At 31.7% G+C, this 50,727-nt stretch overlaps 3 protein-coding genes across 3 annotated transcripts; all 3 read left to right on the plus strand.

Moving 5' to 3' along the window:
* The first annotated feature begins 598 nt into the window (after nucleotides 1-598).
* LOC123654572 (flocculation protein FLO11-like) lies at nucleotides 599-2,892 on the plus strand. Its single transcript, XM_045590472.1, has 3 exons — nucleotides 599-753; nucleotides 1,428-1,601; nucleotides 1,988-2,892. Exons 1-3 carry the CDS (start codon nucleotides 599-601, stop codon nucleotides 2,586-2,588), a joined length of 930 nt encoding a protein of 309 aa, XP_045446428.1. The 3' UTR covers nucleotides 2,589-2,892.
* A 10,361-nt stretch (nucleotides 2,893-13,253) lies between these two features.
* LOC123654628 (endocuticle structural glycoprotein ABD-4) lies at nucleotides 13,254-18,403 on the plus strand. The gene is made up of 4 exons (XM_045590522.1): nucleotides 13,254-13,318; nucleotides 15,466-15,698; nucleotides 16,637-16,901; nucleotides 17,793-18,403. Exons 1-4 carry the CDS (start codon nucleotides 13,307-13,309, stop codon nucleotides 17,889-17,891), a joined length of 609 nt encoding a protein of 202 aa, XP_045446478.1. The 5' UTR covers nucleotides 13,254-13,306; the 3' UTR covers nucleotides 17,892-18,403.
* A 10,396-nt stretch (nucleotides 18,404-28,799) lies between these two features.
* On the plus strand, nucleotides 28,800-42,882 carry LOC123654332 (endocuticle structural glycoprotein SgAbd-8-like). The gene is made up of 4 exons (XM_045590245.1): nucleotides 28,800-28,924; nucleotides 37,853-37,980; nucleotides 38,772-38,943; nucleotides 42,108-42,882. The coding sequence occupies exons 1-4, from the start codon at nucleotides 28,853-28,855 to the stop codon at nucleotides 42,222-42,224; spliced, it is 489 nt and encodes a 162-aa protein (XP_045446201.1). The 5' UTR covers nucleotides 28,800-28,852; the 3' UTR covers nucleotides 42,225-42,882.
* The last annotated feature ends 7,845 nt before the right edge of the window (nucleotides 42,883-50,727 follow it).

A 50,727-nucleotide genomic window follows, 5' to 3' on the forward strand; every position in this document is an offset into this window, starting at 1 on the left:
CCTAGGTACTAGTAAATCGTTTTTTTTTTTTGTGTTTTTAATAATAAGTGAAACGATTCTTTTAAATTCGTTATCAATATGTCGACAAAAAATTTATTATGATAATTATTTGAAATAAAAATCTACTATAACATTAAATTACTGCAGCTATTTGTAAAATAATAATTTATATGAATTATGAATTATAATATTTTACATATTTAAGTCAGAAAAATAAATACATACTCAGTTTTTGGATTACCTGATCCTTAGGTGCCTTGATCAGTGTACGCAAATATTGTTCTTTTGGGTTAATAATATTTTTATAAAAAGTTAAGCACCTAAGAGTTCAGACAACTAATAAGCCTTGCTTGAAGTGTCTAGTAGTTTAATTATACTCGATCGTCACCCTTCATGTCACATTATTGACACCTCACCGATTGTGCAATTTTCTGAAGAACACCTCAGTCAACCGCTAAGGTTGAAGTATTTAGCGTACACTAAGGCTCCACCGGAAGGCGGGGGGAGGATAGTGTAAATAAATGAGTCTTACATATAAGTGGTTATGAAGTCTGGAGTATCATTCATTAGCGATTTTTGGGAGTGATAAGAAATAAAGATGTACTCTAAATATATTTTTGTGATTGCAAGTTGTGTGTTCGCTGGTGCTAATGCGAGGCCGAACGATATCGCTCCTGAAAAGCTTCAACCGACAGTAATACCTATTGTTTCACAGTCCGAAGAATTCGAGCCAAACGGCACTTACAAGTTCAGGTAAATGAACAAGTTTTTTTAACGATTTTTAGCTTATATGGCATAAATATTTATCATATAAATTCGGACAAGATAAAAACAACACACTACAGGTAACTTAATAAATAGGAAATGTAAATAATTAGGAATTACGTGTTCAAATTCGCAAGTATGTACTTATGTTTATAATTTTATATAGTCTAATATCAAAAAAGTGGGATATGGTAAATTAAAAAAAAAATGAATTAGAAAGAACCGTAGAAGAAGAAATTTCAAATGTGTTTTAATGGTTGATCATCGAAATATTAATCGTCAGTTTTGACGGTGCTAACATTCAAATAATTTAATAATATTAGAATAAAACAGTAATTCCAAGAATAACGATTATAAGAAATTTTAAATACGTTTGTGAAATAAATAAAATTTAATGTATTTTTAATTTTTTTTTTAATTTACCGTAGCTGTCTATTTTGTTAATGGTTACCACTCCATATCATTTAATGCATGCTTGCGATAAAACATGGATTGAAAAGTACAGAGAATGATTATCTTCTTGTGTATTTTTTTTTTTTTTTTATGAATAGACATTAAAATAGTTATTTATAAATGAATAAGCTTCCCTTTTAATGTCCACTTTATAAATAAAACTAAACTAACTGAATTAATGAAATCTTTTAATCACTTTTCTAATTTAGTTACGAGACTGGAAACGGTATCAAACGTGAAGAAACAGCATACCAAAAAATTCTCCCTAAAGGCCGTGGTGCTAGCAGCAGTGAAGGTGGTGATTCTAATGAAAGCGATGAAATACACGTACAAGAAGGCTCATTTTCCTATACCGCACCTGATGGAACTGTCATTACTTTAAGGTAAATGATATGTCAGCTGTTTGTTACTTAAATACGCCCTTTATTAAACTTTGGTGAGGCGTTGGCGAAGCGGTTCTACCACTAGCTGTCGCACTTGCAGTCGTGTTTTCGATCTCTACTCATGAATTTAAATTGGCCGTGTAAATGTTTTTTGTAGTCTGGATGTTTGTTTTTAGTTCGTGTTTCCGGATCCCCGATACACGAAAAAATCCTACTGAGTGCCGTTGATTGTCAAGCGTTTATTTATTATTATAATAATATTTGTTTATTCGAAAATAAATATAATGTAAACTATATTTACTACAAATATATTATCTAATCCGTTTTTTTGCATTTTTTTAAAAAATAAAGTACACTTAGTTGTTAAAAAAAATCTTTTTAAACAGATATATCGCTGATGAAAATGGATTCCAACCGATAGGCGATCATCTCCCAAAAGCACCAAAACTACAAACAGCTTTATCAAATTCAGCCGAAAAATCTGGTCGTGCTTTAAAAGTTGCTGACACCGAGGAGTCAGCTTCAGTGCCAGTAAAAGCCAAAACAGTTGAGAAACAGGCAGAAGTAGTACCTTCACCAGAAGAAATTAAAACTGCGCCATTGCCACAAGAATCTAATATTTCATCATCTGAAGGTGATAAATCGCCTGCAAAATCCGAAGACAACGGATCAGCAAATGTAGATGTGAGTAGCGAAATAGCTTCCACGACAGTTCCTGTTCAGCCAACTACCAAATCTGAACAGGCTTCCACCGCTTCGGTAGAACAGGCTACCAGTGCACCAGAACAATTAGTTTCAGCTGAAGTTTCTGAATCATCATCTTCTACTTCAGCTCCTGAGGAATCGAGTCCATCTGAAACCGTCGGACAATCAGCTTTTAATGAATCAATTAACCAATCTCCTTCAGAAGAAATTCAGCAACAATCCACAACTGCCCCTGAACCTGCTTCGGTTGAAGAATCAAGCTCTACAACCATCTCAACTTAAGAAATCGTTTCAGAAATTGACTACGTTGGACAACATAATAATCATTTAAGTAACAGTTCCTGCATAAAATCTATGTTTTTTATTTAATTTTTACGGGTCATATAATATTGGTATATCATCTACTATTTTAAATTCTGAAAGCTTATGTGAAAATATAAAATAACATTATCGAAATTCTAGATAAGTTTGATATTTCGTGTAAATAAAATAAATGACCACTTGTAATATTCTTTTTTACTGAATATATCTCGAAAAATAAAGTGACGTCACTCTAAAATCAATATGGTGACTTTTAACGATGGTAGACTATTTCTTTATTTATTTTTTTTATTCTTTATTGTACACCACATAGAGTAGTTTAATAAAGAAATGTAAAGTGAAAAGTACAATGCACAAAGAGGCAGCCTTATCGCTCGGTAGCGATTTCTTCCAGCGGCTTATGGTTAGGAGTAGGAGAAAGAAAAGAAATAAGTAGGTGGTGTATAATAAACGTACATGAAACAAAATAAGATATAAATAATAAAAATAAATTATATACAGTAAATTATTAAATATTCCTATAGGTATAAATATACACATACATAGCAATAATATAAGTACACGTTAAATAATACACACATTTATATATATATATATATATATACATCTACATATATACAGACATACATACAGACAAACATACATACTCATACACATATGTATAAAATTGTCATTAATATTTTTAATACACTACTACAATATGGGTATCAAATGAAAGAACTAGCTGAAAGTAATTTGAAAAATAAAGTAACGTTGCTCTTAATTCAATATGGCAGACTTCTAATGATGGCGTACTAAGTTTTTTACGTTTTCCTACATAATGAATATCAAATGAAAGGATTTGTTGAGAATACCTGTAAGCAGCTGTACCTAGAAACCTAATTATCATTACAGCCTATACAGTCCACTACTGGACATAGGCCTCCACAAGTTTACGCCAAAAATAGCGTGAACTCATGTGTTTTGCCCATAGTCACCACGCTGGGCAGGCGGGTTGGTGACCGCAGTACTGGCCTTGTCGCACCGAAGACGCTGCTGTCCGTCTTCGGCCTGTGTATTTCAAAGCCAGCAGTTGGATGGTTATCCCGCCATCGGTCGGCTTCTTAAGTTCCAAGGTGGTTGTGGAACCTTGTTATCCCTTAGTCGCCTCTTACGACACCCACGGGAAGAGAGGGGGTGGCTAAATTCTTTAGTGCCGTAGCCACACAGCACTAAACCTAAACCTAATTAGATAGAATAGAAACCTAATTAGTGGTAACTAAAAAGTAAAAAAAAATTAAATAAATGTAAAAAAACTTAAAACAAATAGCTTTTATTTAAATGCGCTTAAAAGAATAAAATAATCTTTCCCTTCTTCTTTCTTAGGCTCGACTATATGTCGAGAACAGCCTTATTCTAAGTATCAACATATAGTCGGATAATCGAGCAAGGAGCAAAGTTCTCAAACGTACGACGTGTTGTTGTCTCACCGTCTTGACAGATTTGTCTCAGCGCTGCCAGCCTATATAGCCTATTATCAATATATAACGACATTACATCTATAAAAATAAAAAATAAATTGGAGTGTCTGTTTGTAATATTAAAATAACCGCTTTTTACGAAATGCATATGGTATACACGGTACATACGAGTATACCAAAATAACATTTTTTACAATTTTTGTCTCTCTGTCTGTCTGTCTGTCTGTTTGTTCCGGCTAATTTCTGAAACGCCTGGACCTGGTCTTTCGCTGACAGATAGCTTATGTAATAAGAAGTAACTTGGGCTACTTTTATTTTAGAAATGTATTTATTTTATGACCCTGGGAATTGAACAATAACTTTTTTGTTAAATCCTACGCGTACGAAGTCGGGGGCAAAGCTAGTAATATATATGATATTAAAGTTTTCGTGAGATTTACCACTTTTTAAACTTAGTAAATACAAGTACTCTCTCGTTATTACACTTACCACAGAAACACCACATTAATTTTGAACAATATTGTTTAAGTCTTGTGTTAGATTAAGGTACATCACCAATCAACTGCACAAGATTTTGACCAAGATATTTCCGGCTGTGGCCCTATCTTAGTAATAAAACATCGAAATTCATTACTATGAAGCGAAGTATCAAGTGAAAAGTATCTAAGTAATATCAACAAAGGGAAAACTGCAAGGGATGTTTCTTTTCATAGTACTTTTATAATATTTTTTGAATAAATATAATAATATAGCACTAATTCCACGAATAAAATGAAGGTTATTTAGGTCATACAACAATCTAAGTTCATAAGAATTCGTATGCTTTAAAAAAATTAGTGAAATTTGATGTCGCCTAGGTTACAGATACTTTATTCTCCATTTATAAAACTAGTTAACAAACAATAAAAAGATACTTAAATTAATTATTATGAGACTACTTATGATATATAACGAATAGTAACATGTATATTTTGTATTTGTATAATCCATGGGTTGTATAGGTTTTATTACGCACTGTTAATTAGTTGAAGAACGATAAATATAGATAATTAGTGTATCGAAATATTTGGAATTTATAAATAACCATTATTAAAAAGTATTTGTCAATTTATCCCTACTTTTATATTATAACTGTGAATTTAAGTTTGTTTGTTACGTTTTCACGCGAAAACTACTTAACCAAGAATCATAAAACTTTGTACACATATTTTTGGAGGTATTAGAAGTAACATGGATATTATTTATTAAAAAAAATCAATGCGAGCGAAGCCGCGGGTAAAAGCTAGTATTTAATAAACGATTTCCATTCAGTATAAAGTGCAGTATGCAGGTATATTACGATAAAAACCTATGTAGAGGGAATCGAGTAGACTGAATCGAATAATTATTATAAAGCTGAAGTATTAAATAGTTTGTTAAATCAAACTTATTTTTCTGAGAAAAAGAAAAATTGCATACGAACTAGTTCTTTACCTGAAGTTAAAGTACCTCTAGCGTCCATTAACATTTATATAACGCAAAGGAACAGCAAAATGTAGCGGTGTAAAAGAGTTTTCTAACTGATTGAAACACAGCCGAAGTAGTTATTTCACATTGATTTCCTACGATTATGATAGTCTTCGATGATTCAACAATACTTTTACGAGTTTCATTGAATTACCTGCTCTATAGAAACAGTTTACGATTTACTCGTTTATTTAAAGATGGTTTGGTATTAAGCAACGAGTTAAAGAAGACAGAAGAGAAAAGACTAACAGAAGCATTGTGTATATATATAGATATAGATGAGCTGATGATGAAGTAGTTTAAGTCGAAGAAAACTTTATGTATTTATATAATTTAGGAAATAATGTTTATTGTATCATCATTTACTGCTTAAATGACGATACAGGACATACAATTTTAAATATTAGTAAATGTTGCTATAATATATAACGTGGATTTAAATGTAACCTGTAAATGAAAAAGCTACATGTTCAAACTCATAAAACATTTAAGCTGTCTTGAATCATATATTCATCTATTTGGAATAAGTGAAAATGTCAAAGTATCTTTGCATTGAATGACTACGAGTATATGACTAAATGACATTCAATGGATGCATTACACTACATCTCCTCCAATACCTTTGTCGAAGGTTAACTTTCACATACCTAATCCTTATTAGAAACAAGGATAAATTTAATAATATATTTTTATCAGACACGTCATATGAGAAAATAAAAAAGTAATAAGATAATACTCCACCATTTTCCCACGCATTTGCCAACAAAAAATTGTGATAAATTTAAAGAAATATTGATTGTACAACGCAAAATAACTTTTTGTCAAAAACAAAAAATTCAAGATAATGTCAGTTTATGTTAGGTATTTGTAATGTTAATTAATTATATAAAGCGACAAACAGATAAGTATTACAAAAAACGTATTTAGATCATGGTAGATGTTTAAGTTTTAGCAATTCATTTTCGAGAAATAAAAACATTTAAGAAGGAAAAAAGCATTTATGCTTGTTTCGCCGAATGGACGATGAAATCAGAAGTTAAATTAAGAAATATAACGTGAATCATAGCTACACTACGTGCTAAGTGGATGTAAAAGTAGTCCAAAAAAGACAATGGAACAGAAAAACGCGGAGGTATCGGGAAGAACATTATTCACACGGTAATAGACAGACTGGTCGAATCATTTCCTAGATGCGATTAATGGGGCAAAACAATGTTGTACGCAGGCATTAGATCGCCACGCGCAATGTCGGTAACCTTATGTTGGGTTACATAACCGGTTCATCTCTAACTACGGTGAACGCACCTATTGAACTACATTTCGATTTCGATGCTAATGAATAATTTTTATTTTTAACAACTACGTCGCTTCTACTACGAGTGTATTAATTATTTAAACTCTTTAAATATTGAAGAGGCGATACGAATCAGAATGTAAAAAAAATAATAATTGAAGGTTGGTACGTAAAAAAGTTAATAATCTACGAAATAGATGTATTGACAAAAAGTATTTTTATATCCAAATATGCTAAATAACAACGAGTTTTTCTTTGAATGTATTTTATATGAGATACGTTTTTACGAATATCACAAAATATAAATTTTATCACTTTATTACTCTCGTAGGATTACTAATTTTTGTTTCATTCTAACGACAAATGCAAATCGCACATCACATAATTGTATTTTTAATAAAAGTAATATACATCCACGGGCTTTTGAACCCATATCCTTTTTTATTTCTAAACCATGCTATTTTTTTTTAAATCAAGGTAGGCGTTACTCAGCAACATCATTGTTTAACAATGATGTTCATAGTTTATTTACATTGGCCAGAAGATTGGGATAGATTAGTTTGTTGTAGTATAAGTACGAAATTGCATTAAAATACTGATGGTCCCTCTTGTGTATATAGTAAACAATTTTATCCTAAAAAGGAACCAGGTTCAATGGGTATAGTACGTGTAGTACCCCCCATTTACGAACGCGCCGTGATGCGTAACACTCTACGATGCGAATCAGACTTGTGCACGCGCTTAATATAACATACATGTTATAAGCGCATTCACTACCTGTTATGTTAAAAATGTAAACAAACAATAAAATTTAAAGTGCATTAAAGAAAACAACAACTATTAAATCAGAGGCCATTTTTCCGATAGTTTCAGTAGAAAACAAAATGTATGGAGGATTTTGTGATCATATTTTCTGAGCAGATTTGTATTTTTTTACAAAAATGACACGCTTGAAGTTAAGACTGATGACAAAAGTAAAACCTAGAATAGGTAATGGAATTTACAGTCAAAAGATAAGCAGTTTTGAAATGACTCGTTGTGTGGTTTTTGAACAAGAGTTGTTATTGTTAGGCATGAAGAAGTTGTCCACTGATTTCTATTTTAAGTAAAAAATGTTTTTATACTATTATGTGTATACCAAACAAAAACCGTGTCGTAAAACATTTCCTATAGTTAAGATGTCACATTTGTGTTATATTTTTATATTATATAGGACATGCCTTCGTACATGCACCGATCGTAAAGAAATTTAGAATAAAACTAGCTGACTCCGCAAACGTTGTTTCGACATATATGTTACTAACCCCCTTAATTCCCCCCTTCTTCCTTAGAACTTAGGGGTATGAAAAATAGATTCGGCTATTATAGATAGATTCAGCTGTTTCGGAGGAGAATGTTAACTAATTTGTGACACGAGAATTTTATATATAAGACTAGACATTTATTTACAAGACGTTTCACATAGTTGAAAACCCTAAATAAACGTCCAAATATTAAAAATGCCAACCTGTTACAAACAAGAATGGGTATTCATTCATATTGCATATACCTGTTACAATAATTGTTACATACATAGGTACATCTCTTTATGAGCTTAATTTTAGTTAATTTTTACGTTTAACGTTTTATTAAAAACAAAAATTTGAATTCTTCCTTCTTAAATAATAGTGAATGTCCCATAGAATATTTTATTCCCTATTTCACTTGTTAGACTATGGTTGCTCGCAAATAAAAAAAACGATTCAATTAAATCGACCTTTAATACATCGTTACTCATGACAAGAGATCTTTCGATTAAAAAAGAGTCATCGAAATGGTTCCACCCAGTAAGAAGCTATGAGGTGCAACCTTAAAAAAATCTAATTGAGAACCTCATCCTTTTTTGAACTACTACTATTACTAATAATAATAATAATATACTTTATTGCACATTTAAATAAAGAACATTGTGCAACCAGGCGATCTAAAAAGCAATCTCTTCCAGACAACCTGATAATGAAAGAGATATTGCTTTTCAGGTGGTATATAAATAAGTAAAATATAAATAATAACATCACATGTTTAAGCGAAAAACAAACCAAAGCTTAGTGATTTTAGTGTGTCGTAAGATTATAGGTTAGATACTTCCCGAAATCGACGACAGACAATGATAAATTAGTATTACATGCGACCTTATAAAATGGGTAATATTATATTATTTCATGCTTCTAATACTAATGTTACTAACAACAGGTTTTCATACATATTTTCGACATACATTTATAACCCTTACTGTAATATTGTCTTACAATATCTTGTCATTATGTAGGTAAATAATATGTGAAACCTAATGACCTAATTCTAGTCTTTATTAGAATTAGTTTTACGATCATAAATTTATTAATCCATTAGATAATCTGAATATATTATTAGTATAGATAACATCTCAATATAAACCGTTTAAAATAAACTTGTCTCAACTCTCAACCCGTTTTTTATTTTAATAACTTTTTACTATATAAAACCAGCTGGCTTATCCAGGATGTCATATTACTAGAATTATGCAATTCTATATATTAAAATAAATAACAGTGATTATTTTTTTATCTGATTGAAGATTAGGTTAGGACAGTAAAGGGCTGTCAATTATCAGTGACTTCATCGCCGTGCATCAGGATGGGCAAGAAATACGGACGGCGAAGATGTGGCACCAAGAAGGAAAACTTTTTTTTTGTTTTATTTTTTTTACTTTTGACTAGTAAGGTTCGCTTTTTTCATATCTTTATGTATAAATAGGACAGTTGTTTTATTATTAGCATTTTTTATATATTTATATAGTTTGAATACGACGATAGTCTGAATAAAAAAATGTTTATTTATTTTAATTACTGTATAGTTATAGATCATATGTTTCTATGAGGGTTAAACGCCTATTACACTTTCATATAAGGCGATGAAACGATGTCACTGCCACTTGAGTCATCCATCAGAATGCAAGTCGTCATCATAATTATAACTATCATCAGCATTTTATATAAAAGGATTTGATTTTTCTTTTTATTTATTTATTTAAGCTTTATTAGACAACTAGCTCTGCCCGCGACTTCGTCCGCGTGGAGGAATCAATAAAGTTATTGTTCACTTCGCAGAGTTATAAATACATTTCTAAAATAAAAGTAGCCTTAGTTACTCCTTATTACACCAGCTATCTGCCAGTGGAAGTCCCGTCAAAATTGGTTGCGCTAAAGGCAGATTCAAAGCCATATAGCTACCAATAAACCTTAGACGTTTTATTATTTTAAAAGGTGTTGAGGTATTCAACTTGCTTATACATTTACTGTCAAAAAATTAGTGGATTAAAAATAATCTTATTTAGATATATTACGTCATCATAGATTATGTTCATTAGAGATGGTAATTACAAAATGACGAACAATTTCAGAAAGTGAAATTCGGATGATGTAATTATCGTGTTCCACTAAAACCTATAGGTTCTTAAGTTGTTTATAAAGTTATACAGTTTTATTTACCTAATAAATATAGATAGAGATAAAAGAAAAGTTATCGCTTAGCTTCAATTTTATTGAACACTCTTACTGTGACTCAAGCTTTTTTTTCACAGGGTGATTAAAACACTAAATACAAAGAGTACTATGATGTTTAATGCGAATACTAATATATATCGACGAACTTAAAATGTTCTATGATGGTTAATTTGACTTATTAATACGCAGAATTTCTACGTTATATACTAAGATAAGTGGATTGTGGACTTATATCGGACAAGGGTTTATTAAATTAATATAGGAGAAATTTGTATCGAATGCACAGAAATAAGGCTATTAAAGTATAATTATTTTGCCGTAACTGTCTGCAAGTTACTACCAAACAAAACATTATAGAATTTTTTAGTTACGAATACCCGCTAAAAACAACCGTTTCTGTTTTATTTCAACATATATCTAGTATATTTTTTAAATATATAATTAACACTTATTGATCTTTGTACACACACAGGACCTGACCTTAGTATTCCTACGGTAAGCAACTTAATGCTTATGTTATAGGTAACAGCCGGCTGATATAGTTAGATATTTTTTTTTGATAAATATATAAAAATAATACTAATATAAAAATAACTACACATATCACACCTAGATTCGAGGCGAACTACAATCCTCGGAGCAGTGTACAAACTGTACCAAAGGGCTACTTGAAAATACTCAAGTTGTTTTACACTATAAATTTTCAACGGTGTACATATTTATATAAAGTTGAAAAATATGTAAGTACTTTTTCGCTACTATGGTAATAATATGCTACAAAATTCTTCTTATTATAATTTTTGATAAATAAAATTGAGTGCATAAAAATTTGTGTCTGAAACTTTTTATTGATTTTTTTGGTACTAATTCATCATCATCATCATTACAGCATATACAGTCCACTGCTGGACATAGGCCTCCACAAGTTTACGCCAAAAATAACGTGAACTCATGTGTTTTGCCCATAGTCACCACGCTGGGCAGGCGGGTTGGTGACCGCAGTACTGGCTTTGTCGCACCGAAGACGCTGCTGTCCGTCTTCGGCCTGTGTATTTCAAAGCCAGCAGTTGGATGGTTATCCCGCCATCGGTCGGCTTCTTAAGTTCCAAGGTGGTTGTAGAACCTTGTTATCCCTTAGTCGCCTCTTACGACACCCACGGGAAGAGAGGGGGTGGCTAAATTCTTTAGTGCCGTAGCCACACAGCTGGTACTAATTCATCTTTTATTTATTTATTATGTTATAGGAAACTCAAAATATACTACCGCGGCGGCTTTTCATCAAGCCAAGTTAAGTGGCATCCTACTTGTACCAGCAATTTAATATTATACATACGCTTTGTATATATACAAATGACTGAAGAAAATTGTATACTGTAAATGGAATATCTTGACCTATTAGTAATAATTAATTATTAATATAAACATTTCGCTTTACATAATAACAAAATTACAAAATAGAACTGTTTAAGACATTTTATTTATTTTAATTATTACGAAATACACTTACAGAATAACGATATTTGTTATCATAATCATATTGCATGATTCAACTGTCTGTGAAATCGACACAGCACATGCGAAATCATAGATTATTTGATGTACTAAGTTGAACCTTTACTTTTTGAATTGTTTGTTACTTTCCTCTTTTCCGTAGTATTATGACGCTGACAAATACCTACGAAAAAACCTGTTAAAAGTTGATTAGTATTTTTAAATATTAATATTATTATCTATGTAGGAGAATGATCAGAGCTTAATCCACTACGATACTCCAATGCAGGTTGGCGGATATATTCACTAATATGAGTAGCGATTACTATCACGGTGTAAATGATAACAACTGGGCCCGACGGCTTGACGTGCTCTCCAAGGCACGGGAGACCCACAAGGACTGCACAAGTACCCAGACCACGGCAAACATCTATACGGCCAATACAAATGTTTATTATGTGCAGGGATCGAACCCGCAACCGCCAGTACAACAGCCACAAACCATTTGATAATTAATAATAATTTAAATATTAAATTAGTAATTTAAAAATACTAGTTGTTATCAAATCTTGCCAGTTTGACAAATTAAAGGTATTTTTAGTATTATAAATTATATTCGTGTGTTAATTAATTTCATATAGTAGCAACTTCGAGATTCCATTTGAACACCCTTTTGAACTTGTTGCACAAGTTCAGATAAGTGATACTAAGATGTTGCTACACTGACGAGCGAAAACAACGTCTTCTTATGTAATGCTACAAGCTCCAATAGCATATCTTGTTATAATACATTGACATATTTTATAGTATGGTGAAGCCTTATATTTAACATGTTACAATTATTTTAAGTAAACATATATAAACTACTTGTAATAATATAATTAGAAATATTTATTTATAAATGTTGTTTTTTTTTATTCGAGTACAAAACAGCGAAATTGTAGATAATTATATTATTTTAACTTGTTTTAGTATTGTTAAGTTTCTAAAGTTTTAATAAACCTACTTGTTATACTATCGATAGTGATAATATATAATGCGGTAATAAACTTGATGCTAATTGTTAAAAAAATTAATGATTTAATTTTTAAAAATTAACTTAGTTTCTTTATAATAATCTTAGTAAATTTTTACAATACAATTATTTATTTAGTTATTTTCTATAAAGTTATCACTGTTTATGGATTAGAAAGAACGAAAAATGGGTTTGAGAAAAATTTCAATCAGCTGTAGCAGATTCAGCAAATAGAAGCGACAAACCGGGTATGAAAGTGAGATGGCTCAGGACAGAGCGCGAGTAAGTGGCAGGGGTGAAGTATATAAGTAAGCGCTCTACTACCACTCTGACATAGTTCAGAGACACCACGTGCCTCGCTACCACACCAAAAACACACAAAAGCGACAATGAAAGTACTGGTAAGTTTATAAGTTCATTTTAATAAATCCTCTTGCACCGATAAGGACGAATTTAGTCGTTTTTATTTTTTCGACTTTTGACTGAGTAACGTTAAAATATAGGTCAGTGTGTGAGCGGCTCTTTGATGAAATATCGCTTTTGGAGATTTCCGCAATCGTTTCTTGCGAGATGCGGCACCTAATAGGGTCGGTAGACGAGTCGGTTTTTGAACTTTGACATAATGTTGGAATGCCTGCGCTTAATTGTGCCATTACGTACTTGTTCTATTGGAGGTTTTTGTTCTTAATTTCTCTCTTAACTTTGTTTTAGTTTTAATGAACGTTACTCATTTATATTTCTAATTAATAAATATTTTGACGTATCAATTTCATAAACATATTTTAAAAAAAGTTTAAAGTTCATTTAAGTATTAGGAGCATTTTTGTCCATTAAATATTATTGTAAAATGACTATTTTAAAATTGAAATTTACGAACTAGATAGAGACATAGACATTTTTAATGACTAGATATAGACATTTTTAATGAAATTGTTATTATAACAAGCACAAATTCGTTATGTCATAATTCTGTAATCACGATAATTTTTATATAACACATCTGTATCTGGACGCAATAATTATCGAACATATCATCATAACGGTACAGTACGCATGAATAGACAAAAAATAATTAATGTGAAGCGTCGATGCAATTCTATAAGCGCCTCTAAACGCTGGAATTTCTTTTTCATTCGACTGCACACATAATGCCGGTTATGAGAATTTATGTTATACAAACGTTTTTAATTGCATAAGATCACTTTCTGGGTCAATATTTTGGCTTATGACATGAGTGTTAGACGACTTATTATCAATATATGATATAAATATATATTGATGTATAATTATAATTTGCAAACTATTTTAACATTACTTTTATTTCTTGTTTTTTTTTTCCATTTGCTAATAATTCATTTTTATACTGAGTTTTTGTGGACGTTTATAACATTTTCTACAGACCTAACAAATAATAAAAATTTTGATTTCTACATATAGACATTGTACATTCGCATTTATTTCTTTGTTCAGTTTTCGGCATTTAAATATCTTAATTTTTACTGTATAATTACACCTCTTAAAGCTTCTAATGTTATTTACAATATTACTTTATTCATTTTGACATTTTTATATTTTGTTACCTAATAAATTCGTAAAGCCATACAGCTTCATTACTAATAGTGCAAATATATAAAATTGAAAAAAGAATTCTTTTTTTATGGATAATATAACCGACAATTTTCATGACTTTAATTTTTATCATCACGGCAACCTGCATGGATCTCATTTTCTTACTCAATCGACAATAATTTTATTATTCATTTATGCTTAATCTAATATTTAATATGTTAATTATAGTAATAGCTCAGGTGACCTTGACATATTACCCTTTCTTGGAATTTTTTGACATTTTCTGAACGAGAATACATAAATTTCGATTTCTAATATTAATAAGTGTATATATAATTAATTTCATGACTTATTACCTACTAATTTGGTTACGATATATTTTCAAAATATAAAGTTTTCGTCGGTAATGATAACTTATAATTGAATATAATATTTCATAATAAATTATTTGAAACTGATTTATAACATTTACTTTAATAAAAAAATTTAAGATGCAATTATTTCTCATAATTGTATATGCAGATATCTAATTATATTTTAAGAAAATGTTCATCTTACTACTCTAATTCCAACAACAGATTTAATAGAATCATTGCAGTTAGGTCAGATTAGTCACGATTCTTCTTACAAATTGGATATCTAGTTGAGTAAGACCAAGACGATAATGCGGTGTTCAATGTTACAAAAACAAGAGTTTTAACACATCTGAAAACAATGTAGCAAGTGTGGATGTGTAATGTTAATACATGTTTTACCGGGACCTGCTTTCGCCCAAGCAGCGTAGCGAATGAACGGATGTCGTAATTCTGTGCCTATTGTATCCACTCTCGAGATCAGGTATCTTACGACATCGCGAATATCAATGAGTTCTTCTCCGTCTGACATCATTGGAACTTATTACTCCTTATAATAATGTAGCAATTATATATTGTTATCAATATGTTCGTCTCTATGGTAAATTTGGCTGTGACGGTTACAGGTTGTGCTGTCTGCCGCTCTAGCGCTTGCGGCTGCTCTTCCTCAGAGAAAAGTATCCTTAAAGCCCGAAGACCAAGCGGCCGCTGAGCAGAATTACAATAACTATGTACAACAACAAGACTACAAACAACCAATACAAGACTTCAGACCTAAAGTCCAAATTGATACCACTACTTTCATCCCTATCATCCATTTCGACAAGGAACAAGACACCGATGGTAGCTATAGAACATCGTAAGTATTTTTATAAAAATATAGTAAACGAATTTTCTTCTTCATTGTACAGTTTTTTATCAAGGCCATCGTTGAAAAGCTTAAAGAGATATGTTGTTTTCACACACTTAATTAAAATAGTAACAAAGATAAAAAAGATTCGCGTAAGACTTAGACATAAAATATCTTTTTACAATTACATCATTCTCATAATTATTCACGTATTAAGTTTAATCTTTAATGAATGGCATTTCAATAATAAGATTATTTTTTGATGATGGATTAATGATTCATTAGGTACAAATGAGTTACAAATGGTGAAATCCTTCACTGTGTCGACGATTAATTATATTTAAAGATTTGTTGTATAATTAGATTTTAAGTACGGTAAAATATTAATATACTTACCATTTTCTAAAGAAAGTTATTTACTTATTTCGTTTGCTACCAAATTGTGTTATAACCAAATAGGCAGACAAAAATTGTAATAGATTTATAGATGTCAGCCTCGTTTATTTTCATTCGTCACAGAAGTTTGAATGTACTTTACAATTTTATTGAACAATAACTGAAAAAAGATTAAAAAATAATAGTTGATAACTTGTAATCGAGGTTTGGTTATAATATTCCTTTCATTTTGTATTTTTAGAAATATGTGTACTAACTACAAGGAAACTTATATTTTTATTCATTATTAGTCCTAGAGATCCTATTAGAGTACTTATTTGTTATATGTTAAAACTTTATTAAACAATTTTTTGTTAAAATTACACGCAAATAATGATTGAATGAAATTTTAAAAATGTTCAAATATATTATTAATGGTTGCCGTATCTTGTTTAATGAAATGTAAGTTGTAACAAAAACATTTAAATTTTAAATCAATGTTTTATTTTCACATCTATGTCACATTGCAATGTATATGAAAAAAATAACAAAATCGTAATCTACTATTTCAGATACGAAACCGGTAACAACATCCACGCCCAAGAAGAAGGCTATTTGAAAGATGTTTCTAATAGTGATAACGAAAAAATTTCTGCTCTCGTACAACAAGGCTCATACTCCTACACAGCTCCTGACGGCCAGATCATCAATGTTGAATATACTGCCGATGAATTCGGTTTCCGAGTAAAGGGTGACCATATCCCAACCCCACCACCAGTATCTCCTGAAATTCAAAAGGGTCTTGACCTTATTTACGCTGGAATTAAGGCTAACGAGGTAAATAATGAAACATATTACAGTATAGACATGGCTTAAGCCAACTCCTATACCACTTCGGCTAGTTTTTATTTTTTTATTTTCCTAATGATTTTTGAAAAGTTATTATGGAAAGATTAATTTAAAAAATATGCATGCAAAATTTCTTTAGTTCACAATCACGATCACGATTCAGCCTGTAACATACCACTGCTGGACATTGGCCTCTATCTCCATTCACCACGCTGCTCTACTAGGAGTTGACGGATATATTTCCCACTATGAGTATCGATCACTATCAGGTGTATATGATAACAACTAAAACCGGCCGCTTAACGTGCTCTCCGAGATACAGTGGTCATTATATGTACACAGAGACAGACATCATAACCGGAAAGAAGAGATGTGTTCAAATACAAATATCCATCCCGAGAGGGAATCGACCCCCTAAACCGCCGTTGTTTAGGTACCTACGTGATACGCGCACCACTATACCAGCGCCGTTGTTCTTTAGTTACTATACTATAATAAAATTATACGATGATTTTCTATAGATTAAATACAAATTGTAGATTGCAAGAATTTCAGATGTAGCTCAAAATACTAATTAGAGGGTATGAGACTAGCATTTATTTTAAAAGTTTGAAGTCAATACAATTATTTATTGTTCGGTAGCATGATTGAAAGAATAATCTTTGAAATATGATGACATTGTAAATAGGTAGTTTATGTTTCTCACAATATTATTGCCTATATACTTTATTAATAAATTAAACACAATTGAAAGTTTTCATATAAATAATAATTATATAAAAATATTTACATACAGACTAATTTCTAAGTTTCCATTATAGGTTTTACGTGTGTAAATAACTTTCCGAGCATCACCCGAATTTATTTATTTATTTTTAGGAACGTGCGGCTTATGAAGCTAAGAATGACCCTGAAGCATCAAAACTGAACCAAGAGAAATCTGCTCTGAACTACAAAGGTCTTTACTACCAGCAGTAAAAAAAGTGACTATTTGCAGTGAACTGAGTGACTTTATCCTTTCCACCAAGTAATAGTGATGTTACATTATATGTTATATTGTGGTTATTCACCTACAAGTGCTCTGTGAGCATGTCGAAAGTCATTCGTTTTAGATAGATAATTATTGTTGAACTGAAATGTGCAGGAAATATTCCAGAGTACATAATACGCTAGTTGTAATGTAATGTAACAGACTGTTTTATAATGCCATTTAAAGTATTTAGGAAGACATTTTTAAAATATTGTGTAATGGAGTTTTTCATTTCTCAGAATGTTTTGAAACTGTCTTAATATACTTTTAACATATTTTACATGTAATAATGAACGAGATACTCATTCTTCCCTTTAGTCTTACCGAATTGTTGTTGGTTTTTGTTTTATATGTTAAACAAAAGCCAGTAGTTGTATTCTATCAGTATAACCTCTATACTTTTGTACATATCTTTTTATAAATTATCAGTAACTTGATATAATAAAGTGTTAAAATTTAACGACTCATTTTTTATGACCTTCAGATTTATATTATTTTCCTGTAATTATACCATCACTCATCATCATCACTTCAGCCTATGGCAGTCCACTGCTGGCACTATAGGCCTCCCCAAGTTCGCGCCATATATATTATATACAATGAAAAAAAAAATACATGCCGCCTTAAAATACGTAGACGATAATTCACATCAGTAAAGGTTTCTTCTCTTATTAATGAGTAGGGTTAAAGCTCAGTAGGGGTAATATAAACTCTTTGTAATTAAAAATTAATTTCTACTTTTTAGTTGGATTAGCTATAAAAGCGTGGATTTTTAAATTTTTTTAGACTATAATTTTTTTTAGTTTGGTTTTTCAATTAATTATTTTCGGACATGTAATAGTATTGAAATGCGTTACGTACTGTTTCGTAATCTACTCATTTCGTCTAAAGCTTCACTGTTGCATGGAATTTTTCCTGTTATCTTGAGCAGTCAAGTTCTTCAATCCGAATAGAATAACTATTCCGCGCGGAGCGAAGCCACGAACTTACGCCATGCGAAACGGGCGGGAAACAGCTAGTAAGGAATAAACAAGGTAAAAATGCAACTAGCCTAAAAAGGATCTGCCTCCGTTGTGCTGTGCCGAGTGCCCGAGCGAAAGAATAAGTCCGAAACTGCAGGCATGCGCAGATCGCGCGCTAGCTTTATTCTCTTACTTCCTTACAGAGGATCCACGAAAGAATTTATTAATCCTGGCGGTCCTAAATAGGAAATTGGAAAACTGTTATTCAATCATTGCATTGTCATCGGTCCCTGATACGTGTGCAAAGTTTCAAATTAATCAAACTTCTGGAAATTGGTGAAAATTATTAAATCAGTCACTTAAAAATAATGTAATTATAAGTAATCTAACTATAATAACAAAAAGTATGAAAGGAAATATTATTTGGGTGCGTCCATAAATTACGTGAGGTGTTTTTTAAATTTTCTGTCCCTCCCTCCCCCCTGGTGAGATGTCGTGAGATTTTATTCAACCCCCTCCCCCAACCCCCAATCTCACGTGAATATTTTCAAAATGTGGGTGTCTCACGTAAACGCGTTGAATTGTTATTGTTAAAAGAAAAAATAATTGCTTCGTGCTTTTATTTACGACTAGTTAAGACTAGTAATCAATATTGCTGAGGGTTTAATTATAAGTGTAATAAAAATTTAACAATAGAATACTTAAATCGTAACTACTGTGATTAAAAAAAGCATATCTACTCTAATTCAGTCCATGGAGAATCATGCGCGGTCTCAAGAGAGTCTATTGGACCCAACATGTCCATATAATTTTCAGTAAAATCATCTGCTCCTTCAACTTCATTCTGATCTAGCCACTCTAAGCCGTTGGCATAAAACAAATATGGTGGTTTGACAGTCAGTAGATGTATAACGTCGAAGTATGAACGAAATTATTTTCTTTCGAACGAAGTAGTGAATGATCTTAATCGTATTACGATTACGCTTAAGATTAAATCTTAAGCATGTACAATGTGGATTAAATGGACCAAAATAGTATATTTTTTTTGTTACAATCAGAAAAAAAATTGCGTGATATTTGCCGACCCCCCCCCCCTCTCCAACGTAAAATTTGATGAGATTTGACTCGACCCCTTCCCCCCTTAAACATCTCACGCAGTTTATGAACGCCCCCTTTGGGTATATTTGAATTTGTGTAGCCATTAGAATATACCATAACTGCATGCTCGAGACAATAATATTTTTTTCATTTCATGCAATTGCAATTTTTTTGACAAACAGAATGTATAAAAACGTTTGTTAAATATTCTGAACTATCAAGTGTTTCGACAAACTTGTAACGAAAGGTTGTTTAGATGGGGCATGATTAGATTATTTGAAAGTATTTCCAGAAACTTCCTGCCTCTTATTTTTATGTCATCATCGTTTAGCTGTAACATTCATTAAATTGGAAATAATAATCATATGTCACCACGGATTAGTTCCTCTAGCCCATTTGTAGGTCTCTCAAATTTTTTCTACCCTATCAATGCCCCTTTTGTATAACAATATTTTTTGTGTGTCCTTGTTCAGTAGAAGATGGACTATTTTCGTTCCACCAAGTAGTTTTATATCAGACGCCATAGTAGTTTACAGATGTGCGCGGGACGTCTTCAAATTTGTCTGATGAATCACCCTCCTACTATATATATATATAAGTACGAGTATACACATATATAAGTACGAGTATACCACATCACTAAAATGAATTCATACTTTTCATTAAGTAAGATTTTTAAAAATTAATTTAATAACTTACCTAAAATAGTAATACTCAATTCCAGCGCTTGTGCCGCACTAATCAATGTCTACAAAAAATTATGAAGCTACATGCAAGGGCAACATTTCATTGATTGTAATTTTTGAAAAAATAAAGAATTATTGATTTTTCGGTCTATGAGACCAATGCGCGAGTATAGGAAACTTAATTATTAGAAGCTAAGGCTTAAGTACAAAGATTTACTTAACTGATATAACTAGAAGACAATTTTTCGTTTATCTTTTAACAGTCACAATATCTTCTTAACCTCAGTTAGTGAAAACGTTTGTTATTTACTTTTAGCTAAATGCCCAATGACAATATTTGTACTTCAGTACAAACAGTACACATATACAGCACAATTTCAGACGATTCCTATGACATCCCACTTTTGGACATGGATCTCTTTCTCTCTGTAAGAGAAGGGTCGGAGTTTAATCAATCACGCTGATTCACTGCGGGTTGACGGATATATTCCCTATAATGAGTAACGATCGCCATTAGATGTCTATGATAACAAGCGGGATCGACATCCTAACGTGCTCCCCGAGAGACGATCAGAAGACCCACAAGGACAGGCAACCAGACCGGAAGGAAATATTTGTACAAATATATATCCATCACGAGCGGAAATTGAACTATTAAACGCCGGTTTATGAACAACCACCTCCACGATACACCATACGTGCCCCGTGGACGCATCACTACACGATGAGCTACACGAGAGTGATGTCAGAAGTCGTCGAAGTAAATTAATAATATAGGTTTATACATCCAATTTGAAAACTACCTAATAGATTTTCAATAAGTGTTTTTTTCTTTCTGTTTTACTGTTTCTTATTTATTTTTCCAAGAATTAATTTTATTATAGCCCCTGTCTTCCCGTGGGTGCCGTATGTGGCGACTAAGGGATAACACAGTTTCACTACCACCTTGGAACTTATAAAGCCGACCGATGATGGGATAACCATCCAAATAGCCATAACTAGCTTTGAAACACTCAGGTCGAAGACGGTCAGTAGCGTCTTCGGTGCGACAAAGCCAGCCCTGCGGTCACCAACCCGCCTACCCAGAGTGGTAACGATGGGCAACACACATGAGTTCACGCCATTTTTTGGCGTGAACTTGTGGAGGCCTATGTCCAACAGTAGACTGCGATAGGCTGAAGTGAACTGGCTATGAGAGCAAGAAAGAAAAAGTGTACTCGCACCCTCTTTTGCTCCATTCGCCTTGCCCTATCACACTTTTCGTGCTGCTCCCATCACGCATTCACCAACTTACTCCCCAAGTCAAGCGTACGTAAATAATTTTTACTTCAGAAACAAAATACCTACTTTGTGATGAAGTAATCTAGTTACGAGATCGTCTAACAGACATATATAGTATTTTTTGTCGTAACAACCAACGTATGTAATTGGGGTGTAAGTAATTGACTGTAATCTGCAAACAGCTCACCCAGCAAGGATAGTAAACCTACACAAAAAGTGTGTAGTTGATGGTGAGAGTGTGAGGTTGGTGGTGTTAAGGGAATGTTTTTCCTTTTTTTCATTGTTATCTCCTTCCTACTTTGCTTCATGACATTAGCCATCAACCGATTCGCAACTCCTTTAGAGCTGCAATTATGCATAGTGGTACAGATCGCCTATCATCAGATGTCATGGCACATAGTTTTCTTGCTATTTTTATAAAAAAAATATACAAAGCTTGTTGTAATAATAAATTAATTCATACATAGTCATATTAATTCAATAATTTAGATAATGTAAATTTATTCTCATTACATTGATTGTACGTATTTTATAAGTGTCATCAAATACCACCCGCAAAACAGGATTTGCAGATAGATCACTTATGGGCTATAATTTATATGTAATACTAAATATATACATACGTGGCCTTTATGGACAAGCCAAGTATTGCACGATGGTGAAATAAACTACACTAAATGGTTTCTATATATGAAAACATTAGATTAACCTGCCACTATATGTCAGATTTGCTAGTTAAGATTAGGACTACGTTTGCAATAATATTTGGTAATCTTCAAATAAGAACTCAGAATTATGATTTAGCGTGTAATATTTAATTTATTTAATCAGGAGTAATTATTCCATTTAGTCCGTAGTAGTCTTAATATTCATTTCTAAATGCCACATGGAACATGGGACATAGCAGGCATAAGTTATCCAATGATTGGCAATACATTGGCATTAAAATATCAAAAAGCAAAGGTTATAACGAAATATCACACGGACCATTTCCTAATTAGTTACATTAGTGGTCGCCTAGTGGTCGAAATTCAACCATAATTAATTTAAATTATAAGTTTAAACATTATCAAGGTTTTCTTGTCAATGATTATACTTCTATAACAATAAACAAAAGAGTATATATATATGCGTGTGTGTGTCAAATACACGGTAGCGTGTGTGTAATGTTTTTTTTTAATTGATTTATTTTATTTTTAATGCATAATTTAAAAAAAAATGTTAGCATTTTGCACTCTTTCTCTAAATAAACTACTAGCATCCCGCCCCGGCTTTGCACGTGTAGTTAACAGAAGTTTAAAAATATTTATCCTCTAATTTTTAACCGACTTCCAAAAAAGGAGGAGGTTCTCAATTCGACTGTATTTTTTTTTTATGTATGTTACATCAGAACTTTTGACTGGGTGGAGCGATTTCGACAAATTTTGTTTTAATCGAAAGGTGGTGTGTGCCAATTGGTCCCATTTAAATTTATTTGAGATCTAACAACTAATTTTCGAGTTATATCTAATAATGCGTTTTTACTTGACGCTTTTTTCGTTGACCTACGTTGTATTATACCACATAACTTTCTACTGGATGTACCGATTTTGATAATTCTTTTTTTGTTGGAAAGGAGATATCCCAAGTTTAGTACCATGATAAGGAAACCAGGATCTGATGATGGGATCCTAGAGAAATTGATGGAAATTCTTAAAAATCCGCAATAACTTTTTACTGGGTGTACCGATTTTGATAATTCTTTTTTTGTTGGAAAAAAGATATCCCTAGTTTAGTACCATGATAAGGAAACCAGGATCTGATGATGGAATCCTAGAGAAATCGAAGGAAACTCTTGAAAATCCGCAATAACTTTTTACTGGGTGTACCGATTTTAATAATTTTTAATTTAATCGAAAGCTGATATTTGTCATGTGGTCACATATAAATTTTATTGAGATCTGATAACTACTTTTTGAGTAATCTTTGATAACGCGCAGTTACTTGACTATTTTTTCGTCGATCTACGTTGTATTACTCGTCGATGTAATTGAAGTCGGTTTTTTTTTTCGTTTGCGAGCAAACACAATTATTTTGAAATTTTTATGCAACCCGAGGATAGTCTAGCTTCCCAACAATAAAAGAATTTTTCAGATTGGTTCAGTAGTTTCGGAGCCTATTCAATGCAAATAAACAAACAATCAAAATATCTTTCCTCTTTATAATATTATTATAGATAAGTGTGCGAAAAAAAAAACACAACTTACTAACATTTAGACAATAAGCAAAAGATTAATAACTAACCAAACACCAAATACCAACGTTTGAAATGGACATTTCCTTATAGGAAATAAAGGCTTTTTATTTTATTTATTTATTAAGTGTGCGAAATTTAATATTCCTCCGTCCGCGCAATTTTCGTAAAAAGGGGGTACAAAGTTTTTGCTTCACGTATTAATATACAATATATAAAATCAACATATTAATGACAAATATATAAAATCAGCGGAAATGATTGATTCCATCTGTATCGTGTTTATAAACAATAACGTTTTGGTATTATTATTATTATTTTTTTTTTTTTTTGTTTAGGTAAAAGTAATACTTAACATTTTTTTATAGGTCAAATGCATATATTTTTTTATTTTTTATGCGATGATGATAAAATTTTATGTTCTCATTGAAGATTAAAACATTTATCTGAGATCCTTTTGTTGTAGGTTACATACATCGGTAGTCATTCAGTCATTAGGTACATCTAAGCCTTGACATTATAGTACGTACGTATCTTCCTATATTACATTTTCTTATGTTATATTTAAGAACTCCTTGAAGAAACTTGATATATCGATTGTTAATATTAACAAGGTTTTTTTTTAAATATCACACATAATATGAATTGTATTATAAATTTACAGACGGTGAAATGAGAATGAAAATTATATTTTATTAACTAAATGTATATAATGTGTAACGAAAGTTGAGAATTCTGCTTATGTACAGTATAAAAAGAAAAATCAGTATATAGAACATACTAGATGAAATATGCGGTTTCACCCTATTTGGTTTCAATTTTTATTTATTTATTTATTTATACTTTATTGCACACTTACAATAAGAACATTAAAAAGAAGAGAAAAAAGAAAAACATATTGAATAAAGTGCAAAGGCGGTCTTATCACAATTTAAAACAATATACTATGTATAAGACTCATATATACAATACACCAAAATCTATATTCACATAAACATAAATGTAGACATACATAATTATATTTACATAATAATATGCATAAAAATAAATACAGACATATTATACGACATTATTAAATAATTATTTATTTTATTTATTTTATACTTTATTGTACACCACATATATATTACAAACAAAGCATAAAGATATATACAGACAGTGAAGTACAATGGGCGGACTTATGGCTAATTAGCCCTTTCTTCCAGACAACCCATACCACTAACTCATATTTACTAAAAATCTAATATATAAAATTCTCGTGTCGCGGTTGAATTCCTCCAAAACGGCTTGACCGATTCTCGTGAAATTTTGTGTGCATATTGGGTAGGTCTGAGAATCGAACAACATCTATTTTTCATCCCCCTAAATGTTAAGGGTAGTCCACCCCTAATTTTTTTTTAATATTTAGATATTTTCCTAAATTTTCACCCTTCTACCACCAACCCCTATTTTTAAATAGCGTTTAGCGGCAATACAACGTTTGCCGAGTCAGCTAGTAATATATAAATATCACACAAATAAATGTTACTAACGATATGTCGATAGATAATGTTTTTTGATACGTCGTTTAAAAATATCTATCGACTCCGCTTGGCGAATGTCTCGCGGGATTCCACAGTTTTACAGCCTTAACACAAAAAGGTTCACTGTAACATTGACTATGCGATATAGAATCTTTGAGTCTGTTGTCGTCTTACGAAGTTTGTTGTCGACTTGAGAAGTTTGTTGTCGTCTTGAGAGTTTGTTGTCAACTTGAAAAGTTTGTTATCGACTTGAAAGTTTGTTGTCGACTTGAGAAAATTTTCAAAATTTTATGTCACTGGGTGATAAATAAATATACTCGACAAACATGCTATGTATAGGAAAACCACGTGTTTAGAGCAGTAGATTTCGAAATTATCTCGTTTAGGTAAATAAATAAACTTTTCCCGTGTATAATATTATGTGTAGATAAAAGCCGTCGCCAGAATCAAGTGCCGATGTAAAGAAAATTTATAGTACTACAATATGTAGATAAGTTGCATCACACTGTATCAGTAATGTTATGTGGACAATCCATAAGTTAAGAGCGTTTTTGTTTGTTTTTATTTATATTGATAAAAGAATTATACAAATTCATATAAAAGTTTAAATAACATTAAAAATAAATGACTTTAAATCATTTTTGCTATAATGATTACTTATGAAGATACATGTTCGGAATATTTTTATATAAGGTGCTTTACTGTGGCTGTATTAAAACCAAATATTAAGAATTTATTGTTAAAATGCTATTTAAATGTGAATAAATGATTTGAAATTTTAAATATATGTTTTGTTTTAAATATAGTACTAATAGATAATCCATTCAAAACGACGGTGACCCATGCTGTGTCAGTTTACCATGTACTTTTAATGGATATTTTGTTTACGTATTTTTCTCTTTGTGTTCAACTAAACATAATTGTATTTAAAACAACCCAATTGTATTGCACATATATGCAATTTTCTTAATAGTCCTGCTTTTAATATTTCGTAAAACATGTTCAGTGGAGAAGGTTTTTCTTGTAAGGTGGACGTTAGTTGAGACTAAGTATACGTGTTCTTAAATACATCGAAATGCATATAAGTACAAAAAGTGAAGCTAGGAAATTTATTTCAACAGTATTTTTTCTTACTTCCTGCTAAAATTGTATGACTGTATAAGTGTATATGATCAGATCATCGCTAACGATGATTAACAAGATATAAATCTCAAGATGTTTGTACGATCATTTATAAAGTAATATAAATTACATATTGATGTACATATTTTATGCAGCTAAATTACTGATAAATAACATAACGCAAGTTTTTACAATTGTTACGCGACATTGATTAAAATTGTATTTTGTTTCATTAGATTAGGTAGTTGTTGTAAATAATAACAAATCATTCAATTCTTAATATCTATGTTAATATCTTAAATGAAAACGTGATAATAACGAACGTAGACTATCTGCAATAATAGTATAAACATATAGTGCTTAGAACTTAAATTACAGGAATGATTGGCGTGAACTTGAAGAGGCCTATGTCCAGCGGTGAAGTGTAGTCTCAAGCGTAACGAAATGTGCCTACCCTATTATTATCATACAAATTCATAAATTATTCTGGCCTATTAAAAATATATATTTTCAATGAATAATTGTAGGATCTCTGCTCGGAGGCGCCAATCGCTCTCCAAATAACGCGCTATAAGTGGGCTTGGGTTAGGAAACACCCTAACAAGAGCACCCGACCACATTCCAAAACAAGCCTTGAAATTGACACAATAAGAGAAAATGAAACTTGACCGTCTTAAGCACACTTGAAGACGTTCAGTGGCAGCAGAATTTAAGGCGATTGGGTTGACATGATCCGACGCGACGCGAATCGCCCAGAACAGAACGCGATTTCGGACCACTGTGGTGCCCCTCTGTCCCACCTAGGGGCCATAGGACGTTAATTCAAGTTTGACTAGCCCGTTGTCGCAGTTTGTAGTGCTTCTTGTTCCTATAACACAAGCATTAACTTGCTTATATTAGGAACAGACGACCGTGTGTGTACGTTAGAAATTATTTATTAAAAGATATTTATTAAAAGATATTTATTAAAAGATATTTATAAAAGTTATTTATTTATTTAAAGTCATTAAAAATAACCTTAGAAAATAAATTTTAAGAAGAAATTTTGAAGGCTCGTAAAAAACCATTCAAAAATAATACTTAGAGTGGCTTATTAAGGCTCAAACTTATGCATTAGTTTCGTTTCAACTACAAAACTTAGGTATACAATAAATTACGAGTACTCACAGATGACTATAGAATTAGATTTTTTTAATATATATATATTAAAAAAATCATTTAAACTGTTTTTGGACTCGACGTTTACCTTTATTCTTTCTATTGCATGTACCCATCTCTACTAAAATATTCCAGAATAACACGAAATGTTAATAAATGTATACCGCAATATTCTTCCTTGATAGATCTTTGTTTACATAATCATCTAGTCACTTTGCCTAATATTGTTTCTTTTCGAATTTATAGTACGGGAAAAAATATATTCAAAGTAAAATATACTATTTTCTACATTAAAAAAAAAAAACATAAAAATTTATATTTCTATTTAAAAATCGTTATTTCCAATATAATTTTTTTAAAATAATTAGTTATTGCTTATAGAATTAATATATACGTTTATATATATTTTTTATATATGTTATATTACTATATGATATATTCGCATAAATATTCTTTTTTGTAAAAAAAAAAAAAAATATATACAGTACGAAATTTATATTTAGACGCTCTACTGAATGTAGTTTACTGTGAATTTTTAAAAATAATCAACCTTAACGTCGCCACCGGCAATAAACGTAATATACATACATACATATAATCAACTATACAAAATAAAGATATAGATAATACCTATCAAAGATTACTTGAATCCAATAAAACTGTAATGAGTGACTTATTGTTTAAATTAATATCTATGTGTGCGTTCAATAAATGTATTTATGCATACCTGTGTTAGCTAATGTGCGTTTGGTTAGATGAATCGTCGGGATGCGCTCAGGTCGCACGAAGTTCATAGGTAAAGAAGCTGGTATATAAACCTAAGGCTGTGTCACTGTTCACATACTTATGGTGAAGCTTAGAGAATTCAGACCTGAAACCATTGTCCAGCCATCCGAACCATTATCCAGTAGAATTATGGTAAGATTTATTATAATAAATTATTTACACTTGCGTAGTTATTTAATTAATTGATTATTGAAATTTATAATTCAAAGAAACATTACGTCTTTTTTATTTAATTATAGAAGGATGACAGATCTCAAAATAAGCTGATTCATATTTTAATGTTTAAATGAAACTTTGGCATTGTGAATTACTTCGGTTCTTTTTGTATCATTAATGCAGTGAAGTGTAACAAAGAGTGGTTCCAGTGATTATAATTTATCGCATGCATTTTTCGAGATAATATTTATATACATTAGATTTTTTTATTTCCATAAAAATATGAATGTTGTTTTAATATAGTTTTAAGTTAAAGTTACATTTCCGCAAGAAAATCGTAATTAATAATTAGTAACACATAGTTTTCAAATAATAAGTAATTTTCATTGATATCTCATAAACAGTAAAAGACACAAAAAAAAGAAATAATATAATTATATAGTAATATTAGATATTTATAGATAATATTACTATACTATTAATTTATTTTTGTCTTCGATTTTGATGAAATTATTTTTGAGGAAGGGATTTTTATTCTAGATATCGAGGCAGTAACTCTAATTTCTTGTAATTATTAATTTAGCGACTTAATTGTAGTTAACTTTACTTCAAAAAGTTTTAGTTATTCAACACTACTGAATAATATTTTCTTTTATTTGTTATTTTATGAGAGTACAATGACAAAATAAGGTGAATTATACTATCAACATCAAATTATTTGAAAACAAAATTTTATCTACTACTAGCGGACCCGGCATACGTTCTCCTGCCCGGAAAATAGCTACCAAATTTGATAGCTTACATACCGATAGTAATGCCACCTAACGGGTCCAATTGAGATAAAAACTAACATATCTTTCAAGTTAGACAAAATTACAGATGCTTACGAAATTTGATAAAAATTGATTCAGTAGTTTCACAGCTACATACGGATAGCAGCGCCACCTACCGAGTCCAATTGAGATAATAATTACCATATCTTCCAAGTCAGACAAAATTACAGATGCTTACAAAATTTGATAAAAATTGGTTCAGTAGTTTCGGAGTTACATACTGATAGCAGCGCCACCTACCAGGTCCGATTGAGATAAAAATTACCCTATCTTCCAAGTTGGACAAAATTATAGATGCGTACAAAATGTAATAAAAATTGCTTCAGTAGTTTCGGAGTTACATACCAACAGCAACGCCACCTATCGGGTCCAATTAGGATAAAAACTACCCTATCTCCCAAGTTGGACCAAATTACAAATGCTTAAAAAAATTGATAAAAATTGATTCAGTGGTTTGGGAATTACATACATTTAAAATTTTCTTTGTTAACGTCCACCCCCGTAATCCTTATTGGGCATGAGTTATCCTAAAATCCGCTCATCGATCATTTCTACATCACATTTACGAGATTCGTACCAAGTTTGGAGTCAATAGTTTGAAAACGGGAATTTTCCATTGTTAACTCCCCCGCAACAATATAATAGGAAATGTGAAATAGCTACCCGAGTAGAAATTTTTTCGTCTTCCTTAGAAGGACCGGACCATGCATGCCTGATCAGGACTAGATAAGGCATGTAACGCAGATGATTTGTCTGGACCTGATCAAGATGAGATGAGATTTCCTGATCGGGTCCAGATCAGGAAATCTCACCTCATCCTGATCAGCCGGTTCGGTCCGGTCCTTTTACACACACGAATGTATATTCTTGAAAAATGTTGAAAATTGTTTAGTAAAAAAAAGCGAATTGATATTATAAATATGTTACTTAACATAATTATTATGATATTTATTTCCGTTTATTTTTTCTGATGTATTATTTATTCATGTTTTTACTTTAAATATTAATTATTTTTGTTTATTTTCATGTTATTAATTAATTATTATTATTAATTGAATTTTATTTATTAACTTCTAATAATTAACTATTTCCTATTACTTACGACTGCTCCACTGTGTAGAAATGGACTCCCCTGCTAGACTGTCCTGATAACTGTATATATATATATTAAGTGCGCTTAAAAACATTAATAGCGCGATTTAGGCTCAGTTCGCGTAATTTCTTTCAAGCTATCCTGATCTGGACCGGACCGGGTCCTGATCCAGTATGCCTTACCGTATTTGATTATAGTTTACATCCGGCTATCCTTGTCTGGACCAGACCTGGTCCTGATAGAGCTTGCCGGATCTGGCATGACTCATTCTATCCTGATCCGGTCCAGATACATGATCTGGTTGATCCTGACCTTTTTTCTAGCCGGGTAGTTGATACCATTTTTACAGTATGTAAATTAAAATGCGGTCTACGAATAAGATCAATTTAATCATTAATAACTTACGTAAAATGCGCCCTAATATATTATTTAACATGATCTTTATTGAATAGCAATTAAGTACAAAATGACTCTACATTTTAGTTAGAAAACGTTTGTATGGGAAAAAGAAAAGGGCTGTTTTTAGGGTTTTCACGGAAATTATTCGAATTTTTCTCGCCGTAAAAACTTGGACTTCAACGAACATTAAAAAAAAAGAATTGGTAAAATTGGTCCAGGCGTTGTTGAGTTATACGCTTACGAACACATTTTACGATTCATTATTATATATAAGAATACGGATAATTTTTGAATAAAAAAAAATCATTAATGTTGTCAACGACATTTTATAATATTTATATGTATTTTTATCGAAAGGATGTAAAAAAGCGCGTACGTACTTATGTACGCACATAAGAAATTATACTTCATTAGCTAGCTAACTTCACGTTGCTAACTTCTTCGTCGTTGACTAGCTAACTTCAGGGTGTCAGTTTTTTATGACGGTGTGTGCGCACATCGAAAACGTTTGTCGCTTTAGTCTGTAATATTCCACTGCTGGGCATAGGCCTCTTTCTCCGTGTAGGAGAAGGATCAGAGCTTAATTCAACACGCTGCTCCAAAACGGGTTGGTGGATATTTTCCCTGCTATGAGTAACGGTCGCGATCAGGTGTACATGATAACAACCGGGATCAACGAAAAAATTTACTCTCATTAATTTTCCCGAACGCGCCAAAAGAAATAAACTTCAAAAATGTAAAGAAATGTAGCGGCCACGCGGCTGTTACCTATAACATAAGTTATAAGCACTAAATTGCTTACTTTAGGAACAGATGACTGTCTGTGTTGTAGATATTTACTTATTATATATAGATGTTGTAGATATTTACTTTTTATATATATGCTTAATAACGACGTTAAACACTGCATCGATCGATCGTGATCGAACAAATCTAATTTTAATACTATTAGTGGAGCCTGCTCGTATAACACAAAGTTCTTTTATTAAATCTTATTGCTTGTTAAACACTGTCAGGCGTTTTTTTTACGTTTTTTTTTTACTTTCTGTTTATTTTTTTTTATTTTTTTATTTTATTTAAATTGGTTTGCTAGCAGTTGTTACATTTATTACACTTGACAATATTAATTTTACAATAGACCACATTTATAAACGTACAACCATATTAAAGCAAACACGACATGCAAAGTTATCCCGTTAAGATACATTATTATAATTATTATTCAAAACATACATAGACACACACACACACACACATATACATACACACATACACAAGCAACCATCATTATCAAATCATAAGTTCATCAATTCTTAGTCATATTATTTACAATTAAGTGACAAAATTACAACATCACAATAATTACCTAAAAAAAATAAAATAATAATGACAATAATAATAGAAACAATAATAAAATAGTTACAATTAAGATACATTAGATTAAACAATGTCAAGTTACACAATTACAGAATCACAATAATTATCAAAAATAATAGTAATAATAACAATTACAGTTAAGGTATAATAGATTAAATAATGTCAAGTTAAAATTTAATTATTAAAACAAACAACAACAAATTCAATAGAAAACTAAGTCAATTAAAATCAGGGCAAATTAAGTCAAGGTAAAAATAGATACGTGCATTAAATTTAGTCAAATCGTGTTACAATCACTCAGGTTAAACGTGACAAAATTACAAATTTACAATAATTATCTAAAAAAATAAAATAATAATAATAATAATCATAAAAACAATATTAAATTGTTACAATTAAGATACATCTTTGAACCACAAGATACACAACAATTCACACAACAAAATTAGGCACTCATAATTTTGTCTATAACTAGCCGCCGAAACCTCGCGTAGGCTACCGCGTTTATGTCTATTGTGTCACAGTACTTGTTTAGCAGATTCGACATTCTAGGAACTGCAGATTGGCTACCAAAAAGTGTCTTCCGCCGTGGTTGAGACAGAAGTTTCATTACACTACGTGGGTATCTAGATGGAGCTCTAAAGTTAAATTTACAAAGTAAGCTGGAACAGTCAATTTTGTTATGAAGGAGTTTATATAAAAACATCAAGTCCAGTAAATTTCTTCTGTTTTCCAGAGTCATCATGTTAAAATATTCGAGTCTACTTGCATAAGAAGCCAGTCTTTTGGCGATACCCTCTGTGTATGATAGGTGCCATACAAAACGCTTTTGTATGCGCTCTAGCCTTAGGTAGTGAGTAGCATAATGCGGCCTCCAGACCATACTGCAGTATTCCAGATTGCTCCGCACAAAGCAATTGTATAAGAGGATTTTGGTTTTTGCTTGTTTAAAAGTCCTGCAGTTTCTTATAACAAAACCAAGCATCCTAGTAGCCTTTGTCATAACATTCTCGATGTGCATTCCAAATGTTAATTTTTGGTCCAAAATAATTCCCAGATCTTTAACTTGAGCAACTTCTGATAGGTTATTCTGACCTAGGTGATATTGTGTCTGAAAAACGTTATGTTTGCGAGTGAATTTTATATGTAAGCACTTTTCTGTGTTTAGTTTCATGCCATTTATCTCACACCAGCTTATAACTCGGTCCAGATCACCCTGCAGGAGGAGAGAGTCATTGAGTGAACCAATAGTTCTAGTAAACTTAAGGTCATCTGCATATAAATAGGGTATTGAGTGGTTAAAACATTTTACTATGTCATTAATGTACATGTTAAATAATATTGGCCCCAGGTGGGAACCCTGGGGGACACCGGCTGATATCGGGTATCTTTTCGACGCGTATCCATTAATGGCAACATGAAAACTTCGGTCACTCAGGTATGATGCAAGCCACCTTAGCGAAGGGCCCATAAATCCGTAAATTTCCAATTTCTGGATTAGAACACTGTGAGGTACTCTGTCGAAGGCCTTCTGAAAATCCGTATATATGGCATCAACCTGTTGATGTGAGTCGATAGACTGTCTCAAGCACTCTGTGAAAGAAACGAGGTTAGTGCTACATGATCTACCTGAAATAAATCCATGTTGATGCTCGGATATAAAGCGTTTCAAATATGCTATAATATGATGACACACTAATGACTCGAAGATCTTAGCGAACGTGGACAATATGGATATTGGTCTATAATTCTGGACCAGAGACTCCTTCCCATCCTTGTGTATTGGTACTATACGAGCATGCTTCCATTCATCAGGAAATTTCCCAGTTCGAAGTGAGAAATTGTATATGATGTGTAAAGGGGTCACCAGACCAGAAGCGCAGTTTCTAATTAAGATTGGTGGTATGTTATCAGGGCCAACGCCTTTAGAGGTGTCCAAGGTTACGAGTTTCTTAAGAATAGTTGTAGCATCAATCTCCGCAAAGTTAAAGCTGTCGCTGTAACCTGTTATTGGTAGTAGATATTTTGAGATATACTCCGGATTCAATTTTGATACACCTATCGACGCCTCATAAAGAGTGCTAAAATATTTTGAAAATAAGTCACAAATTTCCCCCCCAGCCGCAGCTGTCTTTGAGCCGTCACTCATAGACCCAGGGATCGTGCCTTTATTGTTTCGTTTGCTCTTTAAGTAAGACCAAAACTTTTTAGGATTACCCTGGATCTCATCTTCTAAATTAGTATTATAGGTGTTGTATGCGTCACGGATAAGTTTTTTACATCGTTTGCTAAGTAATACGAGAGACAATTCATCCATAGGGTTTTTATATTTTTTTACACGTTTCAGTAATTTGCGTTTTTCTTTCAGCCTTTTTTTAAGTTCATGATTAATCCACCGGGGGTAGGAATCATTTTTTATCCTTTGAAGAGGAACATATTTAGTTATTAGATTTCGCAGGGTATTATATAGAGTGCTTACCATTTCGTTGACGTCTGTACAAGATCTTAGTATTTTATTCCAGTCTAATTCCTCTAAACATTCAGCAATTGAGTCAAAATCAGCTTTATAAAAACATGGTTTTTGAATCGAGTCAACTTTAAGTCTATCCAATTCAATGCGAGAAATAAATACATTTAACGGGGGGTGCTGGGGGTCAATATTACAAACAGAAACACTAGATAGCTCGACGCGACACTTCGGCGGACTAGCGAGAACCAGATCTAGAATTTTATTTCTGTTATTAAAAACTGAATTTATTTGCTGCAAGCCACATTCAGAAATAAAATCCAACAATAGTTGTGCAGCAGGTGGGTACAATTTAACACAATTATTCAGATTTACATTCCAATCAATACAGCTTAAATTAAAGTCACCTATTATGCATGTATACATATTATGAAGCTCTGATACACGATTACAATTGCTAAGGAAACCATCAAGAGTTAGCTTTTTAACGGGTGGTGGAAGATACACTGCACAGAAAGCAATCGAATGGATCTCTTTCAGGTTTGGAGTATTTATAGTTATCCAAATATCCTCATTTTCACTTTCCCATTCATATTTTCTATTAGCTATTAATTTTTTTTTTTACAGCAATTAGAACTCCTCCACCATCCGTTTTATTGCCAAGCCTACAGGTATTTCTATCTCTTCTATAAACATTATATCTACTGTCAAATAGCTCACTGCTAAATATTGAACAATTCAACCACGTTTCAGTAAGAATGAGAATATCGAAATTGTTAGAACTTACATTACGGTACACATCATGGGTCTTAGTTCTCAGGCCACGAACATTATGGTAAAAGATATTTAGAGACGAGAATTTATACACAAACACAAGTTATAATCATGAATTCTGACTTCGGATAGTTACGGTTACTTTAAGGAACTGAGAAACTCCATGTCCTTAATTATTTTAAGGTCAGAGCTGTCATCTTTTCGGACAAAAATGCGGCCGTTTCTTACCCACACGTATTTGTAGCCCTTTTCTTTTGCTTTGATTCTTGTAGCGGCATGAAGAGCTTTGTTTGCTGGGGATAAATGTTCCATCACGTAAATAGATTTTTTTATGCCTCCTATGCCTATATGCGTTGTATTCAGTTTATCGTTAGAATGATTCTTGTTATATTTGATTACTGAGGCCAAGAAACTGTCTCGCGCATAAGGGGAGCTGAACTGGACAACAATAGATCGGGGTCGATGGCTTTGGCGATTGACTTTAGCTACTCTTGTACAATTTAAAATTTTATCGTCATGTAGTTCCGAGCCAACGACACTACCCAATTGTTTCATAATCGCTAGTAGGTTTTCATTATTATGTTCTGGAACGCATTGGATCTCCAAGTTCTTTTCTCTGGCACGCTGTTCGAGATCATTGATGCGAGTTTTCAATTCCTTAATGTCCGTTTGAGCCTTGACATTTTCCTCTTTCACTTCTTTAATAATATTAATATTATCCTTGTGTTCCCTAATAAAGTCATCATATTGGTTATTAATGAAGTTAATCGATGTTTTCATTTCGTTTAGCTCGTCCCTAATAAGACTTAGTTCATCGTTTATAGCAGACTTAATAGTAACTTTAACACTTTCAAGCATTACATTGATTTCATCCTTAACAATTTCTCTGAGCATGTCGCGGTATTCAAGATGCGATATTGCATCGCTCGAAGTCGGAGTAGGCGGTGAGGAAAGTGCCATCCTTTTTCTTGTTGATCGCTTATTGAGTTTCGCGTCCGAATTGACCGGCTTGGTATTTACAGGTATATTCTCATTGTTTCCCTTTGACCGCTTCGGTGTGCAGGTAGGACAGTACCACACTTTTGAGGGATCGATGTTGTCGGGTACTTGAGAATATCCAGTCGCCAGCAGACAATTAGTATGATATGCCATTTTACAATTTGTACACGACAAATATAATTCCCCGTCATTTTTATCTTCACAGCAGTTCCAATTTAATTTAGACATCCTACCGCTCGTTTATTGAAAAATATTGAAAATTTAAAATCAAAAATTCTACGAATAGCGCGGGTTTGAACTTGGAAACGTCGATACAACGCGATGCGCGTTCCAAGCACTCGCCGTTACACCAAACAGCCACTGTGAATGTTGATGAAAAAGTCCAACAGTATAGTCGCTTAGGATCGTATGTATCGTATCGTAGGTACAAAGGTGGATATGTACAGTTGTGTGATGGTGGGTAAGTTTGCAAACTCGAACACTCATACGATTATGTTTAACACATTATCACTTCTCAAAAATGATGCACTGTTATGAGCACTGATATAAAACACCTGGGACTCAATATTTTTATTTAATGTTGTATTTTAATAAGTTTGGTATAATATTCAAGACTTTCTTCTCCACAAACAAGATGGCAAAAACACAGAAAAATAACATCAACGCACAAAAGCAGTCATCAACAACGATATCTTATCACTGAAACCGTTGTAATACGCCTGGGGCTTAGGATTCAATATTTTATAAAATGTTTTGTAGTTTGTTCCGTATATTAAATTGTTATTTATAAATTAGTAAGCAAACACAGGATACACGTCCGATCACACGCGTGTGCGCGGGTACTGTTCAATATTTTCTACCTACAAAAATTTACGCCATTATCTAAAAGGGTTTCTCCTTCTTACTACTTAATTCTTAGTTATAAGTATACACATAATACACAGGTATTATATCTGTTGCAGATCTCGATTATTGTCCTTAGTCTGGTGATGTCCAGTCTTTATGCACAACCGCAGAAAGGAAATGACCCAATACCTATTCTTCGTTACGAATCAGAAGGACCTAATGTAGATGGCTCTTATAAATGGGAGTAAGTATTTTGAAAATCTTGAACGAAAACGAAACAAAAAAAAAACATTAATAATTTATAAATAATAGACGAATAACTTTTTAACCGACTTCAAAAACAAATTACTCAATTCGAGAGTTTTGACAAAAAATACGGCTTTTTTAGTTCTAGGAGCTGTTTCGATTCTTCATTTCCTAACATATTATAATTTTACGTTAGATATTACCTCAAGATAAAGCAAAGATGTTGTTTTAATATAATTGTGTAAGTCTGACCGGTTGGGATGTGATTAGGTGTGTAGGCGTCAAAGTTACCCATTCCAAATACACTTTCAAGCTCTACTTAATTTAAGCAGAGATATTTTTCAAAGATACATAAATTTATAAGTCAAGGTCTAGTACTTTTATCGTTTATATTTTGAATTTTCAGTCTGAGTGTTAACGAGAAGTTAATTAATTATCTGGTAAAAATGAGACAGTTCAGTATTTGGTCTTAGAACTTTTAGATATTTTTCCAAAATACGTTCAATATTCCGTCTACCTAAGTCGCTAGCAGTGGAGCAAAATGCTAATAACAATGGATTACATTCCAACCCTACTCTTTTTTTGTGTAAAGGCAGTATATGGAAGTCTGCAGTATATACAATGCATTTGCATGCTTACACCCTTTTATATGTGTGACTAGTAATTAATATATTTTTGTTTGTACGGATCACGTGATACCTTTTTTATTTTTGTTGTTGCATTTTGCTCATAAAAAAAATATAAATATTTCTGGTTAACATTTTTAATTATTATAATTGTTATTAAAAGGTATGAAACTGGTAACGAAATAGCAGCACAAGAAAAAGGATATGTAAAGAACTTTGGACAAGGCGAAGGTAAAGAGATACAAACTGCTGAAGGAGGTTTCAGCTACAAAGCGCCCGATGGTTCACCCATCGCTCTAACCTATATCGCCGATGAAAATGGTTTCCAACCACAGGTGAGAATTTACCAAAAAAATAAATTAAAATCATTAAAAGCTATCATTCAATGTATTAAAATATATACTGCAAGTAAACAGAACTGTTTTGTTGAACTGAAATTGAACCATTTTTTTTTAAAGTAATTTATAAATAATTCTCATTACTTGATACAAGTCCAATATAGTTTTTTAAGGAGCCTTTATAAGATGAAGATCATAAATGTTTATGTCATTTAAAATACTGGATGAGTTACACTCATATTGATAATGCTGTAATATCACATAGTTCCATTATTTTGTTTTTAAATAAAATCTTATAACGCGAATTTGATGGCTTTTTTAAACTGCCACCATCTCGGGACGTAGATTTAAAGAAAAAAGAAAAAGGGAAAGAAGTTTTAAGATTTGTTAAAATACAAATTTTAGAATTATAAATTATAAATAATATAATATAATAATTTATGGACAGACCCACATACTTACGAAAAGTAATCTAAGCTAATAAAATATCTTTAGTATAAAATTTAAATTTATTACGTAAACATAACATGAAAAATAAACATGCCTTCCAACACATACTCGTAAATAATTTTATTTTTAATTTTGTGCATTCAAACAAACAAGAAATTCATTTTTTAAACAAAAGATAGCGCCATAGTCATGCAAATCGTGGAACGTAATGTTATTTTAATTCACAGTAATATTACATTACATATACATATGATTGGTTAAAATTCTTGAAGTTTTTATAATAAATGCCAGAAAGCCTCCTTTTGTGTAAAGACACGTTTGGTAGTCAGAGCAGGTGTAACTGATTGGTGTTATCTAAAGATGGCCGCTGTATAATAAGAATTAAAATATTTTTATAAGACACAGTATTTATTTGAGAAATATTTTTTGAAAATTGTTTCTTATTATTTGATAATTTATTTGTGGTAAAAAAATTATAATCGAGAAGATAAAAGATTAGTAAAGAGCGCACAAGAAAATAAGAGAATAATAAGAATGCGCGGTACTAAAATATTTTATTACGATCCTCTAAAATGTTATTCACCTGACCCCTTACCGACATGCAAAACCTTGACTTTTTCCGTCGGTAATCACGATGAACATAGCTCTGACAGATGTGTCACAGAATCCGGCACAATAAAACAAGTGGCGGCAAATTGCAATATCATTTTCACTTCGCTAGCTCATAAAATCCAAAACTTTGATCGATTGTTCGCATAATACGTGAGTATGTGATAAAATTTTATTTAACTCATAAGGTCATGCAATTTGCATATTTTATTTTAATGTATCAATGACTATCAAAGCACTTCACTCCAAATGCGTAAACAGCATTGACCCACTGAGACATAAGAAACTATAGTTTTTATTTATATGACATTTACGTAAGACAATATATGCGTTTGGAAAGGTTTATCATCACACTCGTTAACTAGTGAGACTATTGTCAATAAACAGAAGTACAATGCGCAATAACCAACCGTTGCTTTGATTGATTTTATATGAAGTCTTTTTTAATTGTCTTCTTATATAAGCTGCCTTTTAATGCGTGTTTAGATGTCTGTATGGCTAAATTTATTTTACTTTGTTATGCAAATGACATAAGATATTATTTGTTCTTTTGTAAGAACCATGCAATGATTGTGTAAAACATTGAAGCTAATCGTGTTGTCTAACAAAATTCAAGACCTTAATACATTTTGATAAGAATGTCGTTAGGTTTCTTGTATTTACAACTGAAACATTTTTTTATAGCGATTCTGATATATTACGACTTAGCCTGTAATATCACTACTGTGTATAAGCCTCTTTCTCCATGTAAGAGAAGGATTGGAGCTTAATCCATCACGCTACTCCACTGCGGGTTAGCGGATATATTCACTACTTAAAGTAACGTATGTGTATAAGGTGTATGTGATAACAAATATGACACATTATACATATTTTATGTGTCTCAAGTGCCTGAATCATCGTAATTGCGTAAGAACCCGTGAAAGATGTCTGTGAAGAAGGCGCGGGTGTGAGTTGGCCAATTTTGTATGTGTAAATGTCGCTTCAAAATATCAAACGTCGACCCGTAACCTGTTCTTGGGAAATGGGAAATGTTTTCGTTCTCGATGTTTATGTGACACTGATATGAATACATGTAATTGGATTATAGAAAACAGGTCATTACCGATCGAAATCATTCTCTTAGTAACGACTACGCAATATTAACCGATAAATAGAGAAATAGTTACAAAATCTGAACGCGGACTAATTTAAATATTTAAGAAATAAATCTCTGCTATTGGCTACATACCCACTAAAAATGACAGTTATATTTGTAAGAAATCACGATAGTAAATAGTTTACGCAACGACTTGAATGAAATATATTAATGATTGCTATATTAAAATATGAATCAGAAGGTTAATTCTTATTGTACCATAAAAGTCATCGTACATTTATAGATATAATCTCAATCATAATAAATAAATCAAATCTGATAATTTTTAGAGTGAGTTTAAAACAAAAGATATTATATACATATTTTTTGTTATATCTCACGTTCATCTATTATACATATATATAAAGAGCTCGTTATCATACACTCAATGTACTTACTTATATCTATGATTTGTAACGAGTTTAGAGACAAGAATGGTCCTTTGCATAATATTACCATATCATTTACCAAAACACATACCCGTTTGTAGGACAAGCATTGTCTTTTAACTGCATTATTATCATGAAATGCGTACCTCAGATAATATAGACTTCAGTTACTCTGTCGCGTTGTTGCATTTATACTAAATGCTTCGAGAACTCATTCGCAAATACCAAAACAATAAAATAAAATTGGGCTAATTAAATGAGTGCATACGTATAATATGTTAACTGTATATTTACCAAAAAATATTTGTTTTTAATTTCAACATATCTGTGCTTATTTTCACAAATATATTGAATGTTTTTTCGGATATTTAATAAAGATTTGGCACTTTTTTGGTTATAGTTACATTTGAAACACACTTTAGTCTACTTCAATATATAATAGGACTTTTATTTCTCTTATATTAATTACTCTTTTTATTATTATTCTTTGGCATATTCTAACTGCGCCATCGAAATTAAAGACCTGTATGTTTTGATAATTTTGGAACATCTTAAAAGTTTTATTTTATTTTCAGGGTAGCCATCTGCCTACTCCGCCACCAATACCGCCAGCAATTCAAAGAGCTTTGGAATACATAGCGGCCAACCCTCAGCCACAAGGTCAAAATCCACCCAACAAAAATAGAGGATAATATAACTATGATATGAGAACTAAGATATTATTACATGATATAAAACCGCCAATTAAATACGCTGTTACTTTATTTTTATTTTATAACCGTGTCTGAGAAAGACGGATACTCGTCAAACCCGTGAAGGGGTCGTTTTTCCTTTTTTTCTTTTTGTCTTCCAACGTTAATCACGTATTTAGTTTTTTTTTTTTATATAAATACAATATACAGTATATGTGACGCAAGATAAGTTCAAGTTATTCGAAATGATTACGTAATCTTTTGATAGATGTAAAGTAACCGTAGGTAGTGTCATAGTATGGCAAAAGTTATAAATAATGTTAGTGTTGTAAATAAAGAAAATACCATCAAATACAGATAATTTCATTTATCATACAAATCACTCGTCATTTTAACATTTAATATGGTTATAATAAAAATTATGCTATTCTATGTAGTCTAGACAGAATAAATATACATGCTGCAACCGTAGTAGAACATATATATGTCATAATTCCATTAAGGTGCATCAAATCATAAAATACCATTTAACACGCCCAGTCATCGTGATCATCAATAACATTTACAAAAGCTATTCGCAGAATTCTTGTTTCATATTACAACTTTTATCTTTTATAATGTAAATTTTTATGATTACAAATAAAAAGGTTTTTTTTAATTTTTTTGTTATTTTTTTTTTACTCTTACTAGTTTTTTCAAATATAATGATAATTCAAGATCCTTAATTTTTATTAATAATAATGATGAGATATACAAGGAAAATTTCAATTAACCATCAAAATCGTAAGTATCCTTATACTGAACTTTAAACGCTTCGTACTTTTAATCCTCTTTTCTTTTAGTTACTGTTCCTATTCTTTGATTAGTTTGCCAAAACAAAGAAAAATACAAAATATTTAGCTTTCATATTTATGAACAACAGGCGACGTAGACAATTATCCTAATAAATGTAATCTAAGTAAGTGTCCTATATAATGACGATGATATTGTCATTTGACACATACAGAAATTAAAAAAATAAAAGATTTGCCTATATAAAACATATATGGCATATTTAGTTCAATACTGACCTTGACAACGCTTTAATGAGAAAGCTTACTAATCTTCCATTTAAAGGTGTTTTAGGTGAACTTTGTAGCGGATATGTCGTAATAATTTGAAATTCAAGATGTCATTCATGTCTACTTTCTATACTTATTACATGAGTTGACATTAGTGGTTCTGGTTGCCCCTGCCCTATAGCTTGATAACTACGTTGTAGCGTATTATTTCTCATCAGCAAATAATTCTCAAAATAGAACCAATACGCCGATCCTGAGATTAGGGCATTCAAATAATGAAAAAAGTATTCAATAATAATAATAATTTTAATATTTCATGCTTTATTCATAAAAATATTTACATACAATAATGAGTTCCCTGATTCTTGTGATAGGCAAAGCCTGTGCCACAATGAACCAGTGTGCTCTTCCATTATTTATTTCTAAAGCAAATTTTACATAAGAAAACTTAAGTAAATTAATTAATATTACCTTTAAGCAAACTAGACATAATCATAACTATTCGGCTTTGTTATATTATTCAATTTTTTTAATTATTATGCTTATATAGTACAAGCTGTGCCCGAAACTTCGTCCGCGTGGAATAACAAAAAAGTTATTGTTCAGTTCGCAGGGTTATAAAATAAATAAATTTCTAAAATAAAAGTAGCCTAAGAAACTACTTGTTACATCAGCTATCTGCCAGTGAAATTCCCGTCAAAATCGGTCCAGCCGTTTCATAGATTAGCCAGAACATACAGACAGACAGACAAACAGATAGACAGACAAAAATTGTAAAAAATGTTATTTTGGTATATATAACGTGTATACGTCCATATACATTTTGTAAAAAGCGGTTATTTTAAAAATACAAACAGACACTCTAATTTTATTTATTTGTATAGATGTATAGATTAATCTTTCGTGTACTGAATTGTTATGTGAATGCAAAAATGTCATTTTCATGTGTTACTTGAATTCAAATAGTAACGTATGACGTACACATGTGTAATTACGTTGCATACGTTTTAAAAATAAAAAATATTTTTTAAAATTATATTTCAAATATTTATGGAATGCCTACATATACTATTTATATCAAACCACATTTTATTTTTATATTTTTAAATCGAGCAATGCATCCTGCAAGACTGACGAAGCGACTGGTCCACAAGTTTAAGTAAGTCGCTCAATGTGCAATGAAACTAAGTTTGGGGTTTCTCTCAAAGATAGGATTAGAAATGAGACTAACATCAAATCATTTTTCGAAAACCTTTGTCTTCAAGCATTGCTGAATTTCCGAAGTGAAGAATCGACGATGACAAACGCCGCACAACCCAACGGAATTCTCCTATCAGCTTCCTTCTAGAAGTTGTTTCGGCCTAGTTGAATGGTGTAGTCTAAGTATACATAATCCTAAACAACTTTGAGTATAGTGCCATAGATCGATACCGGTCTCGGTACGATTTGGTTATTAAATATAACTTTCGTTTTATCCAAGTTCATACCGAGACCGACTAGTCGGAAGGGCTCTTTTAGACCGCCCAGCATTTGGCTCCTCCAAACCGCTCCTTAGATTATATAACTATGTCATTAAAACCGTAAAGTCTGTAATAAGCCCATTATAAAGTTTCATCGATATTTTAATAAAAAAAACTGACCTTTATAAAGTGATTGTAATGTATTTTATTTGCTAGCATTTGATGTCGATGTCTAGGACTTAAAATGAGTATCATCAAATAATGTACACACGCATAGTGAATTTATAAATAATGTATGTAATAGTGCTGCTTAAAATATTTTTTATATTATTTATTTGATTAATAATAAACATTAAAATGTTAAATTGAAAAATATGTATCCGATAAAAATTCACAAAAAAAAAAAACGCAGCAAACGAAAAATGACTAAAACACAAAAATGTTAGGTTGGGATTTATCTATTCCTACAATTGGATCAATGGCTTTCAATTGTTCCCAAAGAGAATAGGCGATATCGCTAATTATCACCTAGAATAGATAAGAAGTAAAAGGAAGAAGACTGTTTGGTGGTGTCCAGTTAATAAAAATAAATAAATAATAAATAAATAACCTTAATAAGATGTTGAACGCCTTAGATGTATTCAGTGTTTAAACTGACGTAGAGTACAGCAGGAAATCTCCTGCTCAAAATATGGAGTAGCTTGACTAGATTAGTACCTCGACCTTACAGAAGATCACAGCTAAATGACACTGTTTTCAAGCAGTGTTGTGTTCCTGTTGGTAAGTAAGGTGACCAGAGCTCCTGGGGGGAATTGGGGATGGGGTCGGCATCGCGCTTGAGATGCTTCTGGTATTGCAGACGTCTATAAGCTACGGTAATCGCTTACAATCAGGTGAGCCGTACGCTTGTTTGTCGATCTAGTTCCATAAAAAAAATGTGATTTATTTTTACTTAAAGCATAACACTTTTACGAGTAGTAGACGCTGATGGTTATTTCCGGATCGCGGTTAGTATCTTCAACCACACAACAAAATGCTAACCCCAAATAAAAGAATTAAAGAGCTTGTTTTTAACCAACTTTTATCCCGGTTGTTTTAATAGGGAGAATGAGTGGACAGTAGGAGTTGAGAAATATCCAGTGTCATTGTATGAACATAAATAATGCCAAGCGAGGTCAAGATACAGACGACTCTGTCTTGGCCAATATATGTAGGTAAAGAAATATGGATGGGTAGGTAAATAAACAGACTAGCAATTTTTAAAATATATTCCACTAGCGACCCGCCCCGGCTTCGCACGGTTGCAAAACTATCAGTGTTCCTCTATTATATTATGCATGTATTATACATATAAACCTTCCTCTTCAATCACTCTATCTATTAAAAAAAACCGCATCAGAAACCGTTGCATCGTTTTAAAGATTTAAGCATACATACGGACAGAGAAAGCGACTTTGTTTTATACTATGTAGTGATGAACAGAATTGAACCTGATATTTGAATTTATTTTAATCGTAAATAACATATTCGAGTCCATAATAATAATAATGTTCTATATTTATAAAAATGAATTTTCAAAATGTATGTACGCGCATAACTTCCAAATGACTGCTACAAATTGGATAGTTCTCTTATATGGTATTTTTTAAAACCAGAATGTCGTTTAAATAAATTGAATTTGAAATAATCGAAATTCACGAAAAAATAAATTCTGTTCGAAGTTTGCCGGGTCAGTTTAATGTATGTATATAATTACTAGCTCCTGCCCGCGACGTCGTCTGCGTGAACGCTATACAGCACCAAAAACACCTACGATTATACCTTTTAAAATAACATTCATTTACCCGTTTCTTCTTTGCATTTCATATCTACAGAAAAATCTCATAGATGGCGCTGCTTTAAAATTGTCTTGTCTACTTATATTCATTTAATTATGTTTATCGGCTTAGTTACTTATATTGCGTGATTTTTATAGTGTGAAGCTACCTTATATAGCGTGGTTATTAACATAATAACAACAACATTCAAATATGCGTCGTTAGATTTCACGTTGTTACAGAATGCGTTGAGAAAATAAAGGTTCACTGTTCGTTCCCGGTAGGTGATAGCATGATAATATGTAGCCCATATGTTGACCCGACTTCTTAATAATATTCGTGCCAAATTTGAAGTAAATCCATGCGGTACTTTTTGAGTTTATCCCGGACATACATATAGACAAACAGACAAAAATTCTAAAAACTATATTTTTGGCTTCGGTATCGATTGTAGATCACACCCCAAGTATTCTTTAAAAAAAATATTCAATGTACAGTTTTGACTCTCTTAGCATTTTATTATATGTATAGATAATAATATATCATACTAGCTTCTCCCGCGACTTCGCCCGCGTGGAATAGGAACAATTCTGTCATACATGATTTTTGCGAAACTACAGCGGACGCAGCAGAAACTCTCAAGAGGAAAAAACCCCGATTTTGAAACATTCTTCATTGGTGGTCCACTTCTATTGGTCTTAGCGAGATGATATATAGCCTATAGTCTTACTCGATAAATGGGCTATATCTAACACTGAAATAATTTTTCAAATCGGACCAGTAGTTCCTGAAATCCTCGCGTTCAAACAAGCAACCAAACAAACTCTCCAGCTTTATACTATTAGTATAGATAATTATTACAACATTATATTTTGATTATAATTAGGATCATTATGATTAATGAGATTAAATTACTAGATAAATATGTATGTAAGACTCCTGAGATCCTACTAATGAAAATACATATGTACTTAGCTAAGCTTATAATATAAAACAAAAATTTCAGCTCAAAGAGCATGATATTGCCAACCTTATTCAAAGCATGGCTTAAGGAACATTTAACCTTTACAATTTTATAATGTACTATTAAACATTATTGCATGAATCATCATTTAATGAATAATAACATCTTAAGATGCATTATATATTATGTGTATACAAAGCTGCCATTACGGTCGGAAACACAAATGTTCTTCATACATCACTGAGTACATAAATGTCAATTATATGTTACTTTCTGTAATACATTTCCTCGATTTAATGTCAAACATAATTTATTATATTAAATAAAAATATTTAGAGGCAGTCTTAACAAAAACCGTGTTACCTGTGTTACAAGATTATATATAAAATTTCATGTGTCACAATGTTAGTTAACATACTCCTTCTAAACGACTGGACCGATTTTTATGAAATTTTGTGTGCATATCGGGTAGGTCAAAGAATCAGCCAACATCTATTTTTCATACCCATAAATTATAAGGGGATGGGGATTAAGGGGGTTAATAACATATGTGTCAAAATAACGTTTGCGGGGTCAGCTAGTCTTATATATAAAAGTGTCGTGTTACAATGTTAGTTACAATACTCCTCCGATACGGCTGTACCGATTCTAATGAAATTTTGTGTGCATATCGGGTAGATCTGAGAATCGGCCAACATCTATTTTTCATACCCCTAAGTTGTCGGGGGAGGGGGGTTATAAGGAGGTTAATAAAATATATGGCAAAACAACGTTTGTGGGGTCAGCTAGTTATCATATTATATTAGTGGACTGTGCCTGCGAGCTCGTCCCCGTTTTGAAAACAAACACCAAATGTTAAGTGAAGCTAACCACAATATATTAGCGAAATCCACATCTTAATCGAATAAGCCACAAACGCACAGACAAACACACAAACAGATAAAAATTCTAAAAATCATTGTTTTTTGTGCTATTTGTGTTGATAAAAATCTTAATAATAGTACAGACAGAGATCCATCATATTTTTATTATATGTATTGATTATATTGTATTAAATGTGAATGTTGATAAAAATTATTTTATTAAATTTATTTTCGTCAACTTTTTTCAGGAAAAGTATAATAAATTTCTTAGACGTAGTTACTATCAATATACTCTTAACACATTACTCTCTATACTTTCACGTCGGATTATCTGAGAATGTTTACCACTACATCACAATCTGAATTGTATTATTATTACTTTTATAACTTTTTTTGTTTACACACAAACATGCTATTTAATTTTTTAAATTTATTATCGTTCAGGCGTTTTATCTACTAATTCTTAGTAAAGTAGAGAGCATATTAAGTTTTGTATATTTTTCTATTCCAATACTAGCAATTTATTATTAATGTATTAATATTGCAAAATTATATGACATTGTAAAGCACCTTTTAACACGTAAATGCAGAGCGATCAAGTGTCATAAGTTCATGGTACTTGAAATCGCTAATATTTTTTATTCAGCTTAATAAAATATGCATTTTTGTAGATCGTTAACATCAATTTGTTAAATCAACACTATCAATATAGTCACAAATATTTATTACGTTAACACTTTCTTTAATAGAGGAATAAATCCGAAAATGAACGAAAGCTCGGATCAAAAGTTTGCTTACTAATAAAGGATAGGACTAATAGAAAAAGTCGAACTCGTATTGTCAGCATACTCTCCCATAGTACGCTTATTAGCAATGAGTTAAAATAATCATTTTCTTGTACATCAGTACGATTTAGACATTTGAGTTTAATTTATTTATATCTAGCAAACAATTTACTTGTGAAACTCATTCACTAATCACATTCATAATACTCGTATATTTGTTGTTCAACCGTAATGTCAAAGTTTATATAAAGTTCTGGTCGTAGATCCTCTCCTCTATGTATGATATTCTGTTTACTGCTTTCTACTTTTTGGCTTCAAAATAAGTATCATAAATTTGTTACTACTATTAGCTATGATATTCAATAAAAACTAAAAATCACTACGGAAGCACCTGTAATAAGTTTTTTTTTGTATACAAAGGAACACAATAGCTTTTACAAATAACAGGTAACAAAGGTATGCTGAATAGCTACTCAAACACGTCATACTATTAAGCGTGATTTCCAATATTACCAAATCCATCTCCAACCAGACAATTATACAATTAGTATGTAAAGCTAAACTTTTATTTAAGTAAAAATCAGAACCTTAAATATAATCCTGCGCCTAGTAGTTTAAAAATTAACATTACAATACACAACACAGATAAATCATTATTTTGATTAAAACTTGTATACATACAAGTTCTTAATTATCTCCTTTGCAACAGCGCACATTTATGGGGTCAATTATTATTATAAGTCAATTATAGGAAGATGTCGATCGGCCCGCATACATAATATACATAAACTCATCAATCTTAAAATGATTCTTGCACGCAGATATTTTGACGTTCCATATTGCTGATAAATGTCATATGTAACAAGGCTTTTGGTTTATTTAATAAAGTTTTTTAATACAAAAGTAATACCATATACTATAATAGTTATAGCGTAATATTTTTAAACATAATAATAAAAAATATTTACACGTGTCATTATTAAAGGTTTTTGTCAATCTAATGTCAAAATGCCTGCCAGCCGTGAGGCATCCCACGAAGGATAAACTATTTCGAAATTTCATTTTCACGTGAGAACATTAATAGTTCAACGATCTTTGATACTCTAAGAATAATATTAGTAGAGAATCCCAAGAACGTCAAACTTCACTTGTCTGCTTTCCAGCTAAAAATTTAGTTTATCAAATAAAATATAATTCTGAACATGTAACAATATTGCCAAAATTGGTTTGGTGTGGTTATTTGATAAATGTAATTTGCACCCGTTAACCAGACATTGCTGTGCTGTTGCGGTGCGTGCAACTCACACACTGACGGGTGCGGGTTCGATTTCCGCTCAGGATGGATATTGCCTTCTAGATGCCTTCTAGAGCCAGTGAATAGTTGGTCCCAGTTGCTATCATAGTCACCTGATAGCGATCATTACTCATATTGGAGAAAATATGGGCCAACCCTAAGTAGAACTGCGTGGTGGATTAAGATTCGACTCCTATCCTACATGGAGAAAGAGGCCTATATGGGATGTTACAGCCTGAATCGTGATCGTGACGCAATA

This window comes from Melitaea cinxia, chromosome 6 (genome assembly GCF_905220565.1).
Source record: "Melitaea cinxia chromosome 6, ilMelCinx1.1, whole genome shotgun sequence".
Taxonomy (NCBI): Eukaryota; Metazoa; Arthropoda; class Insecta; order Lepidoptera; family Nymphalidae; genus Melitaea; species Melitaea cinxia.

What these genes read in the sequence shown, in the direction of transcription:
- LOC123654572 (XM_045590472.1), top strand. Translation starts at nt 599, where the DNA reads ATGTACTCTAAATATATTTTTGTGATTGCAAGTTGTGTGTTCGCTGGT. An exon ending in AACGGCACTTACAAGTTCAG is followed by an intron (nt 754 to 1,427) that starts GTAAATGAACAA and finishes TTTCTAATTTAG; the next exon opens with TTACGAGACTGGAAACGGTA. An exon ending in GGAACTGTCATTACTTTAAG is followed by an intron (nt 1,602 to 1,987) that starts GTAAATGATATG and finishes CTTTTTAAACAG; the next exon opens with ATATATCGCTGATGAAAATG.
- LOC123654628 (XM_045590522.1), top strand. An exon ending in GATGGTAGCTATAGAACATC is followed by an intron (nt 15,699 to 16,636) that starts GTAAGTATTTTT and finishes CTACTATTTCAG; the next exon opens with ATACGAAACCGGTAACAACA. An exon ending in CTGGAATTAAGGCTAACGAG is followed by an intron (nt 16,902 to 17,792) that starts GTAAATAATGAA and finishes ATTTATTTTTAG; the next exon opens with GAACGTGCGGCTTATGAAGC.
- LOC123654332 (XM_045590245.1), top strand. Translation starts at nt 28,853, where the DNA reads ATGGTGAAGCTTAGAGAATTCAGACCTGAAACCATTGTCCAGCCATCC. An exon ending in CATTATCCAGTAGAATTATG is followed by an intron (nt 28,925 to 37,852) that starts GTAAGATTTATT and finishes TATCTGTTGCAG; the next exon opens with ATCTCGATTATTGTCCTTAG. An exon ending in AAAATGGTTTCCAACCACAG is followed by an intron (nt 38,944 to 42,107) that starts GTGAGAATTTAC and finishes TTTTATTTTCAG; the next exon opens with GGTAGCCATCTGCCTACTCC.